The sequence below is a fragment of the Pseudophryne corroboree genome, chromosome 9, assembly GCF_028390025.1.
Source record: "Pseudophryne corroboree isolate aPseCor3 chromosome 9, aPseCor3.hap2, whole genome shotgun sequence".
NCBI lineage: Eukaryota > Metazoa > Chordata > Amphibia > Anura > Myobatrachidae > Pseudophryne > Pseudophryne corroboree.
This window is the reverse complement of record NC_086452.1, coordinates 353,282,811-353,354,899: the sequence shown is the minus strand read 5'-3', so window position 1 is coordinate 353,354,899 and position 72,089 is coordinate 353,282,811.

The window sequence follows — 72,089 nt, the reverse complement described above, 5'->3', positions numbered from 1 at the left end:
ACTGACTTATGATGAATGCGCTGCAGGTGACGTATAAGGGAGGATGTTCCGAGGGGGTTAACGTCCTTACCCCTACTTATTACAGCTTGACAAAGGCAACACACGGCTTGACACCTGTTGTCCGCATTTCTGTTGAAATACTTCCACACCGAAGAGCTGATTTTTTTGGTATTTTCACCAGGCATGTCAATGGCCATATTCCTCCCACGGACAACAGGTGTCTCCCCGGGTGCCTGACTTAAACAAACCACCTCACCATCAGAATCCTCCTTGTCAATTTCCTCCCCAGCGCCAGCAACACCCATATCCTCCTCATCCTGGTGTACTTCAACACTGACATCTACAATCTGACTATCAGGAACTGGACTGCGGGTGCTCCTTCCAGCACTTGCAGGGGGCGTGCAAATGGTGGAAGGCGCATGCTCTTCACGTCCAGTGTTGGGAAGGTCAGGCATCGCAACCGACACAATTGGACTCTCCTTGTGGATTTGTGATTTCGAAGAACGCACAGTTCTTTGCTGTGCTTTTGCCAGCTTAAGTCTTTTCATTTTTCTAGCGAGAGGCTGAGTGCTTCCATCCTCATGTGAAGCTGAACCACTAGCCATGAACATAGGCCAGGCCTCAACCGTTCCTTGCCACTCCGTGTGGTAAATGGCATATTGGCAAGTTTACGCTTCTCCGACGACGATTTTATTTTAGATTTTTGAGTCCTTTTTTTACTGATATTTTGTGTTTTGGATTTTACATGCTCTGTACTATGACATTGGGCATCGGCCTTGGCAGACGACGTTGATGGAATTTCATCGTCTCGGCCATGACTAGTGGCAGCAGCTTCAGCACGAGGTGGAAGTGGATCTTGATCTTTCCCTATTTTTGGAACCTCAACATTTTTGTTCTCCATTTTTAATAGGCACAACTAAAAGGCACCTCAGGTAAACAATGGAGATGGATGGATACTAGTATACTTATGGATGACGAGTGACTGATGACACAGAGGTAGCTACAGCCGTGGACTACCGTACTGCGTCTGCTAGTATAGAGATGATAATGATATAAAAAATATATATATATCACTACTGCAGGTATATATAATATAATGACGGACCTGCTGGACACTGTCAGCAGACTCCTAAACTACTAGTATGAAGAAGATAGAAAAAAAAACCCACCACAGGTAGGTATACAATTATGGACGAGCACTGACGACACAGAGGTAGCTACAGCCGTGGACTACCGTACTGCGTCTGCTAGTATAGAGATGATAATGATATAAAAAATATATATATATCACTACTGCAGGTATATATAATATAATGACGGACCTGCTGGACACTGTCAGCAGACTCCTAAACTACTAGTATGAAGAAGATAGAAAAAAAAACCCCACCACAGGTAGGTATACAATTATGGACGAGCACTGACGACACAGAGGTAGCTACAGCCGTGGACTACCGTACTGCGTCTGCTAATATAGAGATGATAAAGATGATAGAGATGAACAAAAAAAATATAACACTACTGCAGGTAAATATTTATATAATATAATGAATGACGGACCTGCTGGACACTGTCAGCAGAATGCGTTTATAGAATAAAAAAAAAAAACACAGGAGTGTTTAACTTTTTCAGGCAGACAATATACTGGTGGTCACTGGTCAGTCACACTGGCAGCAAAAGTGTGCACTGTACTCCTGCTATAACTGCACCCCAGTCTCCCCCACAATTCAGCTGTGTGAGCAGTGAGCACTCAGCACAGTCAGATATACATAGATGATATTATCATGCAGCACACTGAGGCTGAGCACAGATATGGTATGTGACTGTGTATCGTTTTTTTTCAGGCAGAGAACGGATTATATTAAATAATAAATAAAACTGGTGGTGGTTGAAGAAGATAGAAAAAAAAACCCCACCACAGGTAGGTATACAATTATGGACGAGCACTGACGACACAGAGGTAGCTACAGCCGTGGACTACCGTACTGCGTCTGCTAGTATAGAGATGATAATGATATAAAAAATATATATATATCACTACTGCAGGTATATATAATATAATGACGGACCTGCTGGACACTGTCAGCAGACTCCTAAACTACTAGTATGAAGAAGATAGAAAAATAAACCCCACCACAGGTAGGTATACAATTATGGACGAGCACTGACGACACAGAGGTAGCTACAGCCGTGGACTACCGTACTGCGTCTGCTAGTATAGAGATGATAATGATATAAAAAATATATATATATCACTACTGCAGGTATATATAATATAATGACGGACCTGCTGGACACTGTCAGCAGACTCCTAAACTACTAGTATGAAGAAGATAGAAAAATAAACCCCACCACAGGTAGGTATACAATTATGGACGAGCACTGACGACACAGAGGTAGCTACAGCCGTGGACTACCGTACTGCGTCTGCTAGTATAGAGATGATAATGATATAAAAAATATATATATATCACTACTGCAGGTATATATAATATAATGACGGACCTGCTGGACACTGTCAGCAGACTCCTAAACTACTAGTATGAAGAAGATAGAAAAAAAAAACCCACCACAGGTAGGTATACAATTATGGACGAGCACTGACGACACAGAGGTAGCTACAGCCGTGGACTACCGTACTGCGTCTGCTAGTATAGAGATGATAATGATATAAAAAATATATATATATCACTACTGCAGGTATATATAATATAATGACGGACCTGCTGGACACTGTCAGCAGACTCCTAAACTACTAGTATGAAGAAGATAGAAAAATAAACCCCACCACAGGTAGGTATACAATTATGGACGAGCACTGACGACACAGAGGTAGCTACAGCCGTGGACTACCGTACTGCGTCTGCTAATATAGAGATGATAAAGATGATAGAGATGAACAAAAAAAATATAACTACTGCAGGTAAATATTTATATAATATAATGAATGACGGACCTGCTGGACACTGTCAGCAGAATGCGTTTATAGAATAAAAAAAAACCCACCACAGGAGTGTTTAACTTTTTCAGGCAGACAATATACTGGTGGTCACTGGTCAGTCACACTGGCAGCAAAAGTGTGCACTGTACTCCTGCTATAACTGCACCCCAGTCTCCCCCACAATTCAGCTGTGTGAGCAGTGAGCACTCAGCACAGTCAGATATACATAGATGATATTATCATGCAGCACACTGAGGCTGAGCACAGATATGGTATGTGACTGTGTATCGTTTTTTTTCAGGCAGAGAACGGATTATATTAAATAATAAATAAAACTGGTGGTGGTTGAAGAAGATAGAAAAAAAAAACCACCACAGGTAGGTATACAATTATGGACGAGCACTGACGACACAGAGGTAGCTACAGCCGTGGACTACCGTACTGCATCTGCTAGTATAGAGATGATAATGATATAAAAAATATATATATATCACTACTGCAGGTATATATAATATAATGACGGACCTGCTGGACACTGTCAGCAGACTCCTAAACTACTAGTATGAAGAAGATAGAAAAAAAACCCCCACCGCAGGTAGATATACAATTATGGACGAGCACTGACGACACAGAGGTAGCCACAGCCGTGGACTACCGTACTGCGTCTGCTAATATAGAGATGATAAAGATGATAGAGATGAACAAAAAAAATATAACACTACTGCAGGTAAATATTTATATAATATAATGAATGACGGACCTGCTGGACACTGTCAGCAGAATGCGTTTATAGAATAAAAAAAAAACCACAGGAGTGTTTAACTTTTTCAGGCAGACAATATACTGGTGGTCACTGGTCAGTCACACTGGCAGCAAAAGTGTGCACTGTACTCCTGCTATAACTGCACCCCAGTCTCCCCCACAATTCAGCTGTGTGAGCAGTGAGCACTCAGCACAGTCAGATATACATAGATGATATTATCATGCAGCACACTGAGGCTGAGCACAGATATGGTATGTGTCTGTGTATCATTTTTTTCCAGGCAGAGAACGGATTATATTAAATAATAAATAAAACTGGTGGTGGTTGAAGAAGATAGAAAAAAAAAACCACCACAGGTAGGTATACAATTATGGACGAGCACTGACGACACAGAGGTAGCTACAGCCGTGGACTACCGTACTGCGTCTGCTAGTATAGAGATGATAATGATATAAAAAATATATATATATCACTACTGCAGGTATATATAATATAATGACGGACCTGCTGGACACTGTCAGCAGACTCCTAAACTACTAGTATGAAGAAGATAGAAAAATAAACCCCACTACAGGTAGGTATACAATTATGGACGAGCACTGACGACACAGAGGTAGCTACAGCCGTGGACTACCGTACTGCGTCTGCTAGTATAGAGATGATAATGATATAAAAAAAATATATATATCACTACTGCAGGTATATATAATATAATGACGGACCTGCTGGACACTGTCAGCAGACTCCTAAACTACTAGTATGAAGAAGATAGAAAAAAAAACCCACCACAGGTAGGTATACAATTATGGACGAGCACTGACGACACAGAGGTAGCTACAGCCGTGGACTACCGTACTGCGTCTGCTAGTATAGAGATGATAATGATATAAAAAATATATATATATATCACTACTGCAGGTATATATAATATAATGACGGACCTGCTGGACACTGTCAGCAGACTCCTAAACTACTAGTATGAGGAAGATAGAAAAAAAAAACCCACCACAGGTAGGTATACAATTATGGACGAGCACTGACGACACAGAGGTAGCTACAGCCGTGGACTACCGTACTGCGTCTGCTAGTATAGAGATTATAATGATATAAAATATATATATATATCACTACTGCAGGTATATATAATATAATGACGGACCTGCTGGACACTGTCAGCAGACTCCTAAACTACTAGTATGAAGAAGATAGAAAAAAAAAACCCACCACAGGTAGGTATACAATTATGGACGAGCACTGACGACACAGAGGTAGCTACAGCCGTGGACTACCGTACTGTGTCTGCTAATATAGAGATGATAAAGATGATAGAGATGAACAAAAAATATATAACACTACTGCAGGTAAATATTTACATAATATAATGAATGACGGACCTGCTGGACACTGTCAGCAGAATGCGTTTATAGAATGAAAAAAAAAAAACACCACAGGAGTGTTTAACTTTTTCAGGCAGACAATATACTGGTGGTCACTGGTCAGTCACACTGGCAGCAAAAGTGTGCACTGTACTCCTGCTATAACTGCACCCCAGTCTCCCCCACAATTCAGCTGTGTGAGCAGTGAGCACTCAGCACAGTCAGATATACATAGATGATATTATCATGCAGCACACTGAGGCTGAGCACAGATATGGTATGTGACTGTGTATCGTTTTTTTTCAGGCAGAGAACGGATTATATTAAATAATAAATAAAACTGGTGGTGGTTGAAGAAGATAGAAAAAAAAAACCTCACCACAGGTAGGTATACAATTATGGACGAGCACTGACGACACAGAGGTAGCTACAGCCGTGGACTACCGTACTGCGTCTGCTAGTATAGAGATGATAATGATATAAAAAATATATATATATCACTACTGCAGGTATATATAATATAATGACGGACCTGCTGGACACTGTCAGCAGACTCCTAAACTACTAGTATGAAGAAGATAGAAAAATAAACCCCACCACAGGTAGGTATACAATTATGGACGAGCACTGACGACACAGAGGTAGCCACAGCCGTGGACTACCGTACTGCGTCTGCTAATATAGAGATGATAAAGATGATAGAGATGAACAAAAAAAATATAACACTACTGCAGGTAAATATTTATATAATATAATGAATGACGGACCTGCTGGACACTGTCAGCAGAATGCGTTTATAGAATAAAATAAAAAAACACCACAGGAGTGTTTAACTTTTTCAGGCAGACAGTATACTGGTGGTCACTGGTCAGTCACACTGGCAGCAAAAGTGTGCACTGTACTCCTGCTATAACTGCACCCCAGTCTCCCCCACAATTCAGCTGTGTGAGCAGTGAGCACTCAGCACAGTCAGATATACATAGATGATATTATCATGCAGCACACTGAGGCTGAGCACAGATATGGTATGTGACTGTGTATCGTTTTTTTTCAGGCAGAGAACGGATTATATTAAATAATAAATAAAACTGGTGGTGGTCACTAGTAACTATCAGCAAAACTCTGCACTCTGAGTACTCCTAATGCTCCCCAAAATTACTAAGTTAGTAGTAAATCAACTCAAGTGTCTCTATCTATTCTAACGGAGAGGACGCCACACAGTCACATACCATATCTGTGCTCAGCCTCAGTGTGCTGCATGATAATATCATCCGCCCAGAAACACCCACTTCCTGTCAATTACATTACGAACACCAGAACGAAGAAAAAACCGTGAGTAAAATTCCTAACTGCATAGCAAATTTACTTGGCGCAGTCGCAGTGCGGACATTGCGCATGCGCACTAAGCCGAAAATCGCTGCGATGCAAAAAAATTTACTGAGCGAACAACTCGGAATGACCTCCCTAATTCAGAGTTGACCGCAGCAGCAAATTTGTTAGCAGCTGGGCAAAACCATGTGCACTGCAGGGAGGCAGATATAACATGTGCAGAGAGAGAGTTAGATTTGGGTGGGGTGTGGTCAAACTGAAATCTAAATTGCAGTGTAAAAATAAAGCAGCCAGTATTTACCCTGCACAGAATCAAATAACCCACCCAAATCTAACTCTCTCTGCAAATGTTATATCTGCCCTCCCCCCCCCCGCAGTGCACATAGGGGGGTCATTCCGAGTTGATCGCTAGCTGCCGTTGTTCGCAGCGCATCGATCAGGATAAAAAATGGCATTTCTGCGCATGCGTATGCACCGCAATGCACATGCACGTCGTACGGGTACAAAGCCCGTTGTTGTTTTGCACAAGTTCTAGCGAAGTTATCAGTCGCACTGACGGGCACAAGAATATTGACAGTAAGGGGGCGTTTCTGGGTGTCAACTGACCATTTTCAGGCAGTGTTTGCAGAAACGCAGGCGTGTCTGAAAAATCGCAGGCGTGGCTGGGCGTTCGCTGGGCGGGTGTATGACGTCAAATCCGGACACGAATAGGCTGAAGTGATCGCAAGCGCTGAGTAGGTTAAGAGCTACTCTGAAACTGCACAAACTGTTTTTGCAGAGCTCGGCTGCACAAACGTTCGCACTTCTGCTAAGCTAAAATACACTCCCCAGTGCATAGCGTTTGCACGGCTGCTAAAACTAGCTAGAGAGCGATCAACTCGGAATGACCCCCATGGTTTTGCCCAACTGCAAACAAATTTGCTGCTGCGATCAACTCTGAATTACCCCCTATGGGGGTCATTCTGAGTTGATCGTAGCTGTGCTAAATTTAGCACAGCTACGATCATTCACACTGACATGCGGGGGGACGCTCAGTACAGGGCTAGTCCACCCCTCATGTCAGTGCCAGAGACCCCCCTCCACCTCTCCCCCACCCCCGCAGAAGTGCAAAGGCATCAGCAGCGATGCCTTTGCACTTCAAGAGTAGCTCCCGACCAGCGCAGCTTTAGCATGCTAACCGGGAGCTACTCATCGCTCCCCGGCCCGCAGCGGCTGCGTGTGACGTCACGCAGCCATCGTGGTCCGCCCCCCCCAACGGTCCGGCCACTCCTGCGTTGGCCGGACCACTCCCACTGCCTCAGAGGCGATCGCTAGGCAACGATAGCTGCCATGCGCCGGCGCATGTGCAGTTCAGACCTGATCGCTGCGCTGCAAGAAACTGCAGCGAGCGATCGGGTCGGAATGACCCCCTATGTGTGGGAGTTTACTAGTCAGCATTTACTTCTAGTCCAATGGGATATCTGTGCTGGACAACATCTAAACATATTCTGATTGCTAAATACTTTGCTCATACCCCTTTCACACCGCAGCTATAACCCGGTAAATTGCCGCTTTTTAAGCCTTCCAAAACGGTTCTAGCTGCGGTGTGAAATGGACACTTTGAATTTACTGGTTACAGATTACTGGTATTTTAAAACGGTTAAAGAGCAGGGTCCTACACGGTTCAGACCCGTTTCATTGTGCAATGTGAAAGGCTCTGAAACGGTATTTCCAAACCACAGAAGGTGATAGGCTGTCTCCATGCGTGATGTCACCAGGCAGAAGCAAGAAATAAACTGGAGGAAACACATGAGAGTGAAGAAGCTTTTTTTTTTTTTTTTAATACAGAATACAGTTTAAAATGGCAAATTGGAGTGATGAGGAGGTTAGGGAGCTGCTTAGGATGAGAGGGGATGAAGATATTGCCAGACAAATCACTGGGACAGTGAAGGATGCAGTAATCTACAAAAACATGGTAAAGATGCTTGAAGCTGCTGGGTTCCATCGTACGACTAGCCAAATTATTAATAATTAATTAATTAATTAATAATTATTAATAATGTGTGAGCCAGAAAAGTCCATTTAAAATGACAACCACTGTTTTCTATGGGAGAAACGGGTTAAGTGTGAAAGGTACCAAAACGGTAATGAAACGGTAATATACCAGTTACAACATGCGATGTGAAGGGGGTCTAACTGCTCAGACCCGTTTTAAGAACCGTTTAAAGAACCGTTTCAAAAGCAGGGTTTGCGATGTGAAAGCAGCATTAGTGTGTAAGAAGTGTTAAATATTTTCAGGGGAAATTGAAATTAGTTAATCCTGTTACACTTAAAAAATATTATGGGTGTATAATTGTGTTCTTTGTTTGTATAGTGTTTTATAAAAGTTTTGAAAATGTTTATGGCTCTATAGTCACAACTAGTTTACTTCTGGTCTTATCATTAATCATTCTGTACTACCTTATTCGACTGTTATGCCTCCTGTATCTCCACATAGTACTGTACTGAGCTTCAATAACAATATGTTGGAAAAAAATATGTCAATAGGTAGGTATTCAAAAGAGTAAAATGACTAATTAACAAGGATGCATTTGCTCATGTATGACCTGGCTTTGCTGGGTCTCACAAGTGCAGTGGTAATTAAACCTAGACTTGGACTTTCAGTTTAATTTTAAAGAGAAGTTTAAAAGTTAATTAAAAAAAGACATAAATACATTATATATATATATATATATATATATATATATAGTCAGTTCCAGACCCGGCACTCATTAGCATACAAACATTCAAAACGCCTGGTGCCCTCTCCAGCAAAAGCAATTGCATGTATAGTTACGGATCTGAGCGGCACTCATAGGACTTCAATCAAATGATCAGGACATCACCCCGTCTTTAGCAACGTTTCGGCTTTATTGAAAAACCGTCATCAGGCTTACATAACAAACAAAGAAATACATCTTACCTATATACCAGCATGACACCATGTGAACCTCGTCCCGGGTGTGAGTCGCGTTCATTTCCGCTGACGCGTTCAATTACGCCGACGTCACCCGGAGCGTAACATTGAGTGAAACTTAAAACATTAACCCTTCACCAACATATCATGTTGCAGAGGCAAAAATATAACAAAAAGACTGAGCTTTATATTGTCTATACTCGTCCAGTATAATAATACGGTGACGGTCATAATCTGAAACACATAGTTATATATAGTTATATAGTAATACTATTATAGCTCTTAATTAATACTGCAAATAACAAACTCTACACAGCTCTAAAAAAGAAAGCTTGAAAATGATAACATTTCATTTAAACCATACGGAGCAATGGTATTTAAAAAGTGAATCCATCTAGTTTCGCACCGCAAAAGTGCTTTATTGCGGTCTCCACCCCTACGACTCTCTGGAATGTGGTCGATCATTTTATATTTTAAACTAGAAAGGTTGTGGCCCTTAGCTTTAAAATGTTTGGCCACAGGTTGTTCAGAAATCCTACCTTCCAAGGCCAATTTGATCGCACTCCTATGCTGTGCCATCCTTTCTTTAAAGGTGCAGGAAGTTTTACCTACATAAAGTAGCCCACAAGGGCATTTTATGTAGTACACTACAAAACGTGTGGTACAAGTCAGACAGTGTGAAATTTTAATTGCTTTACCCGAATGAGGGTGATACAAAGTATCACCTGTTTCAAGGTAAATGCATGTGGTACAGCCTAAGCATCTATAATTGCCCGGCTTTCTGCTAAGGAAATTAATCGATCTCGATGATGAAAAATCAGAGATGTCTGAATGTACCAACATGTCACGGAGATTCCTACCTCTCCGGTAACATGGTAACAATCGTTTTTTAGATAAAGGTTTTAGATCAGGATCGGCTTGCAAAACAGGCCAGATCCTTTTAGCCTAAGCCGTCAAGTTCTTACTTGCTGTAGTAAATTTGCTTATATATACCATAGTGGCTTGATCTCCACCCTTATTACTATTGAAATTGGTTCTAGGAGCTGCTAATGCCTTGGACTTAGCTTGTTGTAACAATTTATTAGAATATCCACGTTCCAAAAATCTTAGGATCATAAAATCCATCTGTTTAAGTTCATCCTGCTCATTATTGCAGTCTGTCGGTTTTCTAAAATTTAATGTTAGGGTCACAGAGGTTAATGTCACTCATCATCTGTACAGTAAAAGACGACGTGTTTTTACTGTGGACTGGCACACGTGAGTCATTTGTACAGATGATGAGTGACATTAACCTCTGTGACCCTAACATTAAATTTACTTATAGTATTCAGAAGGAAAGCATTCATTTTCTTGATGTGGATATTACCAGAACTACAACTGGCTTCTCTACATCAGTATTTAGAAAACCGACAGACTGCAATAATTATTTACAGGCGTCTAGTCATCATCCAGAACCCCTCAAAAGAGGACTCCCTTACTCCCAATTACTGCGTGTGCATCGCATCTGCAGTAATGAGCAGGATGAACTTAAACAGATGGATTTTATGATCCTAAGATTTTTGGAACGTGGATATTCTAATAAATTGTTACAACAAGCCAATTCCAAGGCATTAGCAGCTCCTAGAACCAATTTCAATAGTAATAAGGGTGGAGATCAAGCCACTATGGTATATATAAGCAAATTTACTACAGCAAGTAAGAACTTGACGGCTAAGGCTAAAAGGATCTGGCCTGTTTTGCAAGCCGATCCTGATCTAAAACCTTTATCTAAAAAACGATTGTTACCATGTTACCGGAGAGGTAGGAATCTCCGTGACATGTTGGTACATTCAGACATCTCTGATTTTTCATCATCGAGATCGATTAATTTCCTTAGCAGAAAGCCGGGCAATTATAGATGCTTAGGCTGTACCACATGCATTTACCTTGAAACAGGTGATACTTTGTATCACCCTCATTCGGGTAAAGCAATTAAAATTTCACACTGTCTGACTTGTACCACACGTTTTGTAGTGTACTACATAAAATGCCCTTGCGGGCTACTTTATGTAGGTAAAACTTCCTGCACCTTTAAAGAAAGGATGGCACAGCATAGGAGTGCGATCAAATTGGCCTTGGAAGGTAGGATTTCTGAACAACCTGTGGCCAAACATTTTAAAGCTAAGGGCCACAACCTTTCTAGTTTAAAATATAAAATGATCGACCACATTCCAGAGAGTCGTAGGGGTGGAGACCGCAATAAAGCACTTTTGCGGTGTGAAACTAGATGGATTCATTTTTTAAATACCATTGCTCCGTATGGTTTAAATGAAATGTTATCATTTTCGAGCTTTCTTTTTTAGAGCTGTGTAGAGTTTGTTATTTGCAGTATTAATTAAGAGCTATAATAGTATTACTATATAACTATGTGTTTCAGATTATGACCGTCACCGTATTATTATACTGGACGAGTATAGACAATATATAGCTCAGTCTTTTTGTTATATTTTTGCCTCTGCAACATGATATGTTGGTGAAGGGTTAATGTTTTAAGTTTCACTCAATGTTACGCTCCGGGTGACGTCGGCGTAATTGAACGCGTCAGCGGAAATGAACGCGACTCACACACGGGACGAGGTTCACATGGTGTCATGCTAGTATATAGGTAAGATGTATTTCTTTGTTTGTTATGTAAGCCTGATGACGGTTTTTCAATAAAACCAAAACGTTGCTAAAGACGGGGTGATGTCCTGATCATTTGATTGAAGTCCTATGAGTGCCGCTCTGATCCGTAACTATATATATATATATATATATATATATATATATATATACTAGGTGATTCATATATATATATATATATATATACTAGGTGATTCATCGCCCTATGGGCGCTCTTCACACCCTTGTGGCGTGCAATATTTTTATTATATGGAGTATTACCTCCAATCATAATTGTGTGAGTGGTTAAATATTGCACGGACAAAGGGTGTGCAATGGTTAAGGGGTCGAAACGGCGTGAACAACGCACGCAGGGCCTGATGAATCACCTAGTAGGTGCTTTGTTTGGGGGAGTGGTGGGTGCGGGGAAGACGCGGATGGGATCTGAGGGAGGGGGAGGGGCGGTTGCGGTGGTGCCGCAGGTGGGGGAGGGGCTGGTGCGGTGGTGCCGCTGGTGAGGGAGGGTGCGTGGGTGCTGTGGGTGGGGGTCTGGAGCCACCGCTGGTGGGGGAGGAGCAGTTGCAGGGTGCCCCAGGTGGGGAGGGGTGGAGCGGCAGGACAGGTGCGGGGTTGCTGAAGATGGGGGAGGGGGTCCGGAGCTACTGCGGGTTCTGGAGGAGGTGTGTGGGGGTGCCGCGGATGGGGCCCGGAGGTACTGTGAGTGGGGGAGGGGTGGGTAATGCTTATCCTGCTTCTCATCCTATCAGTAGCTAAGCTGCTGTCCTCCCTTTGGCAGTGGCTCTCTCAGAGACTCGCACAGCAGCCAGTCACTATTGTTAGCGCCGGTGTCCCAACGCGCCGCATTACAGGGAAGAAGATGCAATCAATAAACTACAGCTCCCAGCAGCCCTAAGGGGCGGACTGCTTCGGCACTAAGGGCTGCTGGGAGCTGTAGTTTATTTAATGCGTCTACTTCCCTGTAATGCGGCGCGTTGGGACACTGGTGCTAACAATAGTGACTGGCTGGCAGAACTGAGTGACTGGCTGAATCAATGTAAAAGGTGAGAGTGCTGTGCAGTGTCAGTGACATTGCACGAAGGCCCGACGCTAACCGCTCAGCAAAGGGATGCAGTGCAGGGAGGCACCAGGAAGGAGAGGCATTCTCCCTGCTCTGCATCCCTGTGCTGAGCTGCTGCTGCTATCCTTGCTGCTGCTGCCGGCTGCTGTCACACATGCAGCGGTGCCGGCAATACAAAACTTCCTCTCCCCCTCGGCGCCGGCAGCACAAAGCCTCCTCTCCCTCTCCCCTATGTGACATTCAGTGGCTGGGTGGGAGCCAAAGGGGGCAGAGCTAGATGGGAATAAGGGGCGGAGCTAGACGGGACCATGCTGCCGCAGGAGGATGAGCTGCTACAGCTTCGGATAGCCAGACTTCATTAGGTAAGTGTCTGGAAAGAGAGTGTGTGTGTGTGTGTGTGTGTGTGTGTGTGTGTGTGTGTGCGTGTGTGTGTGTGTATACAGTGTCTGTGTAAATTGTACATGTGTGACTGTGTGTGTATGTGTGTAATGTATGTATGTATGTATGTGTATGTGTTTGTATATGTGACTGCGGCATAATGTGTGTAAGCGTCACTGGTACAAGAGGTGTTACGTGTTTAAACGGCACTGGTACAGGGGGGTGTTACGTGTGTAATCGTCACTGGTACAGGGGGTGTTACGTGTGTAAGCGTCACTGCTACAGGGGGTGTTACTTGTGTAAGGGTCACTGGTTCAGGGGGCAATACGTGTGTAAGCGTCACTGGTACCATCGGCGTGCGCACGGGGGGTGCCTGGTGCGCACAGGCACCCCCTAATGTCCGGCATCCCCCCGCACGCCAAGTACAGTGATGATCATTGCGGCCCGCTGGTGTGTGATAGGACTCTGCCGCCTGCTGCTCTCTCCTGTCACTGTGCATCTCCCGCTGGCCCTGCCGCCCGGTCAGATCTGCACTGGCTGTCACAGGCTGTATATACCGGCGGCCGCACAGGGGGGACTTACGTCACTTTGAAACATCCTTCATCCAGCCTCTGCCTCGTCATGTGACTCACACCGCGCCCTCACTTTACGCCGGCCCGAGCCTTCTCCTGCCCACGCTCTCAATCAGGAGGAATCGAGCTGCTGCTGGAGGTCACATTCTGCAAAACACTGTCATTGTAAGTCACCGCTCAGCGCTGCAGCCTGCAGCTGAGCCTGCTCCTGCTGGAGGGGAAAGAGGGGGGCCAGGGAAGGGGGAAATACTTGATTATGTTACATCCAGAAGTGAAGTTACTCCCCCTCCCCCCACAAAAAATAGATATGTGGGTACACTCTGGAAATAAATCAAAAAGAGAAGAAGGGTTACATAAATATATTAGCTGAGCCTGAGACAAGCAGTCAGTAGTCCAGGGGTTTTTTATGTGTGTCTGGCACTGCTGGGAGCATACTGTGTGGCGTAATATGAATGTGGCTCATACTGTACGGTCTAATGTGAATTTCGGCTCATACTGTGTGGCGTAATGTAAATTTCGGCTCATACTGTGTGGCGTAATGTGAATGGCTCATACTGTGTGGCGTGATATGAATGTGGCTCATACTGTGTGGTGTAATGTGAATTTCGGCTCATACTGTGCGGTGTAATGTGAATTTTGGCTCATACTGTGCGGCGTAATGTGAATTTCAGCTTATACTGTATGGCGTAATGTGAATTTCGGCTCATACTGTGCAGCGTAATGTGAATTTTGGCTCATACTGTGTGGCGTAATGTGAATTTTGGCTCATACCATGTGGCGTAATGTGAATTTGGCTCATACTGTGTGGCGTAATGTGAATTTCGGCTGATACTGTGCGGTGTAATGTGAATTTTGGCTCATACTGTGTAGCGTAATGTACATTTTGCCTCACACTGTGTGGCGTAATGTGAATTTCAGCTCATACTGTGTGGCGTAATGTGAATTTCAGCTCATACTGTGTGGCGTAATGTGAATTTCGGCTCATACTGTGTGGCGTAATGTGAATTTTGGCTCATACTGTGTGGCGTAACATGAATGTGGCTCATACTGTGTGGCGTAATATAAATTTCGGGTCATACTGTGTGGCGTAATGTGAATTGTGGCTCATACTGTGTGGCATGATGTGAATTTTGGCTCATACTGTGTGGCGTAATGTGAATTTTGGCTCATACTGTGTGGCGTAACATGAATGTGGCTCATACTGTGTGGCGTAATATAAATTTCGGGTCATACTGTGTGGCGTAATGTGAATTGTGGCTCATACTGTGTGGCATGATGTGAATTGTGGCTCATACTGTGTGGCACAATATGCATTTATGTATTACTCATACTCTATGGTGTTATGTGAATAAGGGGCATGGGGAAATTACTTGTGTTATATTAAAACTGAAAAGTTCGGCCCCTAAATCTCCTGTACTTTGCAGAATGGGCCACTCAAAATCAAGGTGTAGATGCTGGGGGGTGCAAGGGGTGGGATGTGTGTAGGGGGAGGGGAATGTATATGCACCTAGGCCCACCACTCTCTAGTTCCGCCACTGGGTCAGGGATAGATTGAGGAAGTGTAAGCAGCGATAGGGTGCAACGGCAGCTAGGACTCAGGGTAATGCCATAGCGGACAGTCAGTACCGGCCAGTGGTCACATCATTATGTTTCATTTAATTTCTCTGGGGTGTATTATATCTACTTTATTAGGAACTAGGGAGAAATTAGATTAAGCCATGTGATTTTACTGAATGTATAATAGTGCTTGATTTGTTTGTGAGTGGTGCTAGAGATGCCCAAAAGACGTTGCTAGACACGCCCAAAAGGCGGTACTAGACACACCCAAAAGGTGATGCTAGACACGTACCTTCGGCAGTGCACCCCCTAATAAAATTAGCTGCGCACACCTATGACTGGTACAAGAGGCGTTACGTGTTTAAATGGCACTGGTACAGGGGGAGTTATGTGTGTAAGCGGCACTGGTACAGGGGGCGTTACGTGTGTAAGCGGCACTGGTAGAGGGGGCGTTACGTGTGTAAGCTTCACTGGTACAGGGGGGCGTTACGTGTGTAAACGTCACTGGTACAGGGGGCGTTACGTGTGTAAGCGGCACTGGTAGAGGGGGCGTTACGTGTGTAAGCTTCACTGGTACAGGGGGGCGTTACGTGTGTAAACGTCACTGGTACAGGGGGCATTACGTGTCTTAGCGGCAGTGGTACATGGGCCGTTACGTGTCTAAGGCACAGATACAGGGGCGTTACGTGTCTAAGCGGCACTGATACAGAGGGTGTTACTTGTCTAAGCGGCACTGGTACAGGGGGGTGTTACGTGTGTAATCGTCACTGGTACAGGGGGGTGTTACGTGTGTAATCGTCACTGGTACAGGGGGGTGTTACGTGTGTAAGCGTCACTGCTACAGGGGGTGTTACTTGTGTATGGGTCACTGGTTCAGGGGGCAATACATGTGTAAGCGTATCTGGTACAGGGGCGTTACATGTGTAAGTGTCTCTACTACAGGGGGTATTATGTGCGCTGTGCCTTTGTAAAGTATGCGAGGGTGCAAATTTATAGTTTGCAGGGGGGCGCCGAACACCCTAGCAGCGGCCCTGACTGCACACCCACTGAACTGCACAGCACTGTCACCTTTTACATTGATTCAGCGTCCAGACATTACCCTCCGTGATATCACCCACTCTATCCGTTACAATAACCATCTCGGGGCTTCCAGGACGGCAGCCCAGGTTCTGTGTTGCGGAGTCAGGGCCTCTGGGGATCTGAGCGCGGCTGTGGCTGGGAGGCACTTCTGTGACATCACACGCAGAGGAGGCTCCGGGCTCAGAGAGTATGCGGCGCAGGGAGGGCTATGAAAGCCTTCCGCTGCAGCGCTTTCATACACATCTATGCCGGTGGCCGCATCAGCTTTTATTCCACCTGCGCTGCGGCTAGGGAGTGGGGATTGTTGATGCCGGAGGGTGCAGGCGGACTGGCAGCAGGACATAGGATGCTGCAGTAAAAGGATGTTTTTTCCCTATCTACAGCGCAGAGACTTGCTGCAGATGCAGTGGCATACCCTCCAGCTGGACTTTTTTGGCAGGTAGTCTCTTTTTTTATGGTCTGTACCGTTTTTTGACTCTCCAAGTTTCCATTGAAAGTATAGGAAAGGGGGCGTGACCATGCCGCTGTACCTGTGACCACGCCCCTTTTTCAAGTTTGTATCAATTTTTAGGTGTAAATTGTTTGAGGGTATGTTGCGGCAGATGGAGTGGGCCTATTTTGGGGTCACAGATCTGGGCTATTATATAGGGGGGATATATTATAAATATATATATATATATATATATATATATATATATATATATATATATATATATATGTATTGATAGAGAGAAATCCAGTGGCACTCGGAGACTTTCAATGTCAAAAATGTGTAATGAAAATCACTACATACCACTCCAACGTTTCGGGGCTAGCAAGCCCCTTTGTCAAAGGGGCTTGCTAGCCCCGAAGCATTGGAGTGTTATGTAGTGATTTTTATTACACATTTTTTACATTGAAAGTCTCAGAGTGCCGCTGGATTTCTCTCTATCAATACCTTGCCTGTTCCTTACCAGAGCGCTCTGGAGCAGATTACCTTACGTGTGGGAGTGCCGGTCCACGAAACTTTAGCTATATATATATATATATATATATATATATATAATTAGAGATGAGCAGGTTCGGTTCTCAGAGAACCGAACCCTACCGAACTTTGCCTTCCAAGTCCGGATCCGAGCCAGGCTTGGATTTTCCCTCTTAACTCGGAAACCCGAACGCGGCAAAACATCATCATCCCGCTGTTGGATTCTCGCGGGATTTGGATTCCATATAAGGAGCCGCGTGTCCCTGCCATTTTCACTCCAGTCTCGGAGAGTGTATAGAGAGGACGTGTCCTCACCTCAGTGTTCAGTGTCTGTGTGTTGGGGCGGGAAAGTTGGGTGGCAAGTGATGTGCTGCTCAGTCCAGTGTAGTCACTCAGTGTATTGTGCTGCATCAGTCCAGGCAGTCACAGTGTTGGTGTTCTCTGCTGCCATATAACCAGTGTAGCTGTAAAGTGGTGCTGTGTTGTGCAGACCAGTCAAGTGTAGTCAGTGTATTGTGCTGTATCAGTCCACCCATTCACAGTGTTGGTGTTCTCTGCTGCCATATATCCAGTGTAGCTGTATAAAGTGGTACTGTGTTGTGCAGACCAATGGTAATGTCCTGTGTCATCATAATTCTAGTGACGATATACGCTGCTGCTATATATCCACTGCTGCAGTATAACAATTATAACAACCTGTTGGGCTGCATCAGACCAGTGGTAGTGTCCTGTGTCATCAGTAATTCCAGTGATGATTTACGCTGCTGCTATATGTCCACTGCTGCAGTATAACAATTATAACAACCTGTTGGGCTGCATCAGACCAGTGGTAGTGTCCTATGTCATCAGTAATTCCAGTGACGATATACGCTGCTGCTATATGTCCACTGCTGTTTGTTTCTATATGTCCATGTGCTGTTTGGGGCCAATTTTTAAATCTGCCATCCTGTCTGTAACTGTAGTTCCACTCCTAGATGGGCCAGTGTTGCTTCCTAAGTGGACAGTTTGATTTCACAGAAGTGTGATTGACTATATATATATATATGCTTGAGAGGCGGGCCCTTAAGGATCTCAGAGAGAATAGTTTGCTCACTATACGCCCTGCGGATAAGGGGGGCGCAGTAGTGGTGTTGAACACTAGGGACTATGATGAAGAGGCTCTTAGACAATTAGCGGATACAAACACTTACAGATTGCTAACTGGAGATCCGGCCGAGGCCTTCAAAAAACGATTAGATACTGTCCTAGAGACTGGACTGATGAATCGTTGGATTAGTAAGGAGGTGTTGGCCTTTCTCAAGACAGAGTTCCCCATTTGCCATGTTCTATATCTGTTACCCAAGATTCACAAGACTTTGGTTAAACCACCGGGCCGTTCGATAATATCGGCTCGCAATTCGTTGTTTTCCTCCATTGCACAATATCTTGATAGTTTTCTACAGGTTTGTGTTAAAGATACTTTGAGTTATTTACAGGACACGGGTGACTTCTTGAGAATGGTCAACACCTTACCTACATCACAGCATAAGATCTTGGTAACGATGGATGGTACCTCGTTATATACGATTATACCTCATAATGAGGGTGTGGCGGTGGTTAGGCGGGCGTTAGCTCGTCTACATACCACTCCACCACCTATTGAGTTTCTGATTGAACTTTTGGAACTTACATTGACATGCAATTATTTTCAGTTTGGAGGCCGATACTATCTCCAGACGGCGGGGACAGCGATGGGTAGCAACATAGCACTGGCATACGCAAATTTGTATATGGAGGCCTACGAAAACACGCACATCCTCCCGCTGTTTGGGGATAGTATCGGCTTCTATCGTCGTTTTATCGACGATGTTTTCTTTATTTGGTCAGGCAGTGAGACTGCCCTTCTGGAGATGGTTGATTATTTGAACCACCTGGAATCACCTGTGAGGTTTACTATGACATATAGCAGGGAGGAGGTAAATTTTCTAGACGTGACTGTCTATGCCACTGAGATGGGGTATGGGTACAGGCTATATAGGAAGACTACAGACCGTAATACGCTTCTACACTTTGGGAGTTACCACCCTGGTTCTCTCAAACAGAGTTTACCAGTATCACAATTTCTTCGGGTGCTGCAAAATAATTCTGAACCTGAGAGCTCACAGGCACAATTGGAAGAAATTAAACAAAGGTTCTCCATGCGGGGATACAGCCAACAAGTTATCAACAGATGCCTACATAGAGCCCTTGACATCTTTGCCAATGGCAATTTGAGGAGACAAAAAGCACAAACTCCATTTGTGGTTACTACGACATTTGATGCTGCAGGGCCTACCATAAGGCATGCCGTGAAGGACTTTTGGCCGATGGTTTAGAGTGACCCGACACTCTCCAAACACTTACCAGATAAGCCTTTAATCAGCTTCAAAAGGGGACGTAACTTAAAAGATATACTGATGCAACCTATTAGGTCACCAACATCTGGGCATGAATCATGGCTTAGATCACAGAGAACTGGATGCTTCCGCTGTATAAACTGCACGACATGCAGAAGTATGACATCAGGTGAATATTTTCATCATCCACACACTGGACGCAGAATTAAAATCCGTCACAGGGTGAGCTGTACTTCAGACTTCGTGATCTATATACTGGTATGTCCATGCTCCCTGATGTACATGGGGAAGACCATCAGGCCATTCCGTGAAAGGATGGCGAATCACCATTTGTCTATCAGGACTGCATTGACTAATGGACATTCGGATAAACCAGTTGCGAGACATTTCTATGAGGCTCACCATACTCTGGCATCACTAAAATGCATGATAATTGACCGTGTTGCACCCCTTATTAGGGGTGGGGACAGAGCTAAGTAACTACTCCGGCGTGAAGCAATGTGGATCCACCAACTAGACACAATACGGCCCCGTGGTCTGAATGAGGGCATACATTATGGCATCTTTCTGGATTAATACAATGGATTTTTGATTTGTTTTTTATCATTTATTTTTCATCATTTATCTATTTTTTTGTTTTTTGGTCTGTGGTCTGGAATATGGTCTGTGTCCTGCCCCATCAGTTGGGATTGAATTGAATTAATTGGGATATATGCTTTGTAGTTTGAATTAAATATTAATCTATATATGTATATATGTAGCACTGTGCGTGCTGGTGGGGGTGTGTTTATGTGTGTGCACGCACACATATATGCGCTCAAACACTGTGCGCTTTTATGTATTTTTTCCCTGGGGGGATTATCTGTACATTGACACATGCGGATATCTGTTATATGATGTACTCCATTCATTGTGTACTCACAGTATATTACTTTGCTAGTTGAATATTGCAATATGATTTATAATGCTATATTACTGATTATTATAGGCATCTATGTATGTATTTCTGGCATTGGAATGTTAATATTTTGGCATTGAAGTGCCCGATAGGTATTAGAAAGACCGGGTTGCCATGGGGACGCTTTCCTGATGCTTAGCTCTGTAGTACCATGTACTTCCGGTCATGTGACCGGAAGATGCGTTCCAAATACAGGAAGTATGGCGCAGTGGAACGCAAACCGCGCTTCTGTGCTGTCTGAGTATATAACTGTGAGTGTTTACACATTGATTTTAATATAACTGTGATGTATGTCTATATATGTTGTCTTGTCATGATAAGTGTTGTTTGTGCTGATATACTCAGCACTTTTGTATATAATTCTTTGATTATAACACAGGTGTTTCTGGTTATCTAATGAAGGGGAGGGCTATATGGGTATAAAAGTGGGTTACTCACACTGGCTTGTGATCTTGACAAAGGGACCTGCGTGTCCCGAAACGTCGATACCCCTATGCTGATTTCCTGATGCTACTAATACATACCTCCCAACTTTTTCTTCGCTAACAGAAAAGGGGGCGTGGCCTAAGAAAACAGGCGTGGCTTCGCGGGAGGACCCGCGATCGCGAGCCACGCCCCCATTTTCGTCACTGAGAGGGCATGCCCCCTCTCCCTCTGACTCAAGTGAATAGAGGCTGTGCGCATGCGCACAGCATCTATTCACCGCTGCTCTGCTAAGCAGGGCAGCGAGAGTCAGAGACTCCCAACTGCACCCCCCACCGCGGACACTGCGGCCCGCGGGTGGGACCGTGGGACAGTCCCCAAAAATCGAAAATCGGGACAGTTGGGAGGTATGCTAATAAAATAAGGCTTATGAAGACTGGTGAGTGCTCCTGATATGTACTTCTATATATATATATATATATATATATATGCGTAAAAACAGGGATTAATACTGCGCCACATGTGATTAAAAAACAGATGTGTAATAAAACAGGCTACCCTAAATGATACTGCCCAGTGCTAATAATGGGGCGTCAGCTTAGTCCCTCAATAAACCAGGGGTGGTAAACCCTGAGATGAATTATGTGAGATATGGGGGGAGAGGGACATATAGCGACCGCTGTATCAATAAATATTTTCAGGCGTCCACAATAATAAAATCTAATTTAATAATGAACACAAAGATGCATAAAAACATACATAAAAAATGGGACAACAATAAATACACAGCTGGACTAAAAGCACTAAATGAATTAAGAACTACAGTAAAAGTATTAAAATCAAATTTTCCTTATCTTTGGAGTGAGGTAGGTACAGGTCACCCAACGCGTTTCGTCTGATGAGACTTCTTCAAGTTGTCCCATTTTTTATGTATGTTTTTATGCATCTTTGTGTTCATTATTAAATTAGATTTTATTATTGTGGACGCCTGAAAATATTTATTGATACAGCGGTCGCTATATGTCCCTCTCCCCCCATATCTCATATATATATATATATATATATATATATATAGGAACAATTTAGAGGGGGTTATAATATTTTAAAAGTTTTGTAACTTCTGTCACAAAAATCTTTTTTGGGCTAATTTTAGAAGAAAAAAAACAAGTCACCAGGGCAGTGGAGCAATGCTCAATTTCCCGGTGATATTGGCTGGGAGCAGTAACCAGCAATTTACTACATTGACGGTCAATCATGGAACCCTTGGCGCATGTGCAACCTGGTCTTGAGCTTCCAGGTGCAGATACAATTAAAAGGTTAATAAATGTATGTAATACATAATGTTATTTACTTTTATTTACTTAATTCATTTGGTTTAACTTTAAATACATTAACGCTTATTGGGCCTTATTGGATGATTTACGTTACAGGCACAGCCTCTGCGACTTCGAAACACAGCAGCTGTGCTAAAATATGAAAAAGCCGCAGAAGATACTCAAGTAAAAATACACCTACTAGTGGCTTCTCTCATCCACTGCCGAGCTGAATTGTTGATATCAAAACATGCAATGCGATGGCTATGAGCCATTGCATCATCACCATGTGATGGTATAGCCATTCATAGTTATACCATGCACATTGGTGTATCTAAAATGGGTGCAGTGTGTGCGGTGCACACGGGCCTTCAGGATCCAGGGGGCTCACACCACCCACCCAGCACTAATTTTTTCAATACTCAATCTTCGGAGTCCTGCGTCGACAGCAGCAGCGCTGAAGAAAACACTGGAAAATGGCATGGTGGCCATTTTTCTGGCATATCACGTATACGCAGTAGGAAAATTACTGTGAAAATGGCCACTTCGCCATGTGCTCTGGACCTTGGGACAGCACTAGGGCCTTCTAGTGACCCTAGTGTCTAGAGTCTATCGTCTTTCCAGCTAAAGAGACCGCAAACGGGCCTCCTTGTCTCTTAATGTGCCCTTGACTGTGCAAATGCTCAGACACAAAACAGTTTATATGCGCATGTGCACATAAAATGAGATTAGATTAGACCATGCCAGGCTGGGCTTTCCCTGACTGATGTGACCAGCCAGAGGGTGGCTATAGAGGGTGTCTTCCAGTAGATGCCAATCTCAGAGGGACCTCTTGGCCCATCTGCACCCATGGCTCCTCTCCCAGTGTCTGCCAATCATTGCTGGGCACCCTTCAAATGAAATCAATGGAGTGCTCTGCCTCTGCCCCAGTATATAGCAGCCGCTGGAGAGAATAATCAGTCTCTTCCCTAGTGTGTAATTGGTGGCTGCTCCTCTCTGCAGCCTAAGGGGAAAGTTAACCAATGGAGTCTCTTCCATAGTGTGTATCTGGTGGTTCAGGGCCATAACTAGGTGTGTGCACCACACATGGTGCTGCAGGGTAGGGGGGCGCTGTTGGTAGCACTTGTCAATTATCTTTTTTAATTACTATCACTTACAGCTTCCCCCTGTTTTGAAGCCCAGCATCCCCTGATTGCCCCTGTCTTCTACCACCACCCCTTATGTCACTAATACCTATACAGCATTCATGGACTTGACTTGATAGCTCTTTGTTGTTCAGTTGCACTATCCTTTATTACATTTCTGGATGCTGATGTGCCCGGGATTCAAACCCGTTGCCTATGGCATTGCATTCGGACACTCCACTCATTTAGTTATCTGCTCTTGCATAGAAAGCTAGACAATTCCAAGCTGGAGAGTATTATTTAAAGCTTATCCTTGTACTTTGTGATGGATCTGCTCAATTATGGTGTTGGTTCTTTTTTACGGGGTAAAGGTAGCTTTATATACTAGGAAATCTCATTGTTTTTATGTGGGATCAAATGGTTCAGGGGATGGTTTTTTTGGCTGGAATGCAACAGGTTGTAGTTCTAGGGTGTGGCAGTCAGAGATGAGCGGGTTCGGTTCCCAGAGAACAGAACCCCCCAAAAATCCCATTCCGAGCCAGAATCCGTCATCATCCCGCTGTCGGATTCTGGCGGGTTTTGGATTCCATATAAACAGCTGCGCGTTGCAGACATTTCACTCCGGACTTGGAGAGTGAGGGAGACAGGCCTCTATCTCTCTGTGGGTGGTGGCATCAGGTGGGGTCAGTGGTGCTGCAGTGGTACATGGGTGTTGATGTCACTGTGTTGTACAGGGGTCAGGGGCACTGTCCTCCTGTATGCTGTGAAAATACAGGGGTGCTGGCCCTGTCTTGTATGCTGTAAAAATTCTGAGGTGCTGTTAAAATAAAAGCACTCGACTTCCGGGGGCGGGGCCAGCTAGCATGGCCGCTTTTTAATGCAGCTCCTCTGGCCCGCACAGTACATCCCTCACAATCCTCCTTTTCTGCGGGACCCATTGCCGAAAATCTTACACCCAATTGCTGCTGAGGTTCTCCTGCTTCTAGAGATACCTGTGGTGTGGAGGAGGACCGTGTATCACCCCGGAGTCAGGCCATCAGACGAGACGGCCATCATGACCGCCAGCATGGCGCTGGCGCAAATTCCCCCTTGCCTGTAATCCCTGAGGCGAGCTGCCGGCACTGGACGAGTGCTGCCACCGTTAACCTGTGAGTCGCCGCTCCCAGACCCTATACCCATCCCTTTACTGTGAAGCAGGGACCTGCTTCTGCTACGGAGTGTGCGGCTGCAGCTGGAGAGGACGCGCCGTGATGAGCGTGACGGCCGGGGCGCTTGCCGGGACGGAGCCGCATCTTCAGAGGCGCTGTACGGGCATCGATCGGCGGCAGCCTGCACGCCTGTGCTGGTACCCGGGGACGGTGACTCGGCTGCGGGACAACGCGGCGCGATTCTTCAGCGGGGGCTGACGGACCTCTGACCCTGTGGATTGGCATCTGGGGAGCAGCTGAAGCACGGAATCATCCCTCCATGGCTAAGGGACCTGGTGCGGTACAACTGCACACTGCACCTCATTTATCCGAACGGATCTACTCCTACCGAGGTCATCCATTCTAAGGGCCCCTGACTCCCTTTTCAGCCCGTGGCATACTCGGAACCACAGTGATACTCCGCCAAGGCTCACGTACACCTGATTAGGATGGCGCGCTCTCTCCCCCCAGGTACTAAGTTAACGCTGTATGTCTACCCCCTATCTCTTTTACTAACAATCTTTGACAATTATTCTCTCCCTATACTTTAACCCATTCCCTCCTGGTGTGTTTCCCTCCCCCCCATCGCCTTCTCTCCCTACCCTTTTCATTATCCCCTTCTCTACTCCACTACTATTTTCTCTTTTTACGTGGGCTTGATTGAGTGTGCCTCTACTGTGCATTAGGGTGCACATGCCCGCACTTAACTCACTGCCCAGACGGCTGATCTGAACTTGGCTGCATAAATCATACTTGTATCGTCCCTGTTGTGTTGGAGGGGAACTGCAGAGTCGCCACCATTGGGCTGCTCACTACCTGCTCATATACGGACTCTGATTTTCTCTCCATTTTTCTTCCCAAGCACGCTTATTACACGATCAGGTCGTCCAGACTGAGGGACAGCTACTGAGCCTTCTTTTTCCGGCAGACTTTTTCTGCATATATATTAGAGAAGATTGCTTGGACATTTGCCTCACATTACTACATGCTAATTGTATTTTTTTTTTTTTTTGGATGGGGTACTCCAATCAGGGAGACGAGTATACCTTTTTACAAGTTGGGGATACTTCTAATACCTTATTTGATTGTGTTACGATATATAATAGCTCACCCATACCGCCCCGCCGGGAATAGGGTGGAGTGCTTCTATACCTACTACTCAGAATATTAGATAACTGTCCTCGCACTCTTAATGTTTTCTTGCGCTTAGGATAATGCCCATGTTAGTATTTGCTGTTTGACCTCTAGGATGTGATCTCATTGACTCCCTGGAGAGCGGTCTCTTTTCTATTTGTTATATCAATTTCGGGTTGGAACTGTTTTATCCCTTGATACTTTGGAGTTTAGGTTATTTTAACCTGGTGTATGGACAAGTTCCTTGACAGACCCTTGTCCTCACTCCCGACCAGAACTACTCGTACTATGGTTAATCCCAAAAAAACACCAGCAAAACCTGGCCCCTCCCCGCCTTCACCACATGGTGGCTCCTCTCCCGCACATTCCGCCGGGGAGAGAGGAGGACATCATGCTCCATCTCCGAACATGGCATCGGCACTACTTGATGTGTTAATGCCGAAAATCGAGGAGAAATTTGAACTACTCATGCCTATGATTGATGAGAAACTTCAGAATTTCCTCCCCAGATTTGAGGTTAAATTTGACCAACTAATGCCTAAAATTGACAAGCGGTTAGACAAATTGCAAACATCTTTAGATTCAGCTTTGACCTCCTTGTCTGACCATTCTAATAGGCTGGGTGCACTGGAACAAAGGGTTAGTGACGTTGAGGATGATTTACATACCATACAGTCGTCCAACGCTTCTACTATGGCCTCCTATCAAGCGCTGGTCGACAAGGTGGACGACTTAGAAAATCATCACAGGCAGAGTAATCTCCGCTTTGTGGGTATCCCCGAACAGGTTAGGGGGTCGGCCCTGGTAGATTTTATAAGTATACAGCTGGTCGAGGCGCTCAACCTCCATAGTGACATGGGTGTCCCACGTATTGAGCGGGCTCATAGGTTGGGCCCGGAACGTGACGGTCCTGATAGGAGGCCCCGCCTAGTAATTGCGAAATTTCTGGACTACCGTGACAAGGAGAGGATTTTGACTGCTTTTAAACGGAACCGTGACCTGGTTGTTGAGAATCACCGTATTCTCATTTTCCAGGACTTCTCAGTCGCGGTGGCCCAGAAACACAAGGAGTTCTCCCCGCTTTGTAAGTTCCTGGTTGATCACAACAAACGCTTTGCATTGTTGCACCCGGCTAAATTAAAAATCACAGAAAATGGGCAGACATTTATTTTTGACAATCCGACTGAGGCCCGGGCCCACTTACAGCCGACTCGTCAATCTGGGGGCTCACCTGCCCGATCACATTAATAAGCCTTTATGGATTTTTGGAAAATGAGACGATACGCCCTCCTGAATTTGTGTTAATTGATACATTTGGTCATACCATTTGTATGTTATTGTTGCAACTGTTATGTTTATTTTCTATGTTTGATTCTGTTCGCATTTATGCTTGCCACCCCCTGAAATGAGCTTCAGGGGCTGGCGCTATATTTGTTTGGAAAGGAAAAAATTAGAAAATTTTCTTTTGAAGCTGACTTTCTTATGGTTATACCCATTGTATACAGTTTTACTTTATGTATTGAGTCCGGATCCATGCCTGTTCTGCACCCTTGGGGATTGCCCTGCTTGCTGGGACAGGGTTGACCCCGCGCTTGCTAGATATACCCGCACTTGCATGCATCCACTGACAGGTATAGGATGACGACTTCGTGTCCTAGATCACATGGCTCTCTCCAACGACTGCCCTGTTCCATCAAAATCACCTCATGGAATGTGGGGGGTCTAAACACCACAATAAAACGCAAAAAAGTGACTGCAACCCTTAAAAAGCTTAAGCCTGATATTATCTATGTTCAAGAGACGCATTGGAAGAGGGGGGAAGACTCTGCGCTGCGTGATGGGTGGATAGGTGATTGTTTTTCTGCGCCTTACCGCACCAAGTCGCGCGGAGTAGCGATAGTTTTTGCCCGACACCTTCCCTACACTATTTTGAATACGGACCTAGACCCGGAGGGTCGTTATATTCTTCTGGATGTTCAGGTATACGATGCTAAGTTCACTCTGCTCAACCTGTATGCTCCTAATATTGAACAGCCGGCTTTTTACCAACGTATCTCGCAACTTCTTCATAGTAGAAGCAATCACAAACTCATAATAGGCGGCGATTTCAATTCAGTCTCGGACCCCTCGGTTGACAAACACCCGACCCCGATAAACCGAACGGCCCCCCAATGGTGTCATATTTCTCGATTACTAGTGGATCATTCTTTAGTTGATCCATGGAGGTTGTTTAATCCCACTAATAGGTCATACACGTTTCATTCGGCGGTCCACGGGTCCTTCTCCCGCATTGATCACATACTGTTGTCCACGCCTTTGCTCTCGGACACTACGGATGCCCAGGTGGGGGACATTGCTGTCTCTGACCATACACCGGTGTATGTTACGCTCAGTGTCCGCTCTATGGGCTCGCGCCCGCTCTTCTGGTGATTCCCCTCATACCTTTTTCACTCAGAACAGTTCAAAAGGTCTCTCAAGTTGAAATGGGCGGAGTTCTCGGATGATAATCTGGAACACTGGGACAACCCTGTCTTGTTTTGGGAAACGTCCAAAGTGGTGATGAGGGGGCACATTATGTCATATATAGCGAATAGAAATCGGGTGAATAAGGCGCAACATGATGACCTGTTACACACGATGCAGACACGTTTGGCAGAGTATATCTCCAACCCTAACTCCCTCACTCACAACGCCTACGTTGAAGCCCGCCGCCTGTATGATAGTTTTCTAGTTGCACAAGCTCAGCAGAAACTGGACTACAATACACAAAAATATTTTCGCTGGGGAAACAAAACGGGGACTTTGCTGGCAAACATAACCAAAAGCTTTAAGCGACGTGGCCACATTCCCATAGTACGTGACAATCGCACTGATGTCCTACATACTAACACTGCGGACATCGTGCGGACGTTCCAGGACTATTTTCGCCAACTTTACACACCGACCCCACATGTTCCGGCTTTGTCGGCTAAACTGCTAGACGAGGCAAATCTCCCTTGTATAACACCCCTGCAGCGGGAAGACCTAGAGAGGGCAATCACAGAAGAGGTGAAGGCCATCTCCTCTATGCATTTAAACAAAGCGCCGGGACCGGATGGCTATTCCGTAGAATACTATAAACTCCTGCATCACGATGCTATCCCAGCATTACACGCTTTATACAGACATATTCAATCGGAATCTCCTCTATACCCCACTTTCAATCAGGCTTTTACAACCCTCATACCAAAGCCCAACAAAGATCACTCCCTACCATCCTCTTACCGACCCATTACACTCTTAAACGTTGACTTCAAAATCTTGGCTAAGATAATGGCAGACAGGCTCCAGTTCTTCTTAGCGTCTATGCTTACGGACCATCAACTGGGCTTCACCAAGGGCAGACACTCTGTGAAGGGGATTCGCACTGCCATAGCTGCGGTTGTGGCGGCGAGTCTACAGACTGATACTCCGAATATGCTTTTGAGCTTGATGCGACTAAAGCATTTGATATGGTCTCTTGGCCCTATCTATATGATATATTAGAGAGGAGGGGTTTTGGACGGACGTTCCAATCCTTAATAAAGTTTTTCTATACCCGACCATACACTTCATTGCTGATTAATGGGACTAAGGGGGATAACATTGAGCTTACCCGAGGGACAAGACAGGGTTGCCCCCTTTCGCCCTTGCTTTTCAACTTGGCATTGGATCCCATGTTGCGGGTGCTACAAAATTGGTCCCAATTCAGAGGCCTTGGGGCCGCTGATGGAACGTGTCAGAGAATTTGGGCAGGTGTCAGGGTTCGAGGCCAACTTTGAAAAGTCCACGGCCCTATATTTAAAACAAGGCTACGCACGCCCGGCTTGGTTTCTGGAGACCCCAGTTAGTTGGACATCTAAAGCAATTACTTACCTAGGGGTACAGATCCCAAAAAATTTGAACAATTTGTACAGTCTTAATTTGAAGCAAATCGTGCACAGTATGAGGGAGGACACGGAAAGTTGGAGACATCTTAAAATTTCGTATTTGGGCAGAGTGAACTTGGTGAAAAGGATTCTATTTCCTAGACTTCTATACCCACTGCAATCCCTCCCCATTTTATTGTCTAGAAATGCTGTGACAGAAATTAATAAAATAATGCGTACTTTCATTTGGAACGGTGGGCGGGCACAAATTAGTTTGGTGAAACTGCAGCAGCGTAGACACAACGGAGGTGTGAATCTCCCTAATGTATTGGAATATAGTTATGCCTCCCACTTACGTTATTTGAGAGATTGGCTACACGGTGGAAATATGTACTCCAATACGACCCTGGAGACTGCCTTCTTAGTATTATCTCTTTCCTACATCTACATGAAGAAGAGATACCCCCTTCGGTCCGAGCGAATCCACTGCTGATGTCCACTCGGAGAGTTTGGCACACCTTACGGTGTAAATGCTCCTTGAACCCCCATGTGTCCCTTTTCCTTCCCCTAGTCCGCAATACCCGTTTTCAGGATGGAAACGTGAGCTATCCTTTCACTTTCTGGGAGAGGCATGGTATTACCTCCATACGTCAAATTACAAATGGCGAGTTACGAAAACCACTCACGCTTGCACAGGCGGTGGCACTTTTTCCAATATTGAATAGATTTCCCTTAGCGTACCTACAGGCTCAGCATTACGTGGCTGTTGCTTCTAGGTTGTTATCCCCGCAGGACTATGACAATCCATTAGATAAATTATTATTAGATGGAAACCCCTCTTCCAAGGCAATCTCTACCCATTATTCATTCTTGCACACACCCCTACAATATGATGACATGACGACAGGAATGGCACAGTGGAGAGTTTATTTTCCGTCTCTTACTATGACAAAATTGTTGAAGTCCTTTGAGCTATCCATTAAATTAATACCTGCTGCGTCCTATGTCGAACTCTTTTTAAATATCTGGCATAGAACGTACTTGTTGCCACACCGTAGACACCTAATGGGTTTGTTAGAAGACTCTTCATGCCCTAGATGCGGTACACAACGGGCTGAGCTGTTTCATGTCACGATCCGGGTATCTGGACGCCATTACTTACCCTTCAGATGCCTCCTAAGGCGGGCTCAGCGTTCCAGGACCGGATTCCGCTGTTCCTGAGTTTCCACATGCAGAGTGGTCTTTTCATCAGCCGCGGCCTCCGCTGTGCCCGCGTGGTTAAATGTGCATCTATCAGCCTGGCGTCTCCTGTCTCCGGTGGCCGGCGCCGCCATTACTGTTTCCCAGACCACATGGATTACAAACCAAACTTCCCTCCAAGTGTCTGCATGGGCGCAGCCATCTTGGATTCTGTCATCTGATCATTTCCACCAATCTGCTGTCTGTGTTGTTGATTTGCATAATTGCCTAGCCAACCCCTTCCTTGCTGCAGGTATAAGTAAGCTGTACCTGAGCAAGGAAGACGTCAGTGCTTTGGTTGTCAAACCTAGTTCCTGTTTGTCTCTCTTCTATGATTGTCTTCCAGGTTCCAGCTCCTGTCTCAAGACTTCCACCATAGAGACCCGCACCAGCATTCCACCTGCGGTGTAGCCTGACTCTCCAATCCATTGTGGATTCATCTGTTTCCAGCTACAACACTACCTGCTTCCAGCCTCAGCTTCCAGCAGAGTACAGCTTCCCTTAAAGGGCCGGTGTCCTTTCTACACTTTACCACTCTCCACCGGAATTATTATTTCTCCGCTCTCAAGTTCTACATTTCAGTTCACATTTCATCGCTCCCAAAGTTCATTTATTATTTAACTGGTTCCAGCCAGTATCCACTCCGTGCTAACAACAGTCTGGTTCCAGCCAGTATCCACAGCAGCTGTTTTACCTTCAGCAACCCAGCTCTTCCTGGAACACCAGCTGGTACAATCCTGGGTTATCTCCATTGCTACAGCCGGGCCTGGTAAGGACTTTCCATCTAGAAGATCATAAGAACTATCTCACACTACCAGTGCCCTGTGGCTCCTGCCATGCTGTAGTACTCAGGAACTGTATTTATTCTTTGCTGACTTTTACGTTTTCTTTTATTGCTGCTGTGATGCGGAGTTGTCATAATAAACATCATTGACTTTTATCTAAGTTGTCGTGGTCACGCCTTCGGGCAGTTATTATTCATGTTACTTACATGTCCAGGGGTCTGATACAACCTCCCAGGTTCCGGTACATCTCAGCCCCTACAACTGAGGCTGCCTCCCGTCAGCTCAGGCCCTCAGTTGTGACAGTAAGCACTGACCTAATGAATCCAGCCGGAGACCAGGATCAAGCGGCCAGGCCGATGCAAGAACTGGCAGCCCGACTAGAACATCAGGAGGCTGCACAGGGCCACATCATCCGCTGTCTCCAGGATCTCTCTACTCGGCTGGATGGGATTCAGACAACTCTCCGTGGATCAGGCGCGTCTGGTGCGTCAACCACAGTGACTCCAGCTATAACCCCACCCACCTTACCCATTTCTGCTCCACGTCTTCATCTTCCAACGCCAGCAAAATTTGACGGATCTCCAAGATTCTGCAGGGGATTTCTCAACCAGTGTGAGATTCAGTTTGAGCTACAACCTGGCAATTTTCCCAGTGACCGTACAAAAATTGCCTACATTATTTCTCTTCTCAGTGGCTCAGCCCTTGATTGGGCATCACCGTTATGGGAGAGGTCCGACACCCTGCTATCTTCTTACACTGCATTTGTGTCAACATTCAGGCGCATCTTCGACGAGCCAGGCAGGGTAACTTCAGCTTCGTCTGAGATTCTCCGTTTACGCCAGGAATCACGTACTGTAGGACAATATCTTATACAGTTCCAGATCCTGGCATCCGAACTGGCATGGAACGACGAGGCCCTGTATGCTGCATTCTGGCATGGTTTATCCGAGCGTATTAAAGATGAGTTAGCTACCAGAGACTTACCCTCCAAGTTAGATGAGCTAATCTCACTTTGTACGAAAGTTGACTTACGTTTCAGAGAGAGAGCAACTGAGCGTGGAAGATCATCTGCTCCAAAATCTTCTACTCCTCCTCCTCGCCAACTGTCACCAACTACAGATGAACCCATGCAAATTGGCCGTTCCCGTTTAACTCCTGCTGAGCGCCGAAGACGTCTCTCCGAGTTTCTCTGTCTGTATTGTGCAGCTCCGTCTCACACCATTAATGCCTGTCCCAAACGTCCGGGAAACTCCAAATCCTAGCTCGCCAAGGAGAGGGCCGGCTAGGAGTAATGATCTCCTCTCCATCTCCTCAAGATTGTAACCTCCCAGTCTCGCTTCAAGTTGCTCAACGTTATCAGAACGTCATTGCCCTCCTGGATTCCGGAGGAGCTGGGAACTTTATTACTGAAGCCTATGTTAAACGGTGGTCCCTACCCACCGAGAGACTTCCTTCGTCCTTTTCCTTAACTGCTGTGGATGGCAGTAAAATTTTTGATACAGTTATTTCTCTAAGGACTCTACCAGTTCGTCTGAGAGTGGGAGTTCTTCATTCCGAACTTATTTCATTTTTAGTGATTCCAAGAGCCACACATCCTGTGGTCCTGGGCCTTCCATGGCTCCGTCTTCACAATCCTACAATTGATTGGACGACTACGCAAATCCTGGCATGGGGTTCCTCCTGTACTAAGACATGTTTGTTTAAAGTGTTGCCTGTCTGTTCTTCCTCCCCCAGGTCGTCTGATGTTCCACCTCCTCCATATCAAGATTTCACGGATGTGTTCAGTAAAGCTTCTGCTGATATCCTTCCTCCTCATAGAGAATGGGACTGCCCGATTGATCTCGTTCCAGGGAAGGTTCCACCTCGAGGCCGAACTTATCCGTTGTCTCTCCCCGAGACACATTCTATGGAGGAATACATTAAAGAGAACCTAGCAAAGGGGTTCATTCGACCTTCTTCTTCTCCAGCCGGCGCAGGCTTCTTTTTTGTAAAGAAGAAAGATGGTGGTCTGCGGCCGTGCATCGACTACAGAGGTTTGAACGACATTACCATCAAGAACCGCTATCCTTTACCCCTGATTACTGAGCTCTTTGACAGAGTTAGCGGAGCTACCATCTTTACAAAGCTGGACCTGAGAGGTGCATACAATCTCATCCGGATCCGTGAGGGTGACGAGTGGAAGACCGCATTTAACACCCGTGACGGACATTATGAGTACCTCGTCATGCCCTTCGGATTGAGCAATGCTCCAGCTGTCTTCCAGCATTTCGTCAATGAGATCTTCAGAGACATTCTATACCGTCATGTCGTGGTCTATCTAGATGATATCCTCATTTTTGCCAACGATTTAGAGGAACATCGTTTCTGGGTAAAGGAGGTTCTGTCCCGTCTCCGTGTCAATCATCTCTACTGCAAATTAGAGAAATGCGTCTTTGAAGTCAAGTCCATTCCGTTTCTAGGGTACATTGTGTCCGGTTCCGGACTAGAGATGGATCCTGAGAAACTACAAGCAATCCAGAATTGGCCGGTACCCTTAACCCTCAAAGGGGTCCAGAGGTTCTTAGGGTTCGCCAATTATTACCGAAAGTTTATACGAGACTTTTCCACCATTGTGGCGCCTATTACTGCTTTCACCAAGAAGGGTGCTAACCCGTCCAAGTGGTCTGAAGAAGCCATGCAAGCTTTTCATCTTTTAAAACAGAGGTTCATCTCTGCACCTGTCCTGAAACAGCCTGACATCGACTCTCCTTTCATCTTAGAGGTGGATGCCTCCTCCGTTGGAGTAGGAGCGGTGTTATCTCAGAGGGCTAAAGATGGTCATTTACATCCTTGCAGTTTCTTCTCACGGAAGTTCTCCCCAGCGGAGCGCAACTATGCCATTGGCGACCAGGAGTTGCTAGCCATCAAGCTCGCTCTAGAGGAGTGGAGATATCTGTTGGAGGGAGCTTCTCATTCAATCACCATCCTTACAGACCACAAGAACCTTCTATATCTAAAAGGCGCACAATGTCTCAACCCTCGTCAGGCCAGATGGGCACTTTTCTTTTCCAGGTTCGACTTTAAACTCCAGTTCTGTCCGGGCTCTCAGAATCGCAAGGCCGATGCCCTTTCCCGCTCATGGGAGCAAGAAAATGATTCAGAGTCTTCAGACAAGCATCCTATTATAAATCCGTTGGCATTCTCCACGGTAGGGATGGACTCTACGCCCCCATCAGGGAAAAGTTTTGTGAAGCCGACACTAAGGAAGAAGCTCATGCATTGGGCCCATGCTTCCCGTTTTGCCGGACATACAGGTATCCAAAAAACCCTGGAGTTTATCTCTAGGTCCTATTGGTGGCCAACTCTGAAAAAGGACGTTTTGGAGTTTATTGCATCTTGCCCAAAGTGTGCTCAACATAAAGTATCCCGCCAGTCGCCTGCGGGGCAACTGGTTCCACTATCTGTTCCCCGTCGACCATGGACCCATTTGTCGATGGATTTTATTACAGATTTGCCCATGTGCAACAAGTTCAATACCATCTGGGTGGTAGTTGACCGGTTCACCAAGATGGCACACTTCATTCCTCTCACCGGTCTTCCGTCAGCTTCCAAGTTGGCTCAAGTATTCATACAAGAGATTTTCCGACTCCACGGTCTTCCAGAAGAAATTATCTCAGATCGAGGAGTTCAATTCACAGCCAAATTCTGGCGAAGTTTATGTCAAGTCCTCCAAGTCAAGTTAAAGTTTTCCACGGCTTACCATCCTCAGACCAATGGTCAAACTGAGAGGGTGAATCAGGACTTGGAGGCCTTCCTCCGCATCTATGTGTCCTCCTCTCAAGATGACTGGGTTCAATTACTTCCCTGGGCCGAGTTCTGTCATAACAACCAGTATCATTCTTCATCTTCCTCAACACCATTCTTCACCAACTTTGGATTCCACCCTAAAGTCCCTGAGTTCCAACCGCTTCCAGCAACTTCTGTTCCCGCAGTGGATATCACCTTGCATCAGTTTGCCAATATCTGGAAGAGCGTACGATCAGCTCTGCTCAAGGCATCGTTCAGGTACAAGAAGTTTGCGGATAAGAAGCGTCGAGCAGTTCCTGCTCTCAAGGTGGGTGATCGGGTATGGTTATCCACGAAGAATTTGAGGTTAAGAGTTCCCAGTATGAAGTTTGCACCTCGCTACATCGGTCCTTTTAAAATTGATCAAGTCATCAATCCTGTTGCTTACAGACTCCAGTTACCTCCCTTCTTAAAAATACCCAGGACATTCCATGTTTCCCTGTTGAAACCGCTAATCTTGAATCGGTTTCATTCCTCACTTCCACCAACTCCGAAAGTCCAAACTCAACGAGGCGTTGAGTATGAAGTGGCCAAGATCCTGGACTCACGTCACCGTTACGGTCAACTTCAGTATCTCATTGACTGGAAGGGCTATGGTCCTGAAGAACGCTCTTGGACCAATGCCTCTGACGTCCATGCTCCTGCCTTGGTCCGAAATTTCCACGCAAAGTTTCCTTTAAAGCCTAAGAAGTGTCCTGGGGCCACTCCTAAAGGGGGGGGTGCTGTCACGATCCGGGTATCTGGACGCCATTACTTACCCTTCAGATGCCTCCTAAGGCGGGCTCAGCGTTCCAGGACCGGATTCCGCTGTTCCTGAGTTTCCACATGCAGAGTGGTCTTTTCATCAGCCGCGGCCTCCGCTGTGCCCGCGTGGTTAAATGTGCATCTATCAGCCTGGCGTCTCCTGTCTCCGGTGGCCGGCGCCGCCATTACTGTTTCCCAGACCACATGGATTACAAACCAAACTTCCCTCCAAGTGTCTGCATGGGCGCAGCCATCTTGGATTCTGTCATCTGATCATTTCCACCAATCTGCTGTCTGTGTTGTTGATTTGCATAATTGCCTAGCCAACCCCTTCCTTGCTGCAGGTATAAGTAAGCTGTACCTGAGCAAGGAAGACGTCAGTGCTTTGGTTGTCAAACCTAGTTCCTGTTTGTCTCTCTTCTATGATTGTCTTCCAGGTTCCAGCTCCTGTCTCAAGACTTCCACCATAGAGACCCGCACCAGCATTCCACCTGCGGTGTAGCCTGACTCTCCAATCCATTGTGGATTCATCTGTTTCCAGCTACAACACTACCTGCTTCCAGCCTCAGCTTCCAGCAGAGTACAGCTTCCCTTAAAGGGCCGGTGTCCTTTCTACACTTTACCACTCTCCACCGGAATTATTATTTCTCCGCTCTCAAGTTCTACATTTCAGTTCACATTTCATCGCTCCCAAAGTTCATTTATTATTTAACTGGTTCCAGCCAGTATCCACTCCGTGCTAACAACAGTCTGGTTCCAGCCAGTATCCACAGCAGCTGTTTTACCTTCAGCAACCCAGCTCTTCCTGGAACACCAGCTGGTACAATCCTGGGTTATCTCCATTGCTACAGCCGGGCCTGGTAAGGACTTTCCATCTAGAAGATCATAAGAACTATCTCACACTACCAGTGCCCTGTGGCTCCTGCCATGCTGTAGTACTCAGGAACTGTATTTATTCTTTGCTGACTTTTACGTTTTCTTTTATTGCTGCTGTGATGCGGAGTTGTCATAATAAACATCATTGACTTTTATCTAAGTTGTCGTGGTCACGCCTTCGGGCAGTTATTATTCATGTTACTTACATGTCCAGGGGTCTGATACAACCTCCCAGGTTCCGGTACATCTCAGCCCCTACAACTGAGGCTGCCTCCCGTCAGCTCAGGCCCTCAGTTGTGACATTTCACTGCCTATGGGGGTGCCCCATAATCCGGAGATTTTGGGTCCAGATATGGAGATATGTTACTCAACACTTAGTCAACTATTTACCGCTTACCCTTGAATGGGCAATATTTGGTATAATGCCGGAGGGTACTAGGGTGGCACAGGGTGTTAAAAAGTTGGCAATGATAATTTCTGCAGCAGCCAAAAAATGTATCTTACAGATGTGGATACAACCCTCGGCCCCGCCAATGTCACTTTTTTTAGGGAAGATCTTTTATATTTTTAGAATGGAATGGCTGGAGGCATCCTTACAAAAGGAAAGGTTTACCATGAAATTTTTCGAGACTTGGGAAAGCTATATAGAAACTCTGTCCCGCCCATTAAAGGAACAGGTGTGGAGATGCTTTAACAACACTTTATGGTACGAAACTAGAGTTTATGGACAGGACCCCCCAATTTCATTTGATGCTGATTAGTTGTTTTTTTTACCAAGTTTATTTAGGGGGGAGTATAATGCTCTACTTTGAGAGAGAGTGGACGTAGATGTTGGTGTAGGCATGGATCCGGACTCAGTCTGTTTGTTTTCAATACCTGAAAGAACATTTATTGTGACTCTAATATATATCTTGGCTCTCATATTGGTTTACACTGCTGCTTTATTCTTATTACGTGATAGACGGATATTTCTGTTATAACTTTTATTGATCGTATACTTTGATGTACTTTATTGTGAAATTTTTATTATGCTTCAACTGAAATAAAAAAGTATTTTGGAAAAGAAAAAATTAAATAAAAGCACTCTGGACCTGTATGCTGTAAAAATATAGGGGTGCTGTTTTTAAAATAATATTACACTGGCCCTGTATGCTGTAAAAATTCATGGATGCTGTTAAAATAAAAGCACACTGGCAATGTATGCTGTAAAAATACAGGGGTGCTGCTGTTAAAACAATATTACACTGGCCCTGTATGCTGTAAAATCAGATATGCTGTTGATAAAATAAAAGCACACTGGTCCTGTATGCTGTAAAAATACAGGGGTGCTGCTGTTTAATATTACACTGTTACTGTATGCTGTAAAAATTCAGGGGTGCTTTTGTTAAAATAAAAGTACACTGGTCCTGTATGATGTAAAAATACAATGGTGCTGTTGTTAAAATTAAAGTACACTGGTCCTGTATGCTGTAAAAATACAAGGGTGCTGTTGTTAAAATTAAAGTACACTGGTCCTGTATGCTGTAAAACTACAGGGGTGCTGCTGTTAAAATAATATTACACTGGTTGTGTATGCTGTAACAATTCAGGGGTGCTGTTGTTAAAATAAAAGAACACTGGTCCTGTATGCTGTAAAAATACAGGGGTGCTGCTATTAAAATAATATTACACTGTCACTGTATGCTGTAAAAATTCAGGGGTGCTCTTGTTAAAATAAAAGTACACTGGTCCTGTATGATGTAAAAATACAAGGGTGCTGTTGTTAAAATTAAAGTACACTGGTCCTGTATGATGTATAAATACAAGGGTGCTGTTGTTAAAATTAAAGTACACTGGTCCTGTATGCTGTAAAAATACAGGGGTGCTGCTGTTAAAATAATATTACACTGGTGCTGTATGCTGTAAAAATTCAGGGGTGCTTTTGTTAAAATAAAAGAACGCTGGTCCTGTATGCTGTAAAAATACAGGGGTGCTGCTATTAAAATAATATTACACTGTCCCTGTATGCTGTAAAAATTCAGGGGTGCTGTTGTTAAAATAAAAGCAAACTGGTCCTGTATGCTGTAAAAATACTGGGTTGCTGCTGTTAAAATAAAAGTACACTAGTCCTGTGTGCTGTAAAAATACAGGGGTGCTGTTGTTAAAATAATTTTACACTGGCCCTGTATGCTGTAAAAATTCAGGGGTGCTGTTGTTGAAATAAAAGCACACTGGTCCTATATGCTGTAAAATATAGGGGTGCTGCTGTTAAAATAATATTACACTTGCCCTGTATGCTATAAAAATTCAAAGGTGCTGTTGTTAAAAAAAAAAAAGAACACTGTCCCTGTATGCTGTAAAAATTCAAAGGTGCTGTTAAAATTAAAGCACACTGGTCCTGTATGCTGTAAAAATACAGGGGTGCTGCTGTTTAAATAAAAGTACACTGATCCTGTATGCTGTAAGAATACAAGGGTTCTGTGAAAATAAAGGGGCACTGTTCTGTGTGCTGTAATAATAATGGGTTGCTGTCCGGTGAAATGGAGAACAATTTGGATGAAAAAATTGTGGAAGATCAGGAACCACTTCCAGTTTCTAGTACTAGTGCTGAAGCTGCTGCCACCAGTCATGACATTGATGATGCAATTCCATCAACGTCGTCTGCTAAGGCCGATGATCAATGTCATAGAGGGCATGTAAAATCCAAGAAGCAAACATTAATAATCATTATATATATATATATATATGAAGGTGGATAAGGTGTTTTTAAGCGACTAATGGTGTCACATAAAATTGGGGGAGACCAAAATTGCATTTAAAATATGTTTACAATTTATTATAAAAATACACCAGTAAGAAACAAGTATAGTACCAGAACCACAGATAAAAAAAACTATTTAAAATCCTTGGAGCTGGCTAAAAAATACAGAATGTTTATCCGTAAAATGCAAAATATGGGGACCATAAATAGCATAAAATGACAATAAACCAAGATAAAAAAGAACCATAAAATAGCTTAACTTGAGAGGATGGGTTAAGTCTGGTAGCACTTAACCCATCCTCTCAAGTTAAGCTATTTTATGGTTCTTTTTTATCTTGTTTTACTGTCATTTTATGCTATTTATGGTCCCCATATTTTGCATTTTACGGATAAACATTCTGTATTTTTTATCCAGCTCCAAGGATTTTAAATAGTTTTTTTTTTATCTGTGGTTCTGGTACTATACTTGTTTCTTACTGGTGTATTTTTATAATAAATTGTAAACATATTTTAAATGCAATTTTGGTCTCCCCCAATTTTATGTGACACCATTGGTCGCTTAAAAACACCTTATCCACCTTCCTATCTACATTACCTATAAAGCACCTTACCAATGCTTATTTTTTAAGGTGTAGCAGACGCCCTATTATAGCAAAGGGATTGTCCTCCAAGGGAGACTGTATAGGTATATAATCATTTATTCATTTATTTTACCTATTAGTGTATTGGTCTAACTACTAGTGCTGACTGGCAATCGCATATTGGCGCGGTTTGTTTTCTCTTCACGCATATATATATAGGTATGTGGATTGTTATGTATTTGTTGTTCTGACGAAAGATATAAATCTGAAACGTTAACAAGAGTTAAGAGCGTAGTCTCTTCCTTTTTCAAGTGCTGTACAAGTCCCGTTTGAGTGCCGCCGGTATACAGTTTGTATTTATACACGAGAGTGACGGAGGGCACCTGGGCGTACCACGGATGAGATAGTGAGTGCCGGTAATTTCTGTCATTGCATGTAGCCGGTAGTCTGATACTGACACTGCGAGTGAGAGTACCGGATCCGGATTATACAAGGCACCGTCAGTTTCTTTCTGACTTATTATCTTCAATCAGTCATCTGGTATTGGGGTTTACGTTGGAGGATCGTTTTGTAAGGTGACCATGGCACATGGTACAGATCCAGGCGAACCCGGAGGTTATCGGCATATTGATGTTGCTGCATGTGACATATGGTCCTTCTCAGATGCTGATGCGGAGAATATCAGATTTAAAGAGGATTTAGCCACTTCTGGTGGCCTAGAAAGCAATGATATTGTGTATCAGAAATTATTGCGTTTACATAAGAAGCAAACAGACTTTTTTATGCACGGTGTGACACTATCGGATTATCACCGAAACCGCCAGATTCCACGGGGTTTCAGGGTGCGCAATATCCCGACGATTGGGAAGTATAATGTGGAATTTTGTCGTAAGTGGATAGGAATTCTGAATAAGTGCAGTCTCGATCTCATTCTTCTAGTAATAGAGGAATCGGCACGGGAAATGAATATGTTGAAAGAGATGACTGTGGCCTTTGAGGAGAAACATCTGACTGCACTTAGGGCTGATCCAGAAGTAAAATGGATGGACAAACTAACAGAACAATTGGAAGCATACAAACAGGAGTTAGTACAGTTCAAGAGGCGTAAACTGCTTACGGTACAGAAGGACTATCAGGAAGGTACCGTGTACAGCTGGGTTAATAACCCGGACGGCCGACGGCAACAACGACGTGGATTCAAGCAGAGAGCTCGTAGGGGGTATGGGACAGACACATCTAGTGGCGAACAGTCCACCTTTAGTGAAAATGAGGCAGTTGGCCGGTCACAGAGGAACAAGCCCCCTTTGGGGGTCAACACCAGAGCCATGAGAGGCGCCAAGGCAGATTCAGCACAAGGCGCGGTAAGCAAAATCAAAGAATCAACAAAAAAAACAACCACCAAGATGAAGAAAACAACGTAATTTTTAACCTATCAGGACGGGTGTTATCTGCGGATGAACTCTCAGTATTAGGTAAAGGTCTGTCTTTCATACCAACTACTGAGTTTAATGAGTTCCAGTGGAAGATTGATTCTTATAACGTTAACAGAAGATTGCGGTTGAAAGAACATTTCTCAATACAACCACAGCAAATCAAGAGGTCGGACATACCTGGCCCACTGAAGAAACGCTCGAACTTTGATCCTGTTACGTCTAATACTTCACTCAAATGTTTTGCCAGAGTCTTAGACTCGAAAGTAGGGAAATCAGCTAAACTTCATCAAAAGCAGAGGTCTAATTTATCAAAAGGGGAGAGAGAAGCTTTGATGAATTTGAGTAAAGATCGGAGCATAGTTATACGCCCCGCTGATAAGGGGGGTGGTATTGTTGTACAGAACTTATGCCAATATAAAAAGGAAGCTTACAAGCAATTATTAGATACTTCGGTGTATAGAAGTTTGTTGGCAGATCCAACAGACAGTTATAATCGTGAACTCAAAAATGTGTTAGAGGAAGCAGTACAGGAGGGTCTAATTTCTGGAGCACTGCGTGAGGCATTGATTCAGGACTACCCGGTGGCACCCATCTTTTATACCATACCTAAAATTCATAAAGATGCGATGGAGCCACCGGGTCGCCCAATCATCTCAGCCCGCAATTCAGTGTTTTATAAGGTGTCTCAATATTTAGATTACTACTTTCAACCTGTGATTCAGGCACAGGCTACATACCTTAAAGACACCACTTCATTGATTACTAAATTGCAGTCATTATCAGATCTTCCTGCTGACACTATATTGTGCACTTTGGATGTGGTCAGCCTCTATACTAACATTCCACATGAAAGAGGTATAGAGGCTGCCAGACGTCTGTTATCTAGTAGCTCTGCATATCAGGGCCCTGATTTACAATTTTTTCTAGAATTGTTGAAACTGACCCTGAAACACAAGTATTTCTTGTTCGACAGCAGGTGGTTCGAACAACTGCAGGGATGCGCAATGGGTAGTTGTGTATCCCCGGCATTTGCGAACTGCTTTATGTTCGAAATAGAAAAATAATTATTCTTCTCCAACCCAAGTAATGCGAAGAGAATAATATTCTTTGTTCGCTACATAGACGACCTGCTCCTAATGTGGTCTGGGACCAGGGAATCCCTTCATCAATTGATCCTAGAGATCAATCAAAGAGATGCAAACATTAAATTTACTGCTACAATCAGTGAGGTACAAGTGAACTATTTGGATGTCCAAATTACTCTGTCGGAGGGACAGTTACACACTGGGCTCTATAAAAAGCCGACAGACAAAAACACCCTTTTGCAGGCGTCTAGCTTTCACCCCGCTACAATTAAATACAGTTTACCATACTCCCAGTTTTTAAGGGCTCATAGAATCTCCGACAACATTGTGAATACAGAGTTAGAAATAGATGGTATGGCCCGTAATTTCCAACTGAGGGGGTATAATTGGGATGAACTAATGAGAACTAAAACTAAGGTGTTAGGACTAGACAGAAAGGATTTACTCCTAAAATCAAATGCCAAGATAGATAAGATGCATAATAAAATCCCCTTTGTTCAGAGATTCTCGTCCATTAGTGGGGAGATCTCCAAACATACGAGGGAGGCGTGGTCTATTATTGCATCAGATAGTGAAACAAGTGCCTTCAGGGATATGTCCCTATTGCCTAGTTATTCTAGGAATAGGAACCTGAAGGATTACTTGGTACACAATGACATATCTACATTTAAACCTGTACAGAAATCTACTTTTTTGACTAAAAAACCGGGGTGTTACAGATGTGTGGGCTGCACAACGTGCAGCTATATGGAGGTAGGCCCTGGTTTTTCACACCCACACACTGGGAAATTTATAAAAATAGACAAAATCCTAACATGCACTTGCACTCATGTGATTTACTTTATAAGATGCCCTTGTGGGCTTTTTTATGTGGGTAAAACCACACGACAATTTCGTGAGAGAATGGCCATGCATAGGTCTGCCATTCGTGCAGCTATTGAGGGACAGAGCCAGGCACAACCGGTGGCCAGGCATTTTGCAAAGTTCAGGCATGGGTTGGCTACCCTCAAATACAAAATTATAGACCAACAACCTAAAAACATCCGGGGGGGCGATAGGAATAAGTTATTATTGCAACGGGAAGCAAGGTGGATACACCGCTTAAACACTGTTGCCCCCGGGGGGCTCAATGAGCAGTTCAGTTTAAATTGTTTTACTGATTAAAAGATAACAGTAGTTAGCTATAAAAAATTGGTCTATATGTGTTAAGAATATCTCGCCATGTTTTATTCATATGCAATCGTGTATCTGGTACTTTAGGGATTTGCTAGGAATGTACTAAAAGTAAAAATCACATTTTTTTGTTATAGCTGGTTCCCATGGTAACCGGGACGTCGACGGGGAGGAGCGTTTGAACGATGGGAGCAGCTTGATGACGTCATCCGTCCCCCGCCGGCGTGGCCGAGCCAGGGACACAATGCACGGGTGATGGTGGAGGATATAAAGGTATGTGGATTGTTATGTATTTGTTGTTCTGACGAAAGATATAAATCTGAAACGTTAACAAGAGTTAAGAGCGTAGTCTCTTCCTTTTTCAAGTGCTGTACAAGTCCCGTTTGAGTGCCGCCGGTATACAGTTTGTATATATATATATATATATATATATATATATATAAAAAATCATAACCCGTGAGGCATGCACCTTATGTCCCTATTGGAAAAATGGTGGGGGCGCCAATTCTCCTTCTGGCACAGGGCACCAAAAAGTCTAGTTATGGATCTGTGTTGGCTGCAGGGGAAAGCTAACCAATGGAGTCTATTCCCCAGTGTGTACCTGGCTGCTGCTCTTCTCGGTAGCCACCCGGGAAAGATAACCAGTGGAGCCTGTTTACTAACGCTGTATGCTTAAAAATTTCACAAATAACAGGTTTCCTGTCCTTTGTGATAGAAGGACTTTCGGGTATAGGACCCGGGAGTCTCTCTACACATGCACTGAGTAACACACATGCAGTTGCGGTGGTGGTAGGGTGGGCGTTGGGTTTGGTATGCTGAGAGGGATCTGATTGGACCCCTATCAGGGGTGAAACATGAAAGAAACCCATAGGCTTCAGTTGGGCAATGCCATCTAAAGATGGCATTGCCCACCACATCCAAGCCTGGAATGTATCTCATTCGGGAGCTTGGTGCATATATAGTAATCGGCCATGAAGTTGACAAAAACTGTTTAACCAGAATTGTACTATTCCCAATGATGTTTAATAGAACATTCATTGCTTTAGCCCAAGTGTTGGCAAAATGCGCCCCACAGGTCACATTCGATCTGTTATTAATCTGGTTTTGTCTGCTGGATCACATAACTTGCATGTGCATTGCTGGGTGCCCAGCAAAGTGATGCAAAGGATCACCAGTCACTAAGTGCTGGAAATGGGATAAAATAGGGTAAGTGTGCTAGGTCTGGAGGTAATGCATGTGTGAAGGAGAGAGCCATCAAGCTCATGGAAGGGCAGCTTGCTTGCTGGTTGTGCAGGAATGAGGAGATGGAGTTATTATTTTACTGACTTGGGAGAAGGAAACCGATTGATGGACTACTGAGGTACAAATAAAGGGGTTGTGTAGGGCAGTGATTTCTACAGAGCTGGGGGAAACAATGAATTTCAGGTCACAAGAGGACAATTACTGATGTGGGGCAGGGAGGGAGGGAAAATCGGGGGTTTAATTTGGGGTTTAATGAATGTCATGTTATAATAATGACTAGTATGAAGTCCATTAAATTGCAATACACTTTGTCTTAAATTAAGGAATTAGTTGTAGATATGTATAGTCTTGGCGGAAGAGACCTCTGTGCCAATCAGCCTATTCCCCAGAATCTTCTTGGAAGCCATGTTTGTAGTTCAGTTATAAGTGAGTTTGGACACAGTAAATAAACACTGTCTTTTCATATTTAATGAATTCACAACAATCTGTATTAGTCTTATCTGCATGAAAGTGGTAGTAGTATGGCTGGATATTGAGCACTGGTCCTAGAACCAGTATGGGCCATGTGGACCCGCCAAGCAATCAGGTCTGGACCACTGCATACAGCCTTTGAGAGTTTCCCCAAGACTTGCAATGTGACCGCCAGCTGAAACAATTGCCGACCCCTGCTGTAAATCATTAATTTCATGGAGATGAAGCTTCACTTAATGAATGGTGTCGAAGTCAAAAATATTACATAAAGAGAACATACAAACTACACACATTATAAGTCGCTATACTTGCAAATATGCGCAGCGAGCACAGCAATATATGGTAACACACGCATTTACACGGACATGCGACAGAGATGGATTTGACACTTATTTCATGCAGTACATAATTGTGGTGGTATCAAGCACCAGACATCATGATGATTTAGAATTGTATATGATGGAGTGGTGTCATGTAGGTGTATTATTTGAACGAAACCAGATAGACCAGTCATGTTTACTATTGAAGCAACCAGATTGATGTGTAGATTCATTTGATGCTTGTTGTGAAGTTGTGGGACATTGCAGCGGATAATTATGATTAAATGTATAAAAGCTAAAATCACTTTTATTAGAACAATAGATATTCCAAACAGGTGGTGGACAGGAAACTCGGCCAGCCCTTTGGATGTCTTCAAGGCTGAACCTGATTAGCATATACAAAGGAACTGGTGACTCATCGTGAATCCCTCCCCCAGAAACTAGATAACACATTGATCACACAGGAGCTTAGTTGCTTTTTGGGATCAGAGGATGATGGACTTGCTGCCAGTTCAGTTCCTGTATTTATTTACAGAGAGAGAGAGAGACATAAGATGCATTGGAGGGAATGGTAATTGTATCGCTGGCCTGTAACTGCAACTGTATGTAATGGCATGTGACTGTATGTAACTGTATGTATTAGCTGCTTACTGTGTGAGTTGTAATCATGTAACTATAGGTATACTGTACTTTGTAATATATATTGAATCCATATCATTTTAATAACAAATATATACATCAATGAGCTTTGGAACTCATTGATGTATATTGGGTGTATTGTTTTCTCTTATGGGATGCAGTGTTTTGCAATGTATAGCGCACATTTATGGGATATGGTAATAAGAGGTGCAGGCATTTACAATATATATTAGAGCAGGCATTTTAAATATTTGTGAGAAATCAATTTGGCATTCACAGATGAGGGCTCTTACGGGATATCAGGGTCTTAATGATGCACTGTACATTACAAACGCGGCTGTAATTGACCAGCTCCGATGGACGCATAGTGAAGCTGATAAAAATAACATCAACGTTAGTGTATTGTTGTGGTATCAGTAAGCCAATGATATGAAATTTCAAGGGACAATGCGTTTCTCATAATATTTAAGATGCTAAAATGTATTTTTATTGTTGCAAAACAAGGTTCAAATAAGTCATATTGTGTTTGATTCAGATTGGATTGCTTATCTGTTAAGTAGGGTTAAAAGTACATTTAAAAGTTGCTGCATAGCCTTGATATAGTTTATTTTTAACTCAGGCCTAAAATAACTTCTGGTGCTTGAATGGTGTGTGATTTCTTTGTGACAAAGGAAGCCGCATGGTCTGTCCTCCATTTTTTAGACCTGGTGTGGGGAGATGGCAAACCACCGGAGAAAGAAACACTGTGCAAAAGAATGAAAATACACGAGGCAAAAACAAAAGAGGAACGAGAGGGGGCAAGAAGAAAAACAAACCACAAAACAAATTAGATGATCTGGAAGAAGATAAGGACACTACTATCTTCAACTTAAGTGAGAAGCAACTCACAGAAGATCAGATAAACCTATTGAAGAAAGGTTTGAAATTTGCTCCCCACTCTACAATAAACAAATTCAATGTCTTTATTGACATACAAAAATGTGTACGCAAACTATGCATTAAAAAATTCTTCAATAAAGAACAAAGAACGGATCAAGCAGAAAACCAGATGGAATACCAACAGACTAATTTTAAACCCAACTCTACGTTTTATCCTGCTCACGTGAAAGGACCACATCTAGAAACCTTCCAGAAAGCGGTGGAAGAAGAAATAAGGACTATACCCAATAAGAGAAAACCACGATACAACCTGACCAAAAAAGAAAACATTGCACTTAAAGAGTTAAAGCAAGATAAAAGTATTGTTATAAAACCCGCGGACAAAGGCGGAGGCCTCGTCATCTTAGATAAATCTCATTATGATGGAGAAGCTCAAAAATTATTATCGGATACATCGACCTATAAGAAATTACTCACGGACCCGACAAAAGAATTTCAGAAACAGCTGATTAGACAAATGGATTAGGGATTGGAAATGGGAATAGTCACGAAAAAAGAGTATGACTACATTTGCATAAAGAACCCGAAAATACCAACCTTCTACCACCTTCCCAAAATCCACAAGGACATTAAGAAACCTCCGGGCCGTCCGATAATTTCAGGAATTGGATCCCTCACCGCGAATCTTTCACATTACATAGATCACTACTTACAGCCGCTAGCACAGAAACAAAAGAGCTACTTGAAAGACACCCTACATACCCTACAAATTTTAGAAGAACTCAAATGGGAGGAGTCATATTTTATTTGCACAAGTGACGTGAAGTCCTTATATACATGCATCCAACACAGATTGGGATGCGAATATACCAGACATTATCTGACTACACAATCCAACATTCCTAGCAGACAGATCAACTTCATAATTGAGCAAATAGAGTTCATACTTTACAACAACTATTTTTGGTATGGAGGGGACTTCTTCCTACAAGTAAAAGGGACTGCGATGGGGACGTCTTTTGCACCAGCGTATGCGAATCTTTTCGTTGCATACTGGGAGGACCACCATATTTGGCAGAATACAAATTCTTGAAACATATACTATGCTGGCACAGGTACATTGACGACCTGATATTTATCTAGACAGGACCACAGAAAGAACTTGAAGAATTCAAGATATATATGAATACGAACAGCATTGGTCTAGAATTTACCACAACCACCAGCAAAGAGAAAGCTATCTTCCTAGATCTAGAAATTTATGTAGATAAAGAAAGACTCAGCACAAAAACATATACAAAAGAAGTGGATGCGAATAACTTTCTTCCATACAGCAGCAATCACCACAACCAATGGCTGAAGAACATCCCAGGGGGCCAACTACGAAGAATCAGGAGGAACTGTACGCAGAAAGAAATGTACGAAATACAGAGTATAGAGATGAAGAAAAAATTTCTAAGGAAAGGCTACAATGAAGAACATATCCAAACAGAAGTCGATAAAGTAGCACATCTAGATCGAAAAATTATGTTGAAATACAAAGAAAAGAAAACAGAGAACAACAACACTCAAACCTCCTTCATCACCCAATATAATTCCCACCACAAGGAGATTGAAGACATCATTAAGAGAAATTGGCATATACTAATACTTGATGAAAATCTCAAAACTATAATACCGCAAACTCCGAAAGTGATCTATAGGAGGGCAAGGAATTTGAAACAAGAACTGACACATAGCTTCCTTCCAATAGAGAATCACCAGAAAACAAAGGGAAACAATGGATTCCATGCATGCCTAACATGCCTGGGATGCAAAATATCAGGAAGGAGAATAACTCAACCAATAACATCTTTCACATCAAACCATACCAAAGAAAATTATCCCATAAAACAACAGATGTCGTGCGCAACAGAGGGTGTCATATACCTATTGGAATGCCCATGTGGGCAACAGTATATAGGACAGACCAAAAGAAAACTTAAAATCCTTATAGCAGAACATGTATACAATATTAAAAGAGGATTGGATACCCACAGTGTCTCTCAACACTATGCGGAACGACATGGAAGAAACCTGGATGGTCTGAAATTTATGGCCATACAAAAAGTGAATTTAAACTGGCGAGGGGGCGACATATCAACAGAATTAAGAAAAGCCGAGACGAAGTGGATCTATGAATTGAGAACTCTAAAACCACATGGTCTCAACATTGACATTGATTTAAATGTCTTCCTTTAAACATAGTTCATCCCTCTATATATTTTATTTTTGTATTCCAGCTATATTATATACATTTCCAGTTACATTACATACATATTCAACACAGTCTAATGCTGAAGCAGGTGCTTGCCGCCTATTTTTTGGAAGTTCCTGTTGACAACTTCCGGTTTTAACAGTTTATTGAAACCAGGGAGGATAAAAGGAATCTCCCTAACAACATTCAGTATCCTGGACGAAGTGCCGCAGTGCATGAAACGCGTCGATACACGAAGATCCCGTCACCGCGTCACCCGGAAGTGACGTTCCGCGGCGCCTCATCAACTTCCGGTTAGGAAGAAGAGACGCCGGCTGCCGAGAACGAACGGACCAGTGTGTGATCCACAGACCAGAGGACCCAGAGGTAGGATAGGGACAGCTAGTACACCTGCCGGGGACCTTGCTATTGTGCCTGAAGGGACCACATTGAGCTGGAGATCGGGACTTTTTAAACCTTCAAAAAAGAGCTTAAACATTACAGGGCACCTTGAGTTCATAACTAACCCACTGTGTTTAAACCTGTTTTCCTTTTCAGCATTAGACAGCGACACACTACCAAGCGCTCCATATACACATTAACCACATGGCATGTCCACCATTTTGTGTAACCCTCATGGATGTGGAAGGGGGAGGAGCAGTGGCCATTTTGGGAAGATCATTTTCTAAATGGCTGATTTTCACTGCTCAGAATAATCAGCTTTCCTTGGTCACATCAAACACCATTTATGAGTTACCAATGCATTTATTTAACCCATGCCATAGTCAATTACAAATAGTTTCAGCTGGGACTAGTGAGAGTTAATAGATAAATACTTGATGTAAGAATTACACACAGATATAAACAAAGTTTTTTTCTTTTTCCTCCAGGATTTAGTTAAATCTGCTTGCTAGTTTAGGATAACCATTGAAATGTTAATTAACTGTTAGGGTCTCCTGCTCTGTGCTGCCACGTCGTCATGGCAACCGGGAGACAAGTGCTAGCGGAGTAACCTGAGCGTAGCTGATACTCCGGTTCGGGTCTTTTGCTGTGCAGTGGTTACAGGCTCTGTGCACGGCAGGGGATCCGGTGCTGGTTTTTGTGCTCACAGCCTGTGAGGTCTGAGTGGGGCGTGGACAGCACCTGCTATATAAACCCTCTTCTCAGGTTAGGCAGATGCTGCTGAATCTTTGTTGGTTAGTCAGTTCCTGAAAGCTAGCTAGTACTGTGTAAACTTTGTATTTGTTTGTTGCTTACTGCAAATAGGCCTTGGGATTTGGTATTACACTCTGCCAATCCAGACCTAGCAGTAAGACTGGAGTCAGTCGTTTAACCTGCTGGGGTTCTTTTGCTACTCTGTGAACCTAGCAAGTTTGCGGCTGTATTCTCAGACTTGCCTGCCAAAATCCTTTCTCACTGTGCAAGGTGTTCAGGTGTCAGTTTAGTGGCAGTAAGCTGAACCAGTGCACTGCAAGTGAGGACTAGGATTGTGGAGACTCTCCTTGTGTCTATTATTCCATCTCTGACCAAGGAGTTTACTGCCACACCCGTTGGTAACCCTTTAGGGTTTTGCTGTTGCCCTTAGCAACAGCATTTCGGGTTCTCTACGTATTAAATCACAACATCTCGCTTCTTTCCATCTGAGCATTCCTAATACTAGGGAGACACCCAGTTTCTTAGCCTTTGGGCTTCTCTGTTCACTTTGTGGTTATTTTGTTACCTTATCACCTTCTATGTATGTAATGTCATATTCCCCAGTCTGTCTGTGAGTTCATTTGTTTTGCATCCCTCTCCGTTCAGACACCAGTACATTCCTGCTGGCACTGGTGTGCATAACATATTCAGCAGCCTAATACTCCTGTTGAAATTTTGTGCGAATATGGAGCATACCCCTCAAAATACTTTGCAACAGGTGGTCAATCAGGTGCAGGTCCTGACTCGACAATTTAATGATTTGTCCATTAAAATGCACACCTTGCAGGCCGCTGGCCTTCAGGGGTTAAGGAGCCGAAAGTAAATCTCCCATTTCGTTTTTCTGGAGATCGCTCGCAGTTCTTTTGTTTCAAGGAGAGCTGCAAGCTATGTTTCCAGCTTAGGCCTCAGTCTTCTGGGTCGGAGATTCAGCGGGTGGGCATAGTGATTTCCTTGCTACAAGGAGACCCACAGGTCTGGGCATATGGGTTGCAGCCTGACTGTCCGTCGCTTAAAAGTGTTGATGCTTTTTTTACGGCACTGGGCATGTTGTATGATGACCCTGACAAGACGGCCTCAGCCGAGGCTCAAATTTCGATCCTTAAGCAAGGGCTAAGGCCAGTTGAGGTTTATTGTACGGAGTTTCGGAGGTTGGCCCATGATACCCAGTGGAATGACCCAGCCCTGAGACACCAGTACCGAAGAGGTCTTTCTAACCAGTTAAAAGACCAACTGGTACAATATCCCTTGCCTGATAGCTTGGATCAGCTCATGCAGTTATCCATTCGGGTGGATAGACGGCTGAGAGAGCGCAGGCTTGAAAGGGAGACAGAGGTTTCCTTCTTTCCCAAGGGAACCTCAGACTCTGAGGAATTTTCCGAGGAGCCTATGCAGATTGGGGCTACCCGCCTCTCCTCGCGTGAGAAGACGCAGAGGAGACAGCAGGGGTTATGTTTGTACTGTTGGAATAAAGGTCATGTTGTAGTATCATGCCCAGAAAAGCCGGAAAACTTCAGGGCCTGAGGGTGATGGGAAATATCCTGTCAGGCCAGAAGTCAGAATTTCCCAAGAAGACTTTTATCATTCCGGTGACCTTGAAGATCCTCGGTCAAACTGTCAAGACTGAGGCCTTTGTGGACAGTGGGGCCGACGGGGTTTTTATGGACCGCCAATTCGCCCTGAAACACTCTGTTCCCTTAGTACCCTTGGCATCGGAAATTGAGATTTGTGGGTTAAACGGGGAACCATTATCCCAGGGTAAAATTACCTCTTGCACTAGCCAGATTTCTTTGTTTATTGGAGCCACACACTCTGAAAAATTGTCCTTTTATGTGACTGTCTGTACTTTTGCCCCATTGGTGTTGGGGTTACCCTGGTTAAGGGCCCACAATCCTCAATTTGACTGGGTCTCTGGGGAGATTCTTAGTTGGGGTACTGATTGTTTCAGGAGTTGCTTGAGCCTTCCAGTCAGGCTTTCGCAGCTAAGTTTGCCAGGATTGCCAGGATGTTATGCAGATTTTGCGGACGTGTTCTCCAAAAGAGTTGCAGAGGTACTACCCCCCCATCGCCCCTATGACTGTGCCATTGATTTGTTGCCGAATGCTAAGCTTCCCAAGAGCAGGTTGTACTCCCTGTCACGTCCTGAGACTCAGGCTATGGCAGAGTACATTCAGGAGAACTTGGCTAAGGGATTTATCAGACCTTCACAGTCTCCAGTTGGGTCGGGGTTCTTCTTCGTGGGTAAAAATGACGGTTCGTTGCGACCCTGCATCGACTTCAGGGAATTGAACCGTATCACGATTAAAAACTCATACCCACTGCCTCTCATTTCGGTCTTGTTTGACCAGCTTCGTACTGCCACCATTTTTTCTAAGATTGACCTACGCGGTGCGTACAATCTAATCTGAATAAGAGAGGGGATGAATGGAAGACTGCCTTTAATACCCACTCAGGGCATTATGAATATTTGGTGATGCCTTTTGGGCTCTGTAATGCCCCGGCAGTCTTCCAGGACTTCATGAACGATGTGCTCAGGGAATATTTGGATAGATTCTTAGTTGTATACTTAGATGACATCCTAATCTTCTCCCATTCCCTGGAGGAACATCGGAAGCATGTACGCTTAGTCCTCCAGAAACTCAGAGACCACCGGCTTGGGGCGAAGCTGGAGAAGTGCGAATTTGAAGTTCAGCAAATCGCATTTCTAGGATATATTATCTCCCCAGAAGGTTTCCAAATGGAGGGTTCCAAGGTACAGGCAGTCCTGGATTGGGTGCAGCCCACTAGTTTGAAGGCGCTTCAGCATTTTCTGGGCTTTGCGAATTTTTATAGACGATTTATCGCTGGATTTTCGTCTATAGTGGCGCCCTTGGTGGCACTCACTAAGAAAGGGGCGGATGTTGCTCACTGGTCTTGTGAGGCCAAAGCGGCTTTTGCCCGTCTCAAAAGGGCATTTGTATCGGCCAAGGTGCTGCGACACCCAGATCCAGAGCGTCCTTTTGTGGTGGAGGTGGATGCCTCTGAGATGGGTATTGGGGCAGTGCTCTCTCAGATGGGGGTGTCTGATAATCGCCTTCATCCCTGTGCTTACTTTTCCCGTAAATTTTCGCCTGCCGAGATGAATTTTGACGTGGGTAACCGGGAATTGTTGGCTATTAAGGATGCACTCGAGGAGTGGAGACACTGGCTTGAGGGGGCTAAGTTTGTGGTCTCAATTCTCACCGACCATAAGAATTTGGCATATTTAGAGTCAGCGAAGCGCCTCAATGCCAGGCAGGCACGATGGGCTTTGTTTTTTGCTCGCTTTAATTTTTTGATAACATATCGCCCTGGGTCAAAAAACATCAAGGCTGATGCGCTCTCGCGGAGTTTTGCTACAATCCATGAGACCACCGAGGAGCCATTGCCCATTGTGTCCCCATCATGTATTAAAGTGGGCATTACCCAGGACCTCTTGTCATTAGTCCTTAGAGCACAGGAGCAGGCTCCTCCAGACCTTCCGGTAGGTCTTTTGTTTGTGCCTCCTAGGTTAAGACAGAGAGTGTTCCTGGAATTCCATGCCAAGAAGTCGGCAGGTCACCCGGGTATTGCCAGAACTCGGGAGTTGCTATCTAGGGCGGTGTGGTGGCCCTCGGTGGCTAGGGATGTGGATCAGTGGGTTCGGGCATGTGACATCTGTGCCCGAAATAAGACTCCTAGAGGGGTTCCTGTTGGCCCATTACATCCACTCTCTATTCCATCTAAGCCATGGACCCACATTTCAATGGATTTTGTGGTGGACTTGCCCAAATCCTCGGGGATGACAGCCATCTGGGTTGTCGTTGACAGGTTTTCGAAGATGGCGCACTTTGTTCCATTGGTTGGGCTGCCATCGGCCAGACGCCTGTCTGAATTATTTATGTTGCATGTTGTGCGCCTCCACGGGTTGCCACTTGATGTGGTCTCTGACCGCGGATCCCAGTTTGTGGCCAAATTCTGGAGGGCATTTTGTTCCGATCTCCAGATTTCTGTCAGCTTGTCGTCAGGCTACCATCCGCAGTCTAATGGGCAGACTGAAAGGGTGAACCAGTCCTTGGAGCAGTTCCTCAGGTGTTATGTCTCCAAGTGTCAGACTGACTGGGTTGCTCATCTGTCCATGGCGGAGTTTGCCTATAACAACGCGGCTCACTCTGCTACAGGGATCTCTCCCTTCCTTTGTGTGTATGGGCATCATCCTAAGGCCAATTCTTTTGACCCCCAGGACTCCACGCCTGGTGGTTCCTCTGTGGTTTCGGTCCTTAGAGGTATTTGGAGGAAAGTGAAGAAAGCCCTTGTGTCTGTGCCATTAGTGACCAAAAGGGTTTTTGATAAGCGGAAAAGACCCTGCAGCTTCAAATTAGGAGACTTCGTCTGGTTGTCTACCAAGAATTTGAAGTTGAGACAGCCATCTCATAAGTTAGGCCCCCGGTTCATCGGTCCTTATAAGATCACTAGGGTTATCAATCCGGTGGCATTTCAGTTAGATCTACCCCGTTCTTTGGGTATCAATAAAACATTTCATTGTTCCCTTTTAAAACGGGCTATTAGTAATCATTCTTCCAGTGGAAGACCTTCCCCTCTTCTGATACGTGGCCAGAGGGAGTTTGTTGTTGAAAGGATTCTTGACTCCAAGATGGTTCGGGGTCGGCTGTCATTTTTGGTGCACTGGAAGGGGTATGGTCCGGAGGAGCGGTCGTTGGTGCGCAGTTGTGATCTTCATGCCCCCAGACTGTTACGCTCTTTCTTCTCGCAGTTCCGCGATAAACCCGGTGGTAGGGGTTCTTTGACCCCTCGTCAGAGGGGGGGTACTGTTAGGGTCTCCTGCTCTGTGCTGCCACGTCGTCATGGCAACCGGGAGACAAGTGCTAGCGGAGTAACCTGAGCGTAGCTGATACTCCGGTTCGGGTCTTTTGCTGTGCAGTGGTTACAGGCTCTGTGCACGGCAGGGGATCCGGTGCTGGTTTTTGTGCTCACAGTCTGTGAGGTCTGAGTGGGGCGTGGACAGCACCTGCTATATAAACCCTCTTCTCAGGTTAGGCAGATGCTGCTGAATCTTTGTTGGTTAGTCAGTTCCTGAAAGCTAGCTAGTACTGTGTAAACTTTGTATTTGTTTGTTGCTTACTGCAAATAGGCCTTGGGATTTGGTATTACACTCTGCCAATCCAGACCTAGCAGTAAGACTGGAGTCAGTCGTTTAACCTGCTGGGGTTCTTTTGCTACTCTGTGAACCTAGCAAGTTTGCGGCTGTATTCTCAGACTTGCCTGCCAAAATCCTTTCTCACTGTGCAAGGTGTTCAGGTGTCAGTTTAGTGGCAGTAAGCTGAACCAGTGCACTGCAAGTGAGGACTAGGATTGTGGAGACTCTCCTTGTGTCTATTATTCCATCTCTGACCAAGGAGTTTACTGCCACACCCGTTGGTAACCCTTTAGGGTTTTGCTGTTGCCCTTAGCAACAGCATTTCGGGTTCTCTACGTATTAAATCACAACATCTCGCTTCTTTCCATCTGAGCATTCCTAATACTAGGGAGACACCCAGTTTCTTAGCCTTTGGGCTTCTCTGTTCACTTTGTGGTTATTTTGTTACCCTATCACCTTCTATGTATTGTAACACTGTAGGGGTGCAAGGCGCCTTTTCCTGGGGAATATGGCCGCACGCAGCAGCTGAGGAACAACACAAGTCCAGTTTCTGGTACAACTGACCCCGGCCAGTTTTATTGAAACAGAAAATAAAACAAACCCCAAAATAAAAATACCTTGCCTGTCCGGCACTAACTAAACATAAGATATTCCTAACTGTCACTAAACAAAACACAGAGTTCTTCAGTACATACTGTATAGCTTACTTGCATCAGAAAACGTGTCTCTCACACACAGATCCTGCAGCCTTCCCAGGCAGTCTGCCCATACTAATCAGGTTAGAAGCACTATAACACTCTTACACAGCTGAAACCCTGATTAGCCCTCTGTGAGGCCAAAGACCCGAACTGGGCCCAATGTCTAGAACTCGCCTTATCTCTCTCTCAGAGCCTTTACCCAGCTTTTACAGCAAACTGAAAAGGTTCAGACAAAACAAAAAGCATTTTTCCTAGAAGTTAACATTTTCTAAAACATGTAAGACAAGAACCTGGGACAAATATACCTGCCCTCAAACACTATCCCAGTGTTCTTGTCACAGTATGTAATGTCATATTCCCCAGTCTGTCTGTGAGTTCATTTGTTTTGCATCCCTCCGTTCAGACACCAGTACATTCCTGCTGGCACTGGTGTGCATAACATTAACCTGTCCCACTACCCTCTTGAACAGGCATATGAACCTCTGTTATGCAAATTAGAGACTTTGAAGGAAATGCATTTATTCAGTAGGTGTGTACTGTGTGGGGGTTCTATGAGAGTCAAGTGGTATATATATATATATATATATATATATATATAAATACATATTATATATAATATTATTATAATTATGTGTGTGTTTATATCAGTGTATGTTCTGCAGGATAGCTATCCAATCTGAATCATATCATTTAAATTATTGATCATTGCTAGAGTCATTATAGATCTGTGTGAAACCGAATACATTTGTTGCTATATAGTTAAAACTAAAATAAATGTTTTAAAGCACAAACGCAGTCTGGCCTGGTTGTAAAGGTTTATACAGAAAGAAACTGTGTGTTGTGTTAAGTGAGCGATTATAGTTAGTATTGCTCACATTTATAGACGCAGTGTGATTTGTTTTATTGCGGACGCAGGATTTTGTACACGTGTCTCGGACAAAGTAAAGGACTGCGCACGCAGCGTAAGAGACACGCACGGTCGCGTGTTTGCGCAAAGTGCGTAAGAGTTGGGCGCTGAGTACAAATTATACAATAGTGTCGTTTAGTTCAAAGGTGGGAGACATTTAATACAATAGCACAAAACTATCAGATTTCAAAAGCAGGTTACTCTAAATTTAGTTTAAAAACTGTATTGCCTCTGGGGTAAAGCTACCTATCTGAATGAATTAAAATTTTCTGTACAGAAAAATCAAAGTGTATTTGAGTGAGCGAACGTAGGAGTGAGTGGATATTGAACTTAAGGAACTAAAGTGGTCTAAAGTGGTCTGAAGTGGTAACACCGGGTTAGCAGAGGCCCGGTGGCGTAGGGTTCGCTACCCTGCGTTATTAGGAACTGAAGTGGTCTGAAGTGGTATCCCATACAACTAAAGTGGTCTGGAGTGGTCTAGGCTAGGTAGTCTACAGCAATCGTAGGGCATATAGATAACTAGTATCTATAGGCTGTGCTATTGCATCACATGTCCGTTTGTTCTGCACAGCGCAACGTGATATTATTGTGTTATATGCGCTGTGGAAGAGCATACGCAGACGTGATTGTATAGACAAAGGGGTTTTTCTTTGACAACGTCGGAAAATCTCCCTGGTGGGCTTCACTGGAAAGGGTGAAGGATAGTTATCTAATTTCTCTGTTTTTCACCCTGCAAACAATTCCAGTTGAAAGATACCAAAAAGGAATTTTTCGCTGCCTCTCTCAGCAAAATATTCCAAATAGAACTTCCACCGAAAGAAATTACGGTGTTGTAAGGTCTGATAGGAGCCCTAAGTTGGGTACATTGCCTTCGCTATCAACAGTGTATGGTAGTACTGGCCAGCGTGGGCGAGAGCGGGTGGAAGCGCTCGGAGAACTTTCACCGTCGCCTTATATTGAGTATTTGGTGTTTGTGGGAAAAGGCCCACAAATTATGGGAGCCAGTTGCTCAACTAAGGGACGTATGGTAGCCAGGGTTCAGGCAGAAGAGTTAGGACCGAGAAGGTCATGTGTGAAAAATCTGAAGTGGTCTAAGTGATGGTTCACACACAGAAGTTTTATGCAATGAATGGTTATGTATGACTGACAAAGATAGGGTACCATTCCCTAAGGTGAGTAGCTTTGAACTAGTGATGTGCACCGGAAATTTTTAGGGTTTTGTGTTTTGGTTTTGGATTCGGTTCCGTGGCCGTGTTTTGGATTCGGACGCGTTTTGGCAAAACCTCCCTGAAAATTTTTTGTCGGATTCGGGTGTGTTTTGGATTCAGGTGTTTTTTTACAAAAAACCCTCAAAAACAGCTTAAATCATAGAATTTGGGGGTCATTTTGATCCCATAGTATTATTAACCTCAATAACCATAATTTCCACTAATTTTCAGTCTATTCTGAACACCTCACACCTCACAATATTATTTTTAGTCCTAAAATTTGCACCGAGGTCGCTGGATGGCTAAGCTAAGCTGAGCGACACAAGTGGCCGACACAAACACCTGGCCCATCTAGGAGTGGCACTGCAGTGTCAGACAGGATGGCACTTCAAAAAAATAGTCCCCAAACAGCACATGATGCAAAGAAAAAAAGAGGTGCACCAAGGTTGCTGGATGGCTAAGCTAAGCGACACAAGTGGCCGACACAAACACCTGGCCCATCTAGGAGTGGCACTGCAGTGTCAGACAGGATGGCACTTCAAAAAAATAGTCCCCAAACAGCACATGATGCAAAGAAAAAAAGAGGTGCACCAAGGTCGCTGGATGGCTAAGCTAAGCGACACAAGTGGCCGACACAAACACCTGGCCCATCTAGGAGTGGCACTGCAGTGTCAGGCAGGATGGCACTTCAAAAAAATTGTCCCCTAACAGCACATGATGCAAAGAAAAAAAGAGGCGCACCAAGGTCGCTGTGTGACTAAGCTAAGCGACACAAGTGGCCGACACAAACACCTGGCCCATCTAGGAGTGGCACTGCAGTGTCAGACAGGATGGCACTTCAAAAAAATTGTCCCCAAACAGCACATGATGCAAAGAAAAAAAGAGGCGCACCAAGGTTGCTGGATGGCTAAGCTAAGCGACACAAGTGGCCGACACAAACACCTGGCCCATCTAGGAGTGGCACTGCAGTGTCAGGCAGGATGGCACTTCAAAAAAATTGTCCCCAAACAGCACATGATGCAAAGAAAAAAAGAGGCGCACCAAGGTCGCTGGATGGCTAAGCTAAGCGACACAAGTGGCCGACACAAACACCTGGCCCATCTAGGAGTGGCACTGCAGTGTCAGGCAGGATGGCACTTCAAAAAAATTGTCCCCAAACAGCACATGATACAAAGAAAAATGAAAGAAAAAGAGGTGCAAGATGGAATTGTCCTTGGGCCCTCCCACCCACCTTTATGTTGTATAAACAGGACATGCACACTTTAACGAACCCATCATGTCAGCGACAGGGTCTGCCACACGACTGTGACTGAAATGACTGGTTGGTTTGGGCCACCACCAAAAAAGAAGCAATCAATCTCTCCTTGCATAAACTGGCTCTACAGAGGCAAGATGTCCACCTCATCATCATCCTCCGATTCCTCACCCCTTTCACTGTGTACATCCCCCTCCTCACAGATTATTAATTCGTCCCCACTGGAATCCACCATCTCAGGTCCCTGTGTACTTTCTGGAGGCAATTGCTGCTGGTGAATATCTCCATGGAGGAATTGATTATAATTCATTTTGATGAACATCATCTTCTCCACATTTTCTGGAAGTAACCTCGTACGCCGATTACTGACAAGGTGAGCGGCTGCACTAAACACTCTTTCGGAGTACACACTGGAGGGTGGGCAACTTAGGTAAAATACAGCCAGTTTGTGCAAGGGCCTCCAAATTGCCTCTTTTTCCTGCCAGTATACGTACGGACTATCTGACGTGCCTACTTGGATGCGGTCACTCATATAATCCTCCACCATTCTTTCAATGGTGAGAGAATCATATGCAGTGACAGTAGACGACATGTCAGTAATCGTTGCCAGGTCCTTCAGTCAGGACCAGATGTCAGCACTCACTCCAGACTTCCCTGCATCACCGCCAGCGGGTGGGCTCGGAATTCTTAGCCTTTTCCTCGCACCCCCAGTTGCAGGAGAATGTAAAGAAGGAGCTGTTGACGGGTCACGTTCTGCTTGACTTGACAATTTTCTCACCAGCAGGTCTTTGAACCTCTGCAGACTTGTGTCTGCCGGAAAGAGAGATACAACGTAGGTTTTAAATCTAGGATCGAGCACGGTGGCCAAAATGTAGTGCTCTGATTTCAACAGATTGACCACCCGTGAATCCTGGTTAAGCGAATTAAGGGCTCCATCCACAAGTCCCACATGCCCAGCGGAATCGCTCTGTTTTAGCTACTCCTTCAATGTCTCTAGCTTCTTCTGCAAAAGCCTGATGAGGGGAATGACCTGACTCAGGCTGGCAGTGTCTGAACTGACTTTACGTGTGGCAAGTTCAAAGGGTTGCAGAACCTTGCACAACGTTGAAATCATTCTCCACTGCGCTTGAGTCAGGTGCATTCCCCCTCCTTTGCCTATATCGTGGGCAGATGTATAGGCTTGAATGGCCTTTTGCTGCTCCTCCATCCTCTGAAGCATATAGAGGGTTGAATTCCACCTCGTTACCACCTCTTGCTTCAGATGATGGCAGGGCAGGTTCAGGACTGTTTGGTGGTGCTCCAGTCTTCGGCACGCAGTGGCTGAATGCCGAAAGTGGCCCGCAATTCTTCGGGCCACCGACAGCATCTCTTGCACGCCCCTGTCGTTTTTTAAATAATTCTGCACCACCAAATTCAATATATGTGCAAAACATGGGATGTGCTGGAATTTGCCCAGATGTAATGCACGCACAATATTGCTGGAGTTGTCCGATGTCACAAATCCCCAGGAGAGTCCAATTGGGGTAAGCCATTCTGCGATGATGTTCCTCAGTTTCCGTAAGAGGTTGTCAGCTGTGTGCCTCTTATGGAAAGCGGTGATACAAAGCGTAGCCTGCCTAGGAACAATTTGGCGTTTGCGAGATGCTGCTACTGGTGCCGCCGCTGCTGTTCTTGCTGCGGGAGGCAATACATCTACCCAGTGGGCTGTCACAGTCATATAGTCCTGAGTCTGCCCTGCTCCACTTGTCCACATGTCCGTGGTTAAGTGGACATTGGGTACAACTGCATTTTTTAGGACACTGGTGACTCTTTTTCTGACGTCTGTGTACATTTTCGGTATCGCCTGCCTAGAGAAATGGAACCTAGATGGTATTTGGTACCGGGGACACAGTACCTCAATCAAGTCTCTAGTTGCCTCTGAATTAACGGTGGATACCGGAACCACGTTTCTCACCACCCAGGCTGACAAGACCTGAGTTATCCGCTTTGCAGCAGGATGACTGCTGTGATATTTCATCTTCCTCGCAAAGGACTGTTGGACAGTCAATTGCATACTGGAAGTAGTACAAGTGGTCTTCCGACTTCCCCTCTGGGATGCCGATCGACTCCCAGCAGCAACAACAGCAGTGCCAGCAGCAGTAGGCGTAACACTCAAGGATGCATCGGAGGAATCCCAGGCAGGAGAGGACTCGTCAGACTTGCCAGTGACATGGCCTGCAGGGCTATTGGCTTTCCTGTGTAAGGTGGAAATTGACACTGAGGGAGTTGGTGGTGTGGTTTGCAGGAGCTTGGTTACAAGAGGAAGGGATTTAGTGGTGAGTGGACTGCTTCCGCTGTCATCCAAAGTATTTGAACTTGTCACTGACTTATGATGAATGCGCTGCAGGTGACGTATAAGGGAGGATGTTCCGAGGTGGTTAACGTCCTTACCCCTACTTATTACAGCTTGACAAAGGCAACACACGGCTTGACACCTGTTGTCCGCATTTGTGTTGAAATAATTCCACACCGAAGAACTGATCTTTTTTGTATTTTGACCAGGCATGTCAATGGCCATATTTGTCCCACGGACAACAGGTGTCTCCCCGGGTGCCTGACTTAAACAAACCACCTCACCATCAGAATCCTCCTTGTCAATTTCCTCCCCAGCGCCAGCAACACCCATATCCTCATCCTGGTGTACTTTAACAGTGACATCTTCAATTTGACTATCAGGAACTGGACTGCGGGTGCTCCTTTCAGCACTTGCAGGGGGCGTGCAAATGGTGGAAGGCGCAAGCTCTTCCCGTCCAGTGTTGGGAAGGTCAGGCATCGCAACCGACACAATTGGACTCTCCTTGGGGATTTGTGATTTAGAAGAACGCACAGTTCTTTGCTGTGCTTTTGCCAGCTTAAGTCTTTTCATTTTTCTAGCGAGAGGATGAGTGCTTCCATCCTCATGTGAATCTGAACCACTAGCCATGAACATAGGCCAGGGCCTCAGCCGTTCCTTGCCACTCCGTGTCGAAAATGGCATATTGGCAAGTTTACGCTTCTCATCAGACGCTTTCAATTTTGATTTTTGGGTCATTTTACTGAACTTTTGTTTTTTGGATTTTACATGCTCTCTACTATGACATTGGGCATTGGCCTTGGCAGACGACGTTGATGGCATTTCATCATCTCGGCCATGACTAGTGGCAGCAGCTTCAGCACGAGATGGAAGTGGATCTTGATCTTTCCCTATTTTAACCTCCACATTTTTGTTCTCCATTTTTTAATGTGTGGAATTATATGCCAGTATCAATAGCAATGGCCTACTACTATATATACTGCGCACAACTGAAATGCACCACAGGTATGGATGGATAGTATACTTGACGACATAGAGGTAGGTACAGCAGTGGCCTACTGTACCATAATGCTATATATTATATACTGGTGGTCAGCAAACTGTGCAAAACTTAAATGCACCACAGGTATGGATGGATAGTATACTTGACGACACAGAGGTAGGTACAGCAGTGGCCTACTGTACCGTAATGCTATATTTTATATACTGGTGGTCAGCAAACTGTGCAAAACTTAAATGCACCACAGGTATGGATGGATAGTATACTTGACGACACAGAGGTAGGTACAGCAGTGGCATTCTGTCCCGTACTCCTATATATTATATACTGGTGGTCAGCATAATTATGCACTGTACTCCTACTATATACTACAATGCAGCACAGATATGGAGTGTTTTTCAGGCAGACAACGTATACTGGTGGTCACTGGTCAGCAAAACTCTGCACTGTACTCCTCCTATATAATATACTGGTGGTACCCAGTTCCCACAAAACTTAAATGCACCACAGGTATGGATGGATAGTATACTTGACGACATAGAGGTAGGTACAGCAGTGGCCTACTGTACCGTAATGCTATATATTATATACTGGTGGTCAGCAAACTGTGCAAAACTTAAATGCACCACAGTTATGGATGGATAGTATACTTGACGACACAGAGGTAGGTACCGCAGTGGCCTACTGTACCGTAATGCTATATTTTATATACTGGTGGTCAGCAAACTGTGCAAAACTTAAATGCACCACAGGTATGGATGGATAGTATACTTGACGACACAGAGGTAGGTACAGCAGTGGCATTCTGTACCGTACTCCTATGTATTATATACTGGTGGTCAGCAAAATTATGCACTGTACTCCTACAATATACTACAATGCAGCACAGATATGGAGTGTTTTTCAGGCAGACAACGTATACTGGGGGTCACTGGTCAGCAAAACTCTGCACTGTACGCCTCCTATATAATATACTGGTGGTACCCAGTCCCCACAATAAAGCAGTGTGAGCACAGATATATGCAGCACACTGAGCACAGATATGGAGTGTTTTTCAGGCAGACAACGTATACTGGTGGTCACTGTCAGCAAAACTCTGCACTGTACTACTCCTATATAATACAGCTGCTCCCCAGTCCCCACAATTAAGCAGTGTGAGCACAGATATATACAGCACACTGAGCACAGATAAGGAGCGTTTTTTTTCAGGCAGAGAACGGATAAAACTGGTGGTCACTGATCAGCAAAACTCTGCACTGTACTCCTATATTAATATACAGCTGCTCCCCAGTCCCCACAATTAAGCAATAAGCAAGCACAAATATTTGCATCAACAATACACGGAGAGGACGCCAGCCACGTCCTCTCCCTAACATTTCCAATGCACGAGTGAAAATGGCGGCGACGCGCGGCTGCTTATATAGAATCCGAATCTCGCGAGAATCCGACAGCGGGATGATGACGTTCGGGCGCGCTCGGGTTAACCGAGCCATACGGGAGAATCCGAGTATGCCTCGGACCCGTGTAAAAAGGGTGAAGTTCGGGGGGGTTCGGTTTCCGAGGAACCGAACCCGCTCATCGCTACTTGAACCAGAGGTATTGCAGAACTTAAGGATAAGAATATGTCTGATAAAATCCCGAAAACAAAGGGTCAGACATACAAAGTGTTTAAACCTGTGGCAGCAAGAGGGGTTGGTGAGTTTGATCCTAAGGTATTGCAGGTGGTATGTTTAACCAAAGTCATATAAGAGAAGAATGGAAATATAAGAACTGTTTGAACTTGTAGCAACAATAAACAAGTAGGAAGAAAAAAAGAGAATGCAAGTACACCGCCTTATGTAGATGTGGAAGCAGTTACGGCCAGCATACAAACTATAGAAAATAATAAAAATATGAAAAATATGACTGTAACCTATATATGTACTAATGAATGTTGAAGTTTTATTTAGGAGGAGAAGGTGACCTGATCGTTTTCAGCCATTTCTCATGCACCCAGAGGAGTATCCAACCGGTAAAAGAAGAGCAGTAGCCTGTGGGGGAAGTGGCTGAGACCAGTGGAACAGGTAAGTATGGTATCATTTGTGTACATATATAGTAAAACCCCCCCCCCCCCCCCCAAAAAAAAAAAAGTAACGTCAGAAATGGAGAAAAACCTGTCCGCACATTGGGGGTCATTCCGAGTTGTTCGCTCGTTATTTTTTTGTCGCAACGGAGCGATTAGTCGCTAATGCGCATGCGCAATGTCCGCAGTGCGACTGCGCCAAGTAAATTTGCTATGCAGTTAGGTATTTTACTCACGGCATTACAAGGTTTTTTCTTCGTTCTGGTGATCGTAATGTGATTGACAGGAAGTGGGTGTTTCTGGGCGGAAACTGGCCATTTTATGGGTGTGTGCGAAAAAACGCTACAGTTTCTGGGAAAACGCGGGAGTGGCTGGAGAAATGGAGGAGTGTCTGGGCGAACGCTGGGTGTGTTTGTGACGTCAAACCAGGAACGAAACTGACTGAACTGATCGCAGATGCCGAGTAAGTGTGGAGCTACTCAGAAACTGCTAAGAAGTGTCTATTCGCAATTCTGCTAATCTTTCGTTCGCAATTTTGATAAGCTAAAATTCACTCCCAGTAGGCGGCGGCTTAGCGTGTGCAAAGCTGCTAAAAGCAGCTTGCGAGCGAACAACTCGGAATGAGGGCCATTAGTATTTGCCAGTAGGAAAGCGGACAGAGACAAGGTGACCCCCGGGTATTTCTTTCAGTTACCATATAAGAAGTATTCATTCCTAGTAATGCCCCTAGTAAAGATGAGCTTGGAAATGTTTGTTGGACCATGTACAGACCCTTAGTACGGGATGAGAAGGATTGAATGAAATACTTCGCATGACCTAGAAGCTTGTTAAACTTTTTTTTTGTTTTTGTCTCTTGCAGAAATAGAAAACTCTCCATCTGGATAAGATCACTGGTAAACACTAATTCGGCAAATGGGTGGTGGCTGTCTCTGTGCAAATGAACGGGCTCAATAAGGCATTGAGTGTCAGGGTGCAGACTTCTTTGCAAAATTGGAAAGGGGTCACAGTAGCTAATCTTAGATAGTGTGCTATTGAACATCACAAGAATAGTGCTAGGCGCAGAGAACAACAGGTGGAGAGGTTGAGGATGGTAAGTATACTGGCACATACAGGAAAGACCCATCAGTCCAAACCCCAGATCCCTAATGGTCAATAATATGTTACACTTGTAGGAAGGAAGGGCATTTTGCCAGAGATTGTAGGAGTAGTAGGACACATAGTCAATATAGATCCCCTAGACAGAAAACACAAGCCACATTATTAAACACATAGACGGGACCAAGGGACATATAGTAAGGAATCATAAGCCATATATTAAACACAGATTCGGCTAATGGGAAGAACAAAATAAATGCAACATTACCCTTTGACAAAACTTGAAGACTAATGTCGCATTCTACTGTTCTAGATGCATGTCCATCACAGGTAGAGGAAATTATCTCACAGATACCGGGTTCCCTATGAACTTAGGTGTTACGTTCCTGATGCTCAGAACTGGAGAGATGTAGTGATGCGAGTTCTGAGCACCAGAACGTGACGCTGAACTAAGGAGAGGTACGGGAATAGCCCCTAGCACCCTACCTCCGTTGTCTTACCCGTGTGGTCGACTCACGCCTGAACGACTATGGTTTCTTGGGCCCACGGCAGCCGCGTTTGAAGGGCGGATTAGGTCTGCCCAACTCCGATGCCCCCAGGTCTTAGAGAGAGACAAAGCGTGACCCGAGACAGGGTAATAACAAGGGGACCTCTAACTAAAAACAAACAGAAGCTAGGGGCTACTAACTACCCTAAAACTAAAGGTATGTGCGGCACGCCGCCAAGGAAAAAGGACAACAAATGATACCACTGTCCGTTCCCCTACACGGCACCGCCGAGTTCCGGGGAGGACAGTGAAAAGCGGAAACCTCAGCAAAAACCTCCAACACAAAAGAAATACAAAGTAAAAGCGGCCTAGGCCGCAACTCGCGGCAGAAGCCGCTACTCACGAAACCGGGAGAGAACCCCAAATAACGAGAACCCTCGGATGACTGCAACAGGTTCGTTTTGGACAGGAAGGATTCCCAGGACCGGCTTCAGAACTCCAGGACTCGGGAGCCCAGGGAGCAGGATCGACCAGATACAGCCAAATCAGGAACAGACATTACGAGGCAGGAACAGCATGCAGGAAGCTATCACCGGCGTTTGTGTGAGGCACTGAGGAGGCATATAACAGGGAACCCTCCAATGGCAGTGCAGAGCCTGATTGATGAATGTCGTGCAGCTGCCTTGCTGCACGACCAGGGGAGAACAGGTGTGAGTACTCTCATGGCAACGGGGAACGTGGTCCGCATGTGGCGTCCCCGTTGCCATGGACCCGGCGGCCCTGGGCGCACGGCGTCCTAGCGTTGCCAGGGACCCGGCGGCTATCGCGCGCACGGCGTCCCGGCGTTGCTAGGCGCCGTGCGGGAGCAGACAGAGCGAGAGGCGTGGCGGCCGTGACCGCTGCTCGGTCAGAGCGCGGACAAAGACCGCCGCGCCTAACACTTAGGACGGACAGGACACTGGATTGATGGCTGGGATAGTCCCAATAGTGATACGACAAACACAATTTTTTTTTAAGGGGAGTAGACAGTAGAGAATCACTTCCCCGTAGTGCCCAATCCAGTTGTCAAATTTTTATAAAATCTTCTTCACCTCTACAAACTCATGTGTCACCAACCTCTATTTTGTTTCTCTACAGTTTCCTCTTCATCTTTTGCTTTCTCACAGGGTAGTACAATACATGGACCCAGGTACAGTTCAAACTCCACATGCCTAGGTCCTTCAGAGTTCTGCCCGAACCCAGTATATCTCAACAGCACGATGACACCAGTATTACTGCAGTGTGCCTTGTCATGCACAAAGGGTGGAGAATGGGAATACTGGTGAAGGGAAATTTTGTATAGACACTGATATGCCTGTTGGTGAATGGCAAACCTGACATTTTCTTTTTCATTTTCTTCTTCTTTCTCTCCTCAAGAGATGTTTCTTTTTTCTTTTTTTGAGTTATGCTCATGGTACTCTACATTGCAAACACACGATAGTTAAATTAAGATACAAAAAAATTGTGTTCCCTACAGGAAAAGGCAGTCTGGAGGACAAAGGGGTATGGCCGGGAGTCCTCAGGACTGTGGGCAGGTGGACACGGTAAGCCAGTAGACCCCAGAGCATACCTTCCAAGTCTAGCTGAGATGGCACACGGTCTGACTCATCTAGGCAAAGAGGGTAGGTGCAGGCTGATGAGAGCCTACTGGTGTGCGCCAGGATTCTATTCTCATGCAGGTAAGAGAGCAATGTCTTACTTGCTTGAGGAAGAATATTGGTAAAGCAATACCAACAGAGCCATCCCATATCCCTCCTGCAGACGGAAATACAAATCGACTTCGTACAGTTAACACCCTTTAGGAATTATTGTTATGTATTGGTGTGCACTGATGTTTTCACAAACTGGGTAGAGGCATTTTCCTGCCGCCACGGATACTGCTGTGTTTACCGCAAAGGAAAATTGCGCAGAAATTTGTGTGTAGGTAATGGTACCCCTAGAAGTAGGAGCAAAGCTTGAAATTGTACTATTGTGATCATAGATACTGCCACTAGTATTATGTAGCTTCGGAACCACTCCCAGATCTTCACTCAACGAATCACCCTCTTCGAAGTTTGTTTTGGTTTTGGTATTTGTGTTTTTTTTGGTTGTTTTTGGAAGACAACCTCATGTCATGATTGATCCGCACAATGATCAGAAATACACCAATGAGGTGACAGTACAGTACCTTGTTGAGATGAGCCAGCATTTGAGAACTTGACAAAGAACTTGAAACTGTTGATTGCTGGTATGCCAAATGCTAACTGTCTTGATTATGAACCTAGAGACTGTGTGATTGTCCTTACGCTCAGGTTGCCTAATAGACAGGTGGGAAGGACCATACCGAGTTTTGTTGACAGCACTAAAGGTCGCCGAAAGAGAGATTTGGGTCCACTCGTCCCACTGCAAGAAGGTCGCTGACCCAGAGAGAACTTGTGACAAAGTAGTTTATTGCTCACATTCATCGAGTTTGTGTAGTTTGGTAACTGTGTGTTCGAAGTGAACTGTGTGTTCGAAGTGAACTGTGTGTTCAAAGTGAACTGTGTGTTCAAAGTGAACTGTGTGTTCCAAGAGCAAGGCAAAGAGAACCTCGGATCACTAGAGACTCTGTTCCGTGAAGACTGAGAGGCGGCACTGTTGAACACTACCTGAGCATACTAAAGGACTGCAGAAAGACCAGTCATTGTAATTGATTTGTTATGAACAAGAGTTGTTTTGTTCTATTTCTCGTCTCTCTCTTTCCCGCTGACAAACATTTTCTTTCAGGATATTCTATTTTTACGAGGTTTTTTTATGAGGAGTCGAGTGTGGGACTGGGACTGGTTCTGGAGGAAGGAGTGATCTCCTTATAGGATCCCAGGATTAGCTGATCAGTTTGTTAAAATCAGAGAAAAATCAAAGGTCTAGTAGTTATGGAGTTCGGAGGTAATCAGGAACAATCAGACAATGGCTATTCACACATTGCAGATAAAGAGCTCATTAATATATGTGGAAGACAGGTTTATGAGTGGCTCTCACCGAACTCCGAAGGTTTATGTTATTTAGGAAGGACACTACTTATAACTAGAGATGAGCGGGTTCGGTTTCTTTGAATCCGAACCCGCACGAACTTCACTTTTTTTTCCACGGGTCCGAGCGACTCGGATCTTCCCGCCTTGCTCGGTTAACCCGAGCGCGCCCGAACGTCATCATGACGCTGTCGGATTCTCGCGAGGCTCGGATTCTATCGCGAGACTCGGATTCTATATAAGGAGCCGCGCGTCGCCGCCATTTTCACTCGTGCATTGAGATTGATAGGGAGAGGACGTGTCTGGCGTCCTCTCCATTAGAATAGAGATAGATAGATTAGATAGAGAGAGATTGTGCAGAGTCGCAGACAGAGTTAGTTTACCACAGTCAGTGACCAGTGCAGTTGCTAGTTAACTTTTATTTAATATAATATATCCGTTCACTTCTCTCTGCTATATCCGTTCTCTGCCTGAAAAAAAAAACGATACACAGCACAGTCAGTCACACAGTGTGACTCAGTCTGTGTGCACTCAGCTCAGCCCAGTGTGCTGCACAGTCATCAATGTATAAATTAAAAGCTTATAATTAATTGTGGGGGAGACTGGGGAGCACTGCAGGTTGTTAGCAGGAGCCAGGAGCAGTGGCGTCATGACGGGGGTGCGGGGGGTGCGGCGCGCACCCAGGTGTCACCCTTCAATGGGGTGACACCAAAAAGAGCTGCACCTCAATCCCATCCACGTCCGCACCCACACTCACTCCCAGGCACCAAGTAATTCACACACCCGCCTGGCCTGCTTGTGTTCACCGCGTGCGGCGCCGCCGGGTCCGTACTGCCGCAATCTCTATACGCCGGCACCGCAGGCCATTCTGGGAGGGAGAATGTGAGGAGACTTGAGTCGAGTGCACGGGGCCCACGTGGGGTGCGCCCGGCTCTCGTCTTTGCAGCTGGCGGCACTCTCATCCCTGCCTGCCACCGCCGGAGCGCACCGCCGGGCGCACACAGAAGATGAGCCAGGCGCTTGGTTCCTGTACCTGCCACCACTGGAGCTGGTAGGCTCTAAAATTAAATGAAAATCCCCAGTGTCTCCCCCTTCCACCCTGCGTCCTCTCCCACCCAGCATCTTTCAATTCCCACCCTGCATCCTCTCCCACCCTGCATCCTCTCCCACCCTGCGTCCTCTCCCACCCAGCATGTCTCTCTCCCACCCTGCATCCTCTCCCACCCTGCGTCCTCTCGCACCCAGAATCTCTCAATAACCAGCATGTCCCTCTCCCACCCTGCGTCCTCTCCCACCCAGCATCTCTCAATTCCCAGCATATCCCTCTCCCACCCTGCATCTCTCAATTCCCAGCATGTCCCTCTCCCGCCCTGCGTCCTCTCCCACCCTGCGTC